We start from the raw sequence: 61,672 nt of genomic DNA, 5'->3' as shown, positions 1-61,672 counted from the left end.
AACTTTAATGGTGGAAGGTTTTCTGGAGGCTGACAACAGGTCAATAAGGTCTTCTGAGAACCCTTGCGAACTAAGGGTCATCCTCTCAGGAGCTGTGAGTATCAGTTTGCTGAGAGCAGGATGATACAGCCCCTCTTGAAGCACCAGATCTGGTTGGATTGGCAGTTCTTAATGACAGCCTCTCGAAAGCCTTAATACGAGTTGGAACCATGCCATCCTCGACCAAAACTAAAGAATTACCAGAACCTTTCCTTTGCCCTGCTTCTGTTTGAGCAGCATCCGTGGGATCAACTGGAACGGGGGGGGGGGGGGGGGTTGGGGATAAAGCATAGAGAAACTTGTTGTTCCCGGAGTATGGCATGCCGTAGAGATGGTCTGGGCGGTCCTTCCGATAGATGGAGCAAAATCAAGGGTGCTACCGATTGGCTCTGGTTGACATGACATCCATTTTGCCTACTCCGAATTTCTGAATCACTTGAAGAAAGACTGATTCGTTGAGGCTCCACTCCGCCAGTTTGACTTCTTTCCTGCTGAGGAAGTCGGCACGATGATTTAAAGAACCCCGAATATGGACAGCATGCAGGTCAACCAGGTGATCCTCTGCCCATGTCATGAGAAGTCTGCACTCTTCCATCAATTGTGATGATCTCGTTCCTCCCTATTTGTTCAGGTTGAACACCGTTGGGAGGTTGTCCGATCGAATAAGGACTTTGTGATCCTGCAACAGAGAAACTAAATGAGACAAGGCTAGATGTACCGCTCTTAACTCCCTTTGATTGGAGGACATAGATGCCTCAAAACTAAACCATCTTTTCTGTACCCAACTGTTGCCCAAAAGTGCTCCCTAACCGCTGGCAGAGGCATCCGTCATCAGGAGCACCTGAGGAATAAATGACAAAGATCTTCCTGTACCCACCTTGTCCGGATGCAACCACCAGGAAAGATCTTGTCTTGTGGAATCGGACAGGGACATTGTTCTGTCTAATCCCCAGGGTCATCTCCTGTTCCATTGGGATAAGATGTGCAGCTGTAGAGGCCTCATATGCGCTCTCCCCCATGGAACCGCATCCAGCGACAACGTCATCAGGCCTAGAACGCTCATTGCTGAACGGACCGCCAACTCTGTGCAACTGGTCAGTCTGACAACCTCTGATGTCAGCTTCTGGATCCTGTCCTCCAAAAGAAACAGCCTCATGGTAGATGAATGGATCCTGAAGCCTAGAAACTAGCACAGGGATGTTGGAGACAGATGAGATTTCACCAGGAAGCCATGATTCTCCAATACTGAAAGTGTCAGCTGAATGTGATAAAGCATAAGATCTCTGCAGTAAGCCAGAATCAGCCAATCATCCAAGTAGGGCACGAGATTCACTCCTTGCAGCCTAAAATGCGCTGCTAAGACCACTGCCACCTTCGTGAAAACTCGTGGTGCTGATGACAGGCTAAATGGAAGACACTTAAACCGGAAATGCATGATTTGGTGATCCATAAGGAGTGCTACTCTGAGGAATCTGTAGTGTGACTTGAGGATGGGGATGTGTAGATATGAATCCCTCAAATCAATTGTAGCCATGAGATCATTTGCTCCAAAACTGCTACAACCGAACAGATAGATTCCATCTTGAATCCTTTCTTGACTATAAATGTATTCAGGGTGGTCAAGTCTATGACTAATCTCCAAGAACCTTCTTTTTTGGGGACTGCAAAGACCCTGGAATATACATACACCTTTTTGACCGACTGGTACAGGTTCTAGAGCACCTTTTTGGAGAAACTCTGAGACGAGTGAACTGACATGGACATTTTGTCTGTTGATGAAAAACCTGTATGGAGGAAGATCTCTGAGATCAAAGGCAGATACTCTCGAGATCACAGATGTCACCCACGCGTCGGATGATGGTGTGACGTTTCTAGACCCGGCAGCAGGTACCGGGGCCGAAAACGTCACACTGCCGCTCAGCCTATGGCCGGCCAAGTTGGGACTTTGCTGCTGCTGGTATGCTGCTGCTGCAGTATGACTCCCCGACCACCAACAACCAGGAAGAGGACCACGGCGGAGACCAGAGACGGTTACCGGAGGCACCAGGGGAGCAAAGGAAGGTATGTACCTGTTTATTTTATTTACTGCTGGCAGTATGGACGATAATTTTCCTATTCCGGAGTTCTCCTTTAACTCTAAAGATCCTAGCCAGCTTAACAGCATCAAGGGGAAAATCGGCCCAAAAATCTGCAGCAAGTTTCATGTCTGGAAGGTCCTGAAGAATTTCCTCTCTTGGCACCCCTTCCTGGAGATCCTTCGTGAGGCAAGAAAGCCAGATCCGGAGCTCTACCTACTGGGATAGATGCAAGCGAGGCTTTGCAAGACATGGCAGCGGAAGAATAAAAAATGTTTCAAGGAACCTTCCGCCCTTCTGATCCGTCAGGAGGGACACTTCATCAGATGGGAACATAGACTTTTTTTTAAAGTCTTGCCACCACCAAATCTACCTTGGGAACAGAATCCCATGCCTCTGAGCGCCCCGGATCCATGTTATATGCGGCTTTAAATCTGGACCCCATGTCAGATTTTTTTCTGGCTTGTGCCACTCAGCCCTAATCAAGGACTCCAAGAGGGGTTGACCTGGAAGAGAAAAAGGACCGGCTGCAGGAAAATAAAAAAAAAGCTTGCTTTGGCAGGTTTTCCTTAGAAGGATCATCTTCTACCATTTTCTTTACTTATTTAAATTAAGGAATGCATTTTGTCTTTTTTTAATAAATAAAAATAATCAGAAGCACCCTTCTTAGGCACCACAGAACTGGAGGAAGATGCAATCTCATCCTCATCTGATGCTGAAGATGCCGAAGAAGAAAAAAATGGCTTTGCAGAGTGAAGAAGAACAAACGTCATAAGGATGGGGCAGCACATATTGCACACAGACAACTCATTGAATATTTCACCTAAGTGAAGCCAACAACCCCCAACATCAGCTAACAAAGCTACAGTTCCCAAACAAACCTGTAAGGCTGCGTTCACATGTGCGTCTAAAACCATCCAGTTCTTCTCCTGTCAAAAACAAAAACAAAAATTGACAATAACGGATGTTATCCTTTTGTATTGGTAATTCTTCAGTTAATAAACAAAAAAAAAAATTTTTTTTGTTCTTACATGCTCAAAAGTAAAAAACGGATCAAAAAACGGGATTAAAAAAACTGATGCAAACGGATGACATTAAAGGCTCATCCGTTTTCCATAGACTTCAATGTTAAATTTACTGTATCCGTTTTTTCTTTGTGATTATTTTACAACCGTTTACAAGCAGCAACAACGGAACGTAAAGGGGGGGGGGGGGAAACGGGGACAGACTGCCGTGTGAACACGACAGAATTTTTCTGCCAGATTCTGCTCGGAAATTTTGTTGCAGCAGAGCTTCATTGTTTTCAGTGGGATTCTGCTCCACCATTCACATTGTAGAACTTGTTGACTCCGCCATACAAGTTTTATTGTTTCGTCGGAATCCGCTCAGAAATGCGTTGCCTTTAATGGAGAAGTGTGAATTCAGCCTAAAATACAGACAACATGATGCCAGTGTAAACAGAGCCCAATGCACAATTCCACAGAAATTACACAGACACTTAAGGGGGACAATTATCCTTTTACCATTTTATTCAGCTTAAATAGATAATATATCCGGAAAATAAACAATTTTCAAACTTTTATTTTGGTAAAAAAACAAAAAATTTTCTTTTTTAGCTGAACCATTTCTATAATACACCATGTAATAAACAACAATACCAATTTGTCATTCATTGGCTTACTGTTCAGTGATCGTCAGCCTAAGAAAAGTCAAATAATCCCCCCCCCCAGGCAATACAAGGGCAAAGAAGTCCACAAAAAAAAAAGGGAGGGAGGGGGCATGTGGAGTCATTCTTCCTATTAGAAGAAGTTAAAGCAGAAGGCTTCCTGGGAAGGTCTGAAGGTGAATTCTTGCTGACTAGGAGACGGCGCTTCTGTTGTCTTATCGGAGGATTGCTGAGCATCGGCAGGAGCAGGACTCGGTGCGGTGTTCCTCGAGGATCTGTGATTACTCTTCCGGTAAACCTTGCTGCTGTTCTGTCTCGCTGTCAGAGTCACTTCAGTCATCTTTGCCGATTTAGCAGCTGTAAGAAATAATAATAAAAATACAGTCAAAGGTCAGGGTTCAAATAAACAAAAGCTGGAGGGTCTATTAACTGTTTGCCTATAGCACAAAAAAAACAAAAACAGAATAGTTCGTGAGGGGAGGGTTCATGATAAGGCAACAGAATTGGAGGTCGGGATATGAGGATGGGAGTGTCATTGTTGCTTTTCCTCTCCCAAAAGGTTTAGGTAAGAAGACCAGACAATGCCGAGTACTCAGCTGGTATATCTATATAGACACACACACACTTAAAGGGTTACTCCGCTGCTAGACATCTTATCCCCTATCCAAAAGGATAGGGGATAAGATGCCTGATCCTGGAGGTCCCACTGCGTTCTAAACAAACGTCGGGTTCCTGTGGCAGTGGTCGTGACATCCCAACCACGCCCCTTGTGCTGTCATGCCACGCCCCCTCAATTCATTTCTATGGGAGGGGGTGTGTTGGCTGACACGTCCCCTTCAATAGACATAAATGGAAGGGGCGTGGTGTGACTGCACAAGGGGGCAGGCCGTGACGTCACAATCACGGCCTCCGGCTCCGAGCGTTCTGAACAAAATGTTCAGAACACTCGAGCACCGGAGTATCCCTTTAAGCAGTATGCCTATGTCATCAACTGAATGCCCCCCTATTCCTAAGTACACTGCTCACAAAAATAAGGGGAACACTAATTTAACACATCCTAGATCTGAATGAATGAACTAAATCGTAAGAAATACTTTCGTCTTTACATAGTTGAATTCGCTGACAACAAAATCCCACAAAAATTATCAATGGAAATCAAATTTATCAACCCATGGAGGTCTGGATATGGAGTCACTCAAAATCACAGTGGAAAACCACACTACAGGCTGATCCAACTTTATGTAATGTCCTTAATACAAGTCACAATGAGGCTCAGTAGTGTGTGTGGTCTGTTTCTGACCGTTTGAATGGACACATGCACATTTGTGGCCTGCTGGAGGTCATTTTGCAGGGCTCTGGCAGGGCTCTGGCAGGGCTCATCCTTGCACAAAGGCGGAGGTAGCGGTCCTGCTGCTGGGTTGTTGCCCTCCTACGGCCTCCTCCACATCTCCTGATGTACTGGCCTGTCTCCTGGTAGCGCCTCCATGCTCTGGACACTGACAGACACAGCAAACCTTCTTGTCACAGCTCTCATTGATGTGCCATCCTGGATGAGCTGCACTACCTGAGCCACTTGTGTGGATTGTAGACTCCGTCTCATGCTACCACTCGAGTGAAAGCACCACCAGCATTCAAAAGTGACCAAAACATCAGCCAGGAAGCATAGGAACTAAGAAGTGGTCTGTGGTCACCACCTGCAGAACCACTCCTTTATTGGGGGGGATGTCTTGCTAATTGCCTATAATTTCCACCTGTTGTCTGTTCCATTTGCACAACAGCATGTGAAATTGATTGTCAATCAGTGTTGCAGTGTATTAACAGAAATAAGTAATGCAACTGTTAGATTTAAGGGCAACAATAGTGTGCGTCACCCAGGTAGATATAAGATCCCTTTGAATTTCCTCACATCCTATAAAACCTAACTGGTATCACACAGTTAACCTAAAATCTAAAACCAGAAAATGGGATATATTTTCATGTGTGCCTCTACTATATATCTACATAGCTATTGTTATTTGTTTTTCATTGCCTGTATATTTTTCATATGTTTTTATTCACACTTATATGGCACTTGTGCACCTAACGTGGTTGTCTAACTATATGTATGCACTGTTCACTTTGTGATTTTTTCAAATCTTTTGGCATTGTGTCCTTTGTTAGTTTTAACATTTTTGTATGAAGCAGTTACCTTTTTATCAGACATATTTATTACAACAGAACTTTCACCCCAGTATCCACTTATTGCGTTTCAATTTACTTTCAATTACTCTGAGATATACATTAATTCTTCTATTCTGTCTTTGTATGTATTCTAATACTATTTTTAAATATATTTTTGTGAGTTTTTTTTAGTTAACTTATGTATCATTATTTTTGTGGGGGGCTTATATGTTGGGGCGCTTTTAGGTGTATATATTGTGTTTCGTTATTCACAACTTGCAATACATTGAAATTGAGCCTGCGTTTAGAAAGGATTTTATTGGTTCATATATATATATTTATTATGTAGTAAATTTGAGTAGCCATATTAGTCCAGTGATGCAGATGCAAATCAAAAAATGTTGCAGTATCTTGTAATACCTTTTTTATTGGACTAACAGGATTTTGTAGAGAAGCTTTCGGGATTCCTCCCTTTATCAAGTCCAAAGCAAATCTAAGCAGAAGACACAGGTTACATCTCACAAATATGCAGGGGTTAAAGGGGTTCTCCGGTGCGCACACATCTTATCCCCTATCCAAAGGATAGGGGATAAAATGCCTGATCGCAGGAGTCCCGCAGCTGGGGACCCCCGTGATCATGCACGCGGCACCCCGTTTGTAATCAGTTTGTATCACGCCCCCTCCAGTAGGCTTGCATTGAGGGGCGGAGCATGACATAAACACGGGGGCGGAGGCGTGACGTCACACACCGCCGGCCCTGTAGTCGCCCGTAATCAGACCCAGAGCGAACACGCTCCGGGGACTGATTACAAATGGGGTACCGCGTGCATGATCGCAGGCGTCCCGAGCGGCGGGACTCCCGCGATCAGGCATCTTATCCCCTATCCTTTGGATAGGGGATAAGATGTGTAAGCACTGGAGAACCCCTTTAAGATAATAGATGTGGAGAATTCACACTAAGATGGGCCATAGGCTATAGGAACATAGACTAAATAGATTTATTTAGTTTATGTTCCCATAACAGGACAATTTATGGCCCATCTAAGTGTGAAATCTCCACATCTATTGTCTTAACCCCTGCAGATTTGTGAGATGTAACCTGTGTCTTCTGCTTGTGAGCTTAGATTTGCTTTGGACTTGATAAAGGGAGGAATCCCGAAAGATTCTCTACAAAATTCTGTTAGTCCAATAAAAAAGGAATTACAAGATACTGCAACATTTTATGATTTGCATCTATATTTATTATATAATAAACATACATACACACATTTATATCTATCTATATATACACACACGCACACACACTATATAACCTGGCTATATGGCACTAACTTACCAGCTGAGAAGCTATAAAGTGAAAGCAGAAGTCTGCCCTGGGACTCTTGCTACAAGGTTCCAACTGAGGAAGAACTACAATACATACGAAAAATCCTGACCAGCAAAGAGAGCGATGCTCCTAGGTGCAGCCGGTGTCTGATATCGGGTGGCCCTGCTCCGCTGAGAATTTCAGCAAGGAAAGTTCTTGCAGAATTTTTGCAGTGTGCATGGGCCCTTATGGTGTTTAGGCTGCTTTCACACTATGAACATTCATCCGTTATTAAATGTCCGTTTTTTTGTGTGAAAATGGATGTATAATAAGGGATGAAATAACGTGTGCTGACAACTGCATAAATATTCATCCGTTAAGACCTGTTATAACAGACTTCAACAGCCAGGACTACTACAGACGTCTGCTGACACTATGCGCTGCTAATAGAAATACTTTTCATTCATAGCGCTGCAGGGGTATATGTATATAGAAGCGCTGGGGGGGAGCAGACATATATGGGGAGATTTATGAAAACCTGTCCAGGGGAAAAGTTGCTGAGCTGCCCATAGCAACCAATCACATCACTTTTTTCATTTTTAACAAGGCTTCTGCAAAGTGAAAGAAGCGATCTGATTGGTTGCTATGGGCAACTCAGCAACTTTTCCTTTGCACAGGTTTTGATAAATCTCCCCCATGGTGTTATCTGCCCCCCACAGCGCATCTATATACATATGCCAGCACTGCGCTATGAATGAAAATTATTCCTATCAGCAGCATCGTGCCGGCCAATGCTGCTGCTAGAATGCTTTTCATCCATAGCGCAGCAGTGACATATGTATATAGATGGCTGTGCTGCGAGGGAACATTATACATACGCTGCGGGGGGTATATATTTATTAATGCGCCGGTGGGGGATACATTATACTTGCGCTGGTGGGTGGTATACATTTATTAATGCGCTGAAGAGGGCATATTATTAAAGCGCTAGGCTAGATATATAGGCTGTATGTCTGCCCCCCACCCCCTGCAGCGCTATATATCTTGCCCCCCAAAGAGCTTTTAATATACACACGGCCCCCTGCTACTCACAATGTTCATTTTTAAATCCCCCGGCAGGAGCCCTGAATGGCTCCTCAGTACCGGCCATTCAGGGCTGCCAGCGGGGGATTTAAAAATGAAAGTTAAAACACACAATACATCGCAGGGTTGTGGAGCTTGCCGCCCGCTCCCCTGCTTAATAACTTCTGATCGCATCGAGTCTCAGAAGTGAAACCCGGTGCGATCAATCCCTCAGCCCCTGTACTACAACCCCCATCATGGAACAGACTCTGTTCTATGATGGGGGTAGTAGTACAAACACTAATGTAGTAATAACGTATATTGTAAACCAGGTGCAAACGGATGACATAAAGGCTCATCCGTTTGCCATAGACTTCAATGTTAAAAATAACGTCCGTTAATTTACCCGTTTCTTGTGACGGGCGAAAAATTATGTTCCGTTATTTCTCCCATCACAACTAACGGCCGTTATTCATGACGGACTATAACGAGTCATAACGGGTAATAAAAAAATACCACAGACTTGAATGGGATTGTTTAACGGCCGTTTAACATGGGTTTTCTGACGGAAGTTTGTAACAGATTCATTTTTATAGTGTGAAAGCAGCCTTAAAAGGTGGAGCACTTTACTTTCACATACACCTCCTATTTAATCCTTCACCTTTCCTCATTCTCAAATGTAGAGTAAACAGACAACTAAGGCCTCAGAGACAGTGGGCTGCACATCATGTAAAGTCCTCACCGTGTTCTAGTACTCACCGGCCTGCATCAGTCGCAGCTGTTTGATCCTCTCCTCTTCCATCTTGTGACGGTAATCCCCGAACATTACCCGCATGACTTGCCGTTTCTTTACTAATGGTACTTTTTCACTACGCAGAGTCTTTATTGCACGTAGCGCTTCTTCCGCTACCAACAGGAAAGATATAAACATAATCATAGAAAATTATTACCGTATGCATAACCATTATACTGAGACCACAATACTGATCAGCCAAAATGTTTACTCCTTTAAAAACGATGGTCTCCAAACTGTGGCCCTCCAGGTGTTGCAAAACTACAACTCCCAGTATGCCCGGACCGCCGTTGGCTGTCCAGGCATGATGGGAGTTGTAGTTTTGCAACACCTGGGGGGCCACAGTTTGGAGACCGCAGCTAAGGGATGGTGCAGGAGGGCAGTCAGTATTACTCTGTGAACCAAAACAGAGAGCCCCCTCCCAATTTGCTCATATGAAATGAGTAACTTACACTCCCAAAAATGTGCCCATTTTCTGCTCTACCGTTGTAATGAAGAAAAAGGTGTCCCTGTAGCAGAATGTGACACAGGGACACTCGATTCTGCTTTAAAACCCATCTCCCTCTCACTCCCTAACCCTATTCCTAACCCCTAACCTCTAATCTTAACCCCTAATTCTATCTCACTATTCCTAACCCCTATTCCTAACCCCTAACCCAAATCCTAACCCCTAATCCTATCCCCCTAACCTCTAATCCTAACCCCTTATTCCTAACCCCTAATCCTATCCCCTAATCCTATCCCCCTAACCTCTAATCCTAACCCCTAACCTCTAATCCTATCCCCTTATTCCTAACCCCTAACCTCTAATCCTAACCCCTAACCTCTAATCCTATCCCCTAACCCTTATCCCTAATCCTAACCCCTAGGAGCTCAGGTCACATTCGGCTACAGGTCACAGTTTTTCTTTTCACTTCACCGGCAAGTCACTTGACCTGTGACATTGGACTCTTCCTTCCAGTAACACCCTAACTGGGTATACCGGACGTCATTGGAAGGAAAAGTCTGATTACCCAAAAAGAAGATGTTCGTTGGGCAAACAATTCTCACCTTGTTTGGGAGTAGACTTCTGACGCTGTAGTCCTATTTCAAGCTGCTCCACACACCAATCCAGCTCCCTCCGCAGTTCATCGGCTCCTGACTAGGGAAAAAGCAGAACATTACTCAAAGAGTGTCGTTTGCGGCCACAGGTACTGCATCCCTGGTACTGCAGCTGAACACCATTCACATGCTGCAATTCCGGCTAAAAACAGGTACGGCGCTGTTTCTGGAAGAAAGAATCCATGTTTTTCTATTCCTGCACAACGCTTTGAAAATAATGCAGTTTAAGAAACAACATCTTTCTGTTCAGTAAAATGTTAAAATTACTCTACAACCTGCAAACTAGGGATATCCTGACACTGGTATCGGAGCAGATACTAGTATACGGACTTGTAGGCCAGCAAATGTCCCCAATAACTGTTGATGGCGCGGACATCATCAGTGTCCGCCAATAGGTCCCCTCCATTAACCCCTTAAAGGAGATCTCCGGTGAAAAATAACTTATCCCCTATGCAAAGGATAGGGGATAAGTAGCTCATCGCAGGGGGTCTGACCGCTAGAGCCCCCCACAAACACCAGGACAGGACCTGGTCCTCAGTAAGTAGCGCATGCAGCCGGCACGCATTCCATTCATTCCTATGGGAGTGCCAAAAAGACCCGAGTACAGCTCTCGGCACCATCGGCGCTCCCATAGGAATGAATGGAGCGCGTGCTATCTACCGGTAGCTACTTATCCCGTATTATGTGGATAGGGCACAAGTTGATGTTCACCAGAGTACTCCTTTAAAGACGCCACCAGTTTTTACCAATTTTTCAAATCTGGCCAATGTCTCTTAAAGTTGTAATAACTTTGACATGCTTTTACACATTTACAAATCTGTTTAACTTTCTGGAGCAGGTGATATATATAAAAAACAATTTTTTCCCTGGATAACCCCTTTAATTAGGAGTGTCCGTGGGGCCTCCTGTTCGACTTTCGCATAAGGGTTCACAAAATTTAGAGCCACCTCTGCTGTCACATGACATAAAAAGTATTGGTAATTGTCCAATTTAGAAAAACTCAGTATTAGTAGGTACGGGTGCCATGGTTCCTGCAGCAAGGCATGGTTCTAGCCCAAGCTTAGCAATCCTATTCAGTGGTGGTCCTACAGGGACCAGCCCATGCATTCTCTTCTCCTAAAACCCATGATCCTACCTTAGGTTCTTCCTTCTGTGGTGGGACTGGCCCGGTGTTTTTTCTACCTTCCTCCACTTTGTTTTGCACCTGAGCAAGCGTGTTCTTAGACTTGGACTTTTTTTTCTTCTTCTTCTTTGGGGAGTCTGCAGTATTTTTTTCTAAATCTTCGGTCTTTTCAGTCGGATCATCTGTCATCCCTGAGGTACTGGCTGCATTGCCTAAGTTACAGCTGTTCTGGGACAAACTTTCATGTACAACTCCCGGAGCCACATGTTCAGCACTCGCCACCGCAGAGCTCTCTGAAGTGCTACATGCCTCTTCTGTGATCTGGAAGCTGAAGGTGAACTGGGATCCACTATCTAGACATACGTCACCATCCTGCTGGCTAGTCTGTGTACAATTCGTCTCCTTGGCATGATCTTCCGTTCCATCCTTAGGGATACCCTCTGTATCCTGCTGTTCTTGATCAGGGAAGAAGTTAAAGGTAAAATCTCCACTAGAAGGGGTGAACCAGTGCCCAGCACCACTCTGTACATCCTTAGAACTCTTTCTATAGACGACACTTTGGGTTTCCTGGGCAGCCACTTGTTGAATCTTTGGTTCTGAGGAATTATTGGCTTAAAAAGGAAAGAAAGTTCATTAGTGAGCAATTGTTAATAGGATTCTATTAATTGCAGGAGACTAGAGGAATCAATCAGATCACCAAAAGGTGTTCTCCTGCTGGGATCCCCAGTGATCAGCTAGATCAGTGTTTCCCAACATGGGTGCCTCCAGCTGTTGCAAAACTACAACTCCCACCATGCCCGGACAGCCGTTGGCTGTCCGGGCATGCTGGGAGTTGTAGTTTTGCAACAGCTGAAGGCACCCTGGTTGGGAAACACTGAGCTAGATAATAAAGAGAAACCCGGGGTGGGATTTACATACTATATCTCCTGAAACTGTGCCACCCCCAGAAAGTCCTTATAATATACACATTAGACCTAAAATTCAATATACACTGTGCCCCCATATATGAATTATACACTGTGCCCTTATATATATGTAAATTATACTGTGCCCCAATATATGAATTATACACTGTGCCCTTATATATATGTAAATTATACTGTGCCCCCATATATATGAATTATACACTGTGCCCCCATATATGAATGATACACTGTGCCCTTATATATATATGTAAAATATACTGTGTCCCAATATATGAATTATACACTGTGCCCATATATATATATATATATATGTATGTGTGTGTGTGTGTGTGTGTGTGTGTGTGTAAATTAAAGTGTCCCCATATATGAATTATACACTGTGCCCATATATATATATATATATATATATATGTAAATTATACTGTGCCCCCATACATGAATTATACACTCTGTCCCATATATATTTATATGTAAATTATAGTGTCCCATATATGAATTATACACTGTGCCCTTATATATATGTAAATTATAGTGATCCCATATATGAATTATACACTGTGCCCTTATATATATGTAAATTATACTGTGCCCCATATATGAATTACGGTATACATTGTACCCTTATATATATGTAAATTATACTGTGTCCCAATATATGAATTATACACTGTGCCCATATATATATATATATATATGTGTGTAAATTAAAGTGTCCCCATATATGAATTATACACTGTGTCCTTATATATATGTAAATTATACAGTGTTCCCATATATGAATTATACACTGTGCCCTTATATATATGTAAATTATACTGTGCCCCCATATATGAATTATACACTGTGCCCTTATATATATGTAAATTATACAGTGTTCCCATATATGAATTATACACTGTGCCCTTATATATATGTAAATTATACAGTGTTCCCATATATGAATTATACACTGTGCCCTTATATATATGTAAATTATACAGTGTTCCCATATATGAATTATACACTGTGCCCATATATATGTAAATTATACTGTGACCCCATATATGAATTATACACTGTGCCTATATATATATATATATATATATATATATATATATAAAAATTATACAGTGTCCCCATATATTAATTACACACTGTGACCCCGTATATGAATTATACACTGTGTCCTTATATATGAATATATCATGCCCCATATATGAATTTCTTAATATACTGTGCCTTTATAATTATACACTATGCCCCCATATATGAATTATACATTGTGCCCCCAATATAAATTAATATACCATACCTATTTATGAATTAATTAATACATTGTGTACATAGATATTTACCTTCCTCTCTGGGTGCTGATCTTGCCCCAGCTAGCCAGGCATGGCAAACAGATATGGACGCAGTCAGTATGATTATGTAATCCCACTACCTATGTCCTACAGGGTGTGCAAAGTGGTGGTGCCAGAAGCTTAGGGCTCCTGTACATCGACGACCACTGATAATTCATTTGCTGTTCTTTCAACCACCCACCCCTAATAAAGCATTACACCTCAATGAGCATGTGTAATGCAGGACAGGCCCTTCAGAGTAGGAGATGCTCTTTATAGCTGTGCTACTGTGGATCCTGAACAAGGGAACCCTCTTTGATGAAGGGGTACTCCGGTGGAAAAAAAATGTAAATCAACTGTTGCCAGGAAGTTAAACAAATTTGTTAATTAATTATATTAAAAAATCTTTACCCTTCCAGTACTTCTTAGCAGCTGTATGCTACAGAGGAAATTCTTGTCTTTTTGAATTTCTTTTTTGTCTTGTCCACAGTGCTCTCTGCTGACACCTCTGTCCGTGTCAGGTACTGTCCAGAGCAGCATAGGTTTCCTATGGGGATTTTCTCCTGCTCTGGACAGTTCCTGATACGGGCATCAGGTGTCAGCAGAGAGCACTGTGGACAAGACAAGAAAGAAATTCAAAAAGAAAAGAATTTCCTCTGTAGCATACAGCTGCTAAAAAGTACTGGAAGGGTAAAGATATTTTAATAGAAGTAATTTACTAAATCTGTAACTTTCTGGCACCAGTTGATAAAAAAAAAAAATATATATATATATATATATATAATAATAATAATAATAATAATAATAAATATATATATATATATATATATATATGTGTGTGTGTTTTCCACCGGAGTACTCTTTTAACTTAGAATTCGCTATAGGCCACACATGGGCAGGCTTGCTACTGAAGGAGTGAAAACTCTAAGCTATCTACATGACTCCTATACAAACGAAGGGCTATAACCATGAGCGTACACTAGTTACTACACTCACCTGCTTGTTCTTGCGTCCGTCTCTCCTCCGCCATCTTAAGACGGTAATTTCCAAATACTTGGTTCATCACCTGCCTCTTCTTAACAAAGGGAGCTTTCCGAGAGAGGAGGACTCGCAGGACCCGTTGAGTGTCTGCAACTATAATATAGATATAGTCTTAAAGGGGTACTCCACTGCTCAGTGTTTGGAACAAACTGTTTGTTCCAAACGCTGAGCAGCGGACTACCCCTCTAAAGTCAAAGAAACCGTAGACTACCTTTACATAATGTGAACTCTGCTTCAGATTATGTTCCCTTATGGGTCAGGGAGTTTTTAGGTGGTGCTTAAACCTTCTAATGTGCTTGCAATAAAACATCCAACGTAGAAAATAGAAGAAATACGAAGGTAGTCACTCACCATTAAATTCTTCAGTCTTTAGTTGCAATACAAAAGTGCACAAATACTTCCCGGAGAGGCGCTTTTGTGAAGACACCAGGGTCTGGCAGGCTCAGCGCTTGCTGTAATCAGATGACAGCCGTTTCAAGTGATTCACACACTTCAAAAGATCTGCTGAATCACGTGAAACGGCCGTCATCTGATTACAGCAAGCGCTGAGCCTGCCAGCCCCTGGCATCTGCACAAAAGCGCCTCTCCGGGAAGTGTTTGTGCACTTTTGTATTGCAACTAAAGAATTTAATGGTGAGTGACTACCTTCGTATTTCTTCTATTTTCTATGCTGGATGTATATTATTGATATAATAGAATATAAATGATCATATGAATAGACCATTTGTTTTTGTTTTTCGCCTGTCACAGCCTTCAGTAGTATTCAAAGTTGAAAGGCACTTTTTTGGGTTTATTCTCCCACACAAGGCCATAGGCTGTGCGTGGTGAAGTGAATGCTGCAATACCAACAGCCCACCCATGCACAAGAGGGGCGCTGTATTTGGAATAAAGCAGCCATGTTCTTCTAATCTCATAAACGCCCTTTAAACTTTTTAGGATTCAGCCATGGCGAATCAAATCGCCAAAAAGATTGGCACCAATAGTTTGAAGATAACCTATATTAACTGCATATACTTTACAACGTGATTCTATCCTGCCAATTGTGAACCTATGCATGTATATAGGAGTACTGTATATACAACAATACCATAATACAGAGATTGCCAACCTGTTCCTCTCCCCAGGGATTGTTAAAAAAAAAAAAAAAAACTAACAGGTGCTGCCAAAATATAAAAAATAACCTATACTTACCCCAATCCCATGCCACTTTGATGGCACCCAGTCCTCCCCACTTATTTCTACTTCCAATGAAATGAGGAACCTGCAGGAACTGCTCACAGCGGTGACCTACCTCTGCCAATGACTGGCTGAGCAGACAGTTCCTGCAGGGTAGGCACGTCATCAGAAGAAGCGTAGAGGACCAGGTGGCGTTGGGACTGCAGTGGCGAGGGATCTGGGTAGGTCACCGCTGTGACTCTTGGGCATGCTGGGAGTTGTAGTTTTGCAACAGCTGGAGGTACACCAGTTGGGAAACACTAGTCTAGGATCACATCACACACTGACCTTGTCTAGGAGTTGGATTGCGGCGCAAAAGTCCAGTTTCCAGCTGATTGATACACCAATTTAACTCATCTTCAAACGTCCCTTTCGGAGCCTGAGAATGGAACATCAATTGTTTCAATCGATTCGGTTAAAGGGGTACTCTGGTGGAAAACTTTTTTTTTTTTTTTTTTAAATCAACTGGTACCAGAAAGACTTGTAAATTATTTCTATTAAAAAATCTTAATCCTTCCAGTACTTATTAGGTGCTGAATACTACAGAGGAAATGCTTTTCTTTTTGGAACACAGAGCTCTCTGCTGACATCATGACCACAGTGTTCTCTGCTGACTTCATGATCACATTGCTCTCTGCTGACACCTTTGTCCATTTCAGGAACTGTCCAGAGCAGCATATGTTTTCTATTGGGATTTTCGCCTATTCTGGACAGTTCCTAAAATGGACAAAGATGTCAGCAGAGAGCACTGTGCTCGTGATGTCAGCAGAGAGCTCTGTGTTCCAAAAAGAAAATAATTTCCTCTGTAGTAATCAACAGCTAATAAGTACTGGAAGGATTAAGCTTTTTTAAAAGAAGTAATTTACAAATCTGTTTAGCTTTCTGGCACAGGTTGATTTAAAAAAAAAAAAAATAATGTTTTCCACCGGAGTACTCCTTTAAAGATTAACAACTCATTAATGTGGGGCTGTGGCGTCTGGGTGGAAGGAGGACTACAAGTTACAGGAAACAGGAGACTCTAGTATCTGTTTTGGTATCTGTATGTATTTAGGGTGCTCTGCATTTATTTAGGGGGTCTTCTCTAGGGTAAGTGTCTAGGGGGTCTGCTCTGGGGTCTCTTTTTTTGGGAGGTCTTGTCTGCGATCTGTATTTATTTAGGGAGGTCTGGTTTAGGGTATTTATATGTATCATGAGTCTTGCCTGGGGTCTGTATTTATATAGGAGAGGTCTTCTCTGGGGTCTGTTTTAAGGGTACCTACATTTATTAACGGGTCTGTTTTTATTTGGGGGCCTGCTCTAGGGTCTAAATTTAAGGGGTCTGCTCCTGGGTCTGTAATTATTTTAGGAGGTCTGCTTTGAGGTTTGGAGGTTCTGTATTTAATTTATTTAGGGAGGAATGCTCTCTTGGTCAGATTTATTTAGGGAGTCTGTTTTAGGGTCTAAATTTAAGGGGGTTTGTAATTATTTTGGGAGAACTGCTCTGGGGGTCAAAATTTATTTAAGAGGTCTTCATTTATTTAGAGGCTGTATATATATTTTTTTTTTTTTTACAGAGGTCTGCATTTATTTAGGGGGTCTACTCTACTGTCTGTAATTATTTAGGGGGTATTGTCTGGTGTCTGCTTATTACAGAGGTTTATTTACATAGGGAGGTCTCCTCTGGGGTCGGGTATATATTTAGGGGGTGTACATTTTATTTATGGTGTGCAGTCTGAAGGGGTCTGCTCTACTGTCAGAAAGTGTTCTTTCTGGGGGGCTATATTTATGTAGAGTGTATGGTCGGGCGGGAGTGGGGTAGTCTGTATTAGTTTAAGGGGTCACTTCTAAAAGGCTGTGCATTGTAAAAGTCAGTAAAATCTCCTTTTTAGAAACAGGCCCATAACTCACCTCCTCCATGCCGGCGTTATACTATTCCACCCCAGGATGCTCTCATAGCAGCGCTGAGTGAATGGTTCAGAAAAATAAAACAGAATCACAATTTCCATATAAAACCATCATAGAGTAGACAATACAGCGTGTATTCCCCACCTCGAGTACACCCTGCATGCTGGGACTTCTGGTTCTCACATGTCCCTAACAATGCAGTAGTATAAACAAATAGAAACATGTGATAAACCTATACACACCATACATACACACACAATACATAAACATATACATACACACAATACATAAACATATACACAATACAATACATTCACACACATACAATATATATACACACACAATACTTTGATAAACATATACCCACACCATACATACATACACACAATACATACATACACACACACACAATACATTGATAAACATATACACACTATACATACACATTTACACAATATATACATACACACACAGATAAACATTTACACACACACCATACAGAAACATATACACACATTACATACATACACACACACAATACATTGATGAACCTATACACACCATACATTGATAAACACACAATATATACACATACAATTTCATAAACATATACACACCATACATAAACATAACTACATACATATACAGACAATACATTGATAAACATATAAACACACCCCATACATACAAACAATACATAAACCTATACACACAATACATACACATATACACACACCATACACCATATATAAACATAACTACATACATATACAGACAATACATCCATACTGTACCATATATACACAATACATACATATACAGACAATACATACATACTGTACCATATATACACAATACATACATATACAGACAATACATACATACTGTACCATATATACACAATACATACATATACAGACAATACATCCATACTGTACCATATATACACAATACATACATATACAGACAATACATCCATACTGTACCATATATACACAATACAATACATACATACTGTACCATATATACACAATACATACATATACAGACAATACACACATACTGTACCATATATACACAATACATACATATACAGACAATACACACATACTGTACCATATATACACAATACATACATATACAGACAATACATCCATACTGTACCATATATACACAATACAATACATACATACTGTACCATATATACACAATACATACATATACAGACAATACACACATACTGTACCATATATACACAATACATACATATACAGACAATACACACATACTGTACCATATATACACAATACATACATATACAGACAATACATCCATACTGTACCATATATACACAATACATACATATACAGACAATACATACATACGGTACCATATATACACAATACATACATATACAGACAATACACACATACTGTACCATATATACACAATACATACATATACAGACAATACACACATACTGTACCATATATACACAATACATACATATACAGACAATACATACATACTGTACCATATATACACAATACATATACAGACAATACATCCATACTGTACCATATATACACAATACATACATATACAGACAATACATCCATACTGTACCATATATACACAATACATATACAGACAATACATCCATACTGTACCATATATACACAATACATACATATACAGACAATACACACATACTGTACCATATATACACAATACATACATATACAGACAATACATCCATACTGTACCATATATACACAATACATACATATACAGACAATACACACATACTGTACCATATATACACAATACATCCATATACAGACAATACACACATACTGTACCATATATACACAATACATCCATATACAGACAATACACACATACTGTACCATATATACACAATACATACAATACATCCATACTGTACCATATATACACAATACATACATATACAGACAATACACACATACTGTACCATATATACACAATACATCCATATACAGACAATACACACATACTGTACCATATATACACAATACATACATATACAGACAATACATCCATACTGTACCATATATACACAATACATACATATACAGACAATACATACATACTGTACCATATATACACAATACATACATATACAGACAATACATACATACTGTACCATATATACACAATACATACATATACAGACAATACATCCATACTGTACCATATATACACAATACAATACATACATACTGTACCATATATACACAATACATACATATACAGACAATACATCCATACTGTACCATATATACACAATACAATACATACATACTGTACCATATATACACAATACATACATATACAGACAATACACACATACTGTACCATATATACACAATACATACATATACAGACAATACACACATACTGTACCATATATACACAATACATACATATACAGACAATACATCCATACTGTACCATATATACACAATACATACATATACAGACAATACATACATACTGTACCATATATACACAATACATACATATACAGACAATACATACATACTGTACCATATATACACAATACATACATATACAGACAATACATACATACTGTACCATATATACACAATACATACATATACAGACAATACATACATACTGTACCATATATACACAATACATACATATACAGACAATACATACATACTGTACCATATATACACAATACATACATATACAGACAATACATACATACTGTACCATATATACACAATACATACATATACAGACAATACACACATACTGTACCATATATACACAATACATACATATACAGACAATACATACATACTGTACCATATATACACAATACATACATATACAGACAATACACACATACTGTACCATATATACACAATACATACATATACAGACAATACACACATACTGTACCATATATACACAATACATACATATACAGACAATACATACATACTGTACCATATATACACAATACATACATATACAGACAATACATACATACTGTACCATATATACACAATACATACATATACAGACAATACATACATACTGTACCATATATACACAATACATACATATACAGACAATACACACATACTGTACCATATATACACAATACATACATATACAGACAATACACACATACTGTACCATATATACACAATACATACATATACAGACAATACATCCATACTGTACCATATATACACAATACATACATATACAGACAATACATACATACGGTACCATATATACACAATACATACATATACAGACAATACACACATACTGTACCATATATACACAATACATACATATACAGACAATACATACATACTGTACCATATATACACAATACATATACAGACAATACATCCATACTGTACCATATATACACAATACATACATATACAGACAATACATCCATACTGTACCATATATACACAATACATATACAGACAATACATCCATACTGTACCATATATACACAATACATACATATACAGACAATACACACATACTGTACCATATATACACAATACATACATATACAGACAATACATCCATACTGTACCATATATACACAATACATACATATACAGACAATACACACATACTGTACCATATATACACAATACATCCATATACAGACAATACACACATACTGTACCATATATACACAATACATCCATATACAGACAATACACACATACTGTACCATATATACACAATACATACATATACAGACAATACACACATACTGTACCATATATACACAATACATACATATACAGACAATACACACATACTGTACCATATATACACAATACATACATATACAGACAATACACACATACTGTACCATATATACACAATACAATACATACATACTGTACCATATATACACAATACATACATATACAGACAATACATACATACTGTACCATATATACACAATACAATACATACATACTGTACCATATATACACAATACATACATATACAGACAATACATACATACTGTACCATATATACACAATACAATACATACATACTGTACCATATATACACAATACATACATATACAGACAATACATACATACTGTACCATATATACACAATACATACATATACAGACAATACACACATACTGTACCATATATACACAATACATACATATACAGACAATACATCCATACTGTACCATATATACACAATACATACATATACAGACAATACATACATATGGTACCATATATACACAATACATACATATACAGACAATACACACATACTGTACCATATATACACAATACATACATATACAGACAATACATACATACTGTACCATATATACACAATACATATACAGACAATACATCCATACTGTACCATATATACACAATACATACATATACAGACAATACATCCATACTGTACCATATATACACAATACATACATATACAGACAATACATCCATACTGTACCATATATACACAATACATACATATACAGACAATACACACATACTGTACCATATATACACAATACATACATATACAGACAATACACACATACTGTACCATATATACACAATACATACATATACAGACAATACACACATACTGTACCATATATACACAATACATACATATACAGACAATACATCCATACTGTACCATATATACACAATACATACATATACAGACAATACACACATACTGTACCATATATACACAATACATCCATATACAGACAATACACACATACTGTACCATATATACACAATACATCCATATACAGACAATACACACATACTGTACCATATATACACAATACATACATATACAGACAATACACACATACTGTACCATATATACACAATACATACATATACAGACAATACACACATACTGTACCATATATACACAATACATACATATACAGACAATACACACATACTGTACCATATATACACAATACAATACATACATACTGTACCATATATACACAATACATACATATACAGACAATACATACATACTGTACCATATATACACAATACAATACATACATACTGTACCATATATACACAATACATACATATACAGACAATACATACATACTGTACCATATATACACAATACAATACATACATACTGTACCATATATACACAATACATACATATACAGACAATACATACATACTGTACCATATATACACAATACATACATATACAGACAATACACACATACTGTACCATATATACACAATACATACATATACAGACAATACACACATACTGTACCATATATACACAATACATACATATACAGACAATACACACATACTGTACCATATATACACAATACATACATATACAGACAATACACACATACTGTACCATATATACACAATACATACATATACAGACAATACACACATACTGTACCATATATACACAATACATACATATACAGACAATACACACATACTGTACCATATATACACAATACAATACATACATACTGTACCATATATACACAATACATACATATACAGACAATACATACATACTGTACCATATATACACAATACATACATATACAGACAATACATACATACTGTACCATATATACACAATACAATACATACATACTGTACCATATATACACAATACATACATATACAGACAATACATACATACTGTACCATATATACACAATACATACATATACAGACAATATATACATACTGTACCATATATACACAATACAATACATACATACTGTACCATATATACACAATACATACATATACAGACAATACATACATACTGTACCATATATACACAATACATACATATACAGACAATACATACATACTGTACCATATATACACAATACATACTGTACCATATATACACAATACAATACATACATACTGTACCATATATACACAATACATACATATACAGACAATACACACATACTGTACCATATATACACAATACATACATATACAGACAATACACACATACTGTACCATATATACACAATACATACATATACAGACAATACACACATACTGTACCATATATACACAATACATACATATACAGACAATACACACATACTGTACCATATATACACAATACATACATATACAGACAATACACACATACTGTACCATATATACACAATACATACATATACAGACAATACATCCATACTGTACCATATATACACAATACATACATATACAGACAATACATCCATACTGTACCATATATACACAATACATACATATACAGACAATACATCCATACTGTACCATATATACACAATACATACATATACAGACAATACATCCATACTGTACCATATATACACAATACATACATATACAGACAATACACACATACTGTACCATATATACACAATACATCCATATACAGACAATACACACATACTGTACCATATATACACAATACATACATATACAGACAATACATACATACTGTACCATATATACACAATACATACATATACAGACAATACATCCATACTGTACCATATATACACAATACATACATATACAGACAATACATACATACTGTACCATATATACACAATACAATACATACATACTGTACCATATATACACAATACATACATATACAGACAATACATACATACTGTACCATATATACACAATACATACATATACAGACAATACATCCATACTGTACCATATATACACAATACATACATATACAGACAATACATCCATACTGTACCATATATACACAATACATACATATACAGACAATACATCCATACTGTACCATATATACACAATACATACATATACAGACAATACACACATACTGTACCATATATACACAATACATCCATATACAGACAATACACACATACTGTACCATATATACACAATACATACATATACAGACAATACATACATACTGTACCATATATACACAATACATACATATACAGACAATACATCCATACTGTACCATATATACACAATACATACATATACAGACAATACATACATACTGTACCATATATACACAATACAATACATACATACTGTACCATATATACACAATACATACATATACAGACAATACATCCATACTGTACCATATATACACAATACAATACATACATACTGTACCATATATACACAATACATACATATACAGACAATACATACATACTGTACCATATATACACAATACATACAATACATACTGTACCATATATACACAATACATACATATACAGACAATACATACATACTGTACCATATATACACAATACATACATATACAGACAATACATCCATACTGTACCATATATACACAATACATACATATACAGACAATACACACATACTGTACCATATATACACAATACATACATATACAGACAATACATCCATACTGTACCATATATACACAATACATACATATACAGACAATACATCCATACTGTACCATATATACACAATACATACATATACAGACAATACATCCATACTGTACCATATATACACAATACATACATATACAGACAATACATACATACTGTACCATATATACACAATACATACAATACATACTGTACCATATATACACAATACATACATATACAGACAGGTAAACTTCTACCTTCCTGACAACGGGTGGTTAGAAGTGTCCGCCTGTGATTTCACTCCCCTACTGTGTTCGCTCCGTTCATCCCACCGTGTGGGAACAGAGACAAGAGCAAAAGTTCCGGCAGAAAAGCTGTGCTGCTCAGTGCAGGATTCATCCTGAAACCACAGGGACGGCACATTGTATCATCACCCTGGGATCTCCCTGGATCATATACTTTCATGTTATTCTAGGAGAGAGACTGCACTGGGGAAATGCTTAGATATATGGAAGGTGACATGTAATACACAGGGAAAACCAACCTGCAAAGACTGATGACACTCCCTACATCTACAATACAATGGGGGAGATTTATGAAAACCTGTCCAGAGGAAAAGCTGCTGAGTTGCCCATAGCAACCAATCAGATCGCTTCTTTCATTTTTCTGAAAAATGAAAGAAGCGATCTGATTGGTTGCTATGGGCAATTCAGCAACTTTTCCTCTGGACAGGTTTTAATAAATCTCCCCCACTGAGCGGCACTGCACATAAATAGTAGATATTAAGGAGGAGATTGATCAAAACTTGTACAGTAAGAGGAAGAATGGGGGGCAGTTGCCCAAAGCAATGCTTCTTCCATCTTTAAAAATGCCTCTGAAAAACTAAAGAAGCACTCTGATTGGTTGCTATGGGCAACAGCAGTGGTCTCCAAGCTGTGGAGGTCCAGATGTTAGAAAACTACAACTCCTAGCATGCCCGGACAGCTTTGCAACATAGTCGTAGCTTTGCAACACAGGGTTTCCCAACCAGGGTGCCTCCGCAAAACTACAACTCCCAGCATGCTCGGACAGCCTTCGGCTGTCCGAGCATGCTGAGAGTTTGTAGTTTTGCCTTCGGCTGTCCGAGCATGCTGAGAGTTTGTAGTTTTGCCTTCGGCTGTCCGAGCATGCTGAGAGTTTGTAGTTTTGCCTTCGGCTGTCCGAGCATGCTGAGAGTTTGTAGTTTTGCCTTCGGCTGTCCGAGCATGCTGAGAGTTTGTAGTTTTGCCTTCGGCTGTCCGAGCATGCTGAGAGTTGTAGTTTTGCAACAGCTGGAGGCACCCTGGTTGGGAGACGCCAGCACATCTACCCTTCAGCTTTTTGTATTAAGATGTCTGCTCTGCTGCTATGTATTCATCATGAAACTACATTGACCATGGGCTCACATAACCCTTGTTTGATTCCCACCCCTAAAACATAATCACGCTTTTAAAAATCCCTTTTAAACACTTTTAAAATCCCAGCCCCGGTGTGAGATACTTTGTTGTATATACAATAAATCTCTTTAGTGATATCCAAATTCTTAAAGGGTACCTCTCATCAAAAAACCTTTTGATATATTATAGATTAATGTATGCAGAATAACTTTGCAATTGCATGTTATTAAAAAATATTCTTCTTTCTATGTAATTTTCCACTTTGAAGAAATGACCACTAGGGGTCTCCCTACCAGTCCTGGCAGCAAGCATTTCAGACTCATGCTGGAGTCCTAAACACTACGAGCTGCCAGTCTGCTTTGTTCACAAAGGAGAACACTCAGAGCTGCCAGCCTGCTTTGTTCACAGCCTGTTTGGCTGTGAACAAAGCAGGCTGGCAGCTCTGAGTGTTTAGGACTCCAGCATGAGTCAGAAATGCTTGCTGACAGGACTGATCGGGAAAAATACAATAGAAAGAAGCATATTTTTCATTAACATGCTATTGGAAAGTTATTCAACATTCATTAATCTAAAATATATCAAAAGTTTATTTGTTGAGAGGTACCCTTTTATATATTAATGGTCCAGTGACCAATACACTTCTATAGGATTCAACACTCCCGTTGACACTTCGTAAATCCCGCTATTCTGCAATCCAGATTTCCGAAGTGTCAACGGGAGTGCGGAATCTCATAGAAGTGTTTTTGGCTTTCATTTCAGGCGGAATTCCGCTGGTGGAAAGTCTGCCGTGTGAATAGACCCATACACTGCTGAAATTCTGCAGGTAAAAGGGGTATACTCACACTGGCCGGGCATGATGCAGATTTTCGGCAGCAGACTTCCATGCAAAAAATCCTAACATGAGGGTCCGTTCACATGTGTGTGTATTTTTGCTGCAGATTTTGGTTTAATTTGGTTGCCAAATAATTAATATATAAACGGTCCAGTGGTCTTCGGTTCAATGGGGCTGCAGACAAGTGGACCATTAATATATAAAAAAATTGGATATCACTGATCCTTATTTATTTTAAATACAACAAAGTATCACACACATGGACTATGATTTTAAAAGCATGATTCACAAAATCGATTCTCTTAATTTAATAGAAGTTATGTTTTAGGGGTGGGAATCAAACAAGGGTTTTGTGACCCAGGGCTCAGCCCATGGTCAATGGAGTTTCATAGTATTTGACCCTAAACCACCCTTGGGGTAATTAAGTTGTATGTATCAATCACCTATAAGTCGGGGCAGACACCACTGCCAATGTCAGGGCCCGGTGCACATGGGGTCCCAAAGCAATTTGGGTTTATCTGCAACCTGGGCTTATCATTTTGGCATAGAAAGGAGGCCACTTTCATTCTTTTAAGCCCACATCTGTTTGCCACCGCCGCCCCTGCTTATAGCGCTCTTCCTTGTATTCTTCACCTTCTTCGAGAGACCAAATATAGACCAATATTCTAATCAGCCATAACTAGGGCTGGTGCAAGGATTTTTGTCACCCTAGGCAAAAAGCTAATTTTGTGCCCATTGGCCCACTCTACCTTACTTCTGGGATGACACACTGTAACAAGCCACTCTTCATGCAATTAGCTCACTACAGGAGTGACACACTGTAACAAATCTCCTCCTCATGCTGCTGGCTAAGCAAGTTGTTTGGATGCTGGTTGTCTAACTTTTTTTGCAGCGGGCAGAGTGGCGTCCCCCATCAAGAGGGCGCTCTAAGCGGCTGCCTATTTTGGCTATACGCAGAGCTGTCCCTGGCCATAATGTAAACCAGTGGGCCTCCAGCTGTGGCAAAACTACAGCTCCAAGCATGCCCGGACAGCCTTTCATGCTGGACATTGTTTTTGAAACAGCTGGAGGCACCCTGGTTGGGAGACACTGCTATAGAGCAATGCAGTAATCAGCTCACCAGGCCCCTGTGCAAGGAAAGCAGTCCTCTTCAACTTTACACACAAAAATTTAGATCCAGCAGTTTAGGTAAAAGAGGTATTTTATTTCATCCAATAAAAGCGCCATACAAGAATATGAAGTCCAAAAGCCAAGGAATGGAAAAACCAAGATGGCCGTCTTTCTGCCCACAGTGGTGACTTTCTTCAGTCAGTGATTGGCTGAGCGGGCAGTTCCTGCAGAATCGGCACATCATCGGAAGCAGGAAGAAGCATAGAGGACCAGGTGCCGTAGCGACTGCAGTGCTGGGGAATTTGGGCAAATGAGTAGATGTTGTAATAGTGTTTTCCAACCTGTGTGCCTCCAGCTGTTGCAAAAATACAACTCCCAGCGTGCCCGGACAGCCTGTGGTCTACCTTCAGCTGTTGCAAACTACAACTCCCAGCATGTCCAGACAGCCAAAGGCTGTCCGGGCATGCTGGGAGTTGTAGTTTTGCAACAGCTGGAGGCACCATTAAAACTGTAATGTCTACTACCCTCATACCTGTGCAGCGTATACGTATATAATAAGCAACAGAGAAGTCAAAGGATGATTATATTACAGTATATATATATCCTCTGGAAATCAAATGCTATGAATCTGTAATACACATGTTCTATAATCATAGCGTAAGCAGTGTTTCCCAACCAGGGTGCCTCCAGCTGTTGCAAAACTACAACTATAACTTTCAGCATGCAACAGCTGGAGGCACACTGGTAGTAAAACACTGGCATATATTGGAGCTGAAATCTGCAATATAAAGTGGAAGCACAGCTAAATTGGTAAGCAACAGAGACAGGTAGGCTATAGTCACATGGCGGAATTTCAGAGCGGAATCCGACGGAAAAATTCCCCTCAGAAATTTCGATGCAGCAGAGTCCCACTGTTTTCAATGGGATTCTGCTGCACCGTGCACATGGCGGAATTTCCGCGGTGTAAACATTTGCACATAAGTCTGCTACTGAAAATCTGCAGCATGCCTGGCTAGTGTGAGCATACCCCCTAAGGGTACGTTCACACGGGGGATTATCTGCAGAGTTTCAGCAGTGTATTTGTTGCGGAAAATTTTGCTACCATTGACTTCAATGGGTCTGCAGGAAAATCTGCCTCTATTGCAGATTTTCTGCTGACCCACTAAAGTCAATGGGGGAGATTTATCAAAACCTGTCCAGAGGAAAAGTTGCCCAGTTGCCCATAGCAACCAATGAGATTGCTACTTTCATTTTTAACAAGGCCTCTGCAAATGGAAGAAGCAATCTGATTGGTTGCTATGGGCAACTGGGCTCTTTTCTTCTGCACAGGTGTCAGGCCCAAGGCCTAATTATGGAAACATACATGTGTTTAATAATTATATCTGTGTATAAACTAAGACATGGGTGAGGGGTCATTCAGACGGTGTATCCTTTGATTTTTGTGTATTGCATTTTATTGGGGGTCTGGCTGTCTTGGTATCTCCTTTGAAGTCGTGCACTCTGGTCTCATTATATAATCAAACAGATAAGGGGTCAGGAAGAGAGATGCCCCACCGGGTGGGATCAGAGGGGAGGGGGGAATGGAGTTTCCCTCCAAAGAAGCGGAGATAAGACTTAAAATGCGTGACTCAACTGGTGTTCAAGGCTGTGCCCAAAGCTGACAAGAGCTGGACTCTCACTCACAAAGGAGGGCTATACCATCATGCTGTAAGAACTTCATTTTTGTTTTCTGAACTTGTCTTGCTAAACTCTTTTATATATTGTTATACCTGTATGTCATTTGTTCCTGTATTTTTATATATATATATAGCACTGTGATACCTTTTATCAGATTAAATGTTTAATTAATCAGCTCTGGTCTTTGATCTCTAAATATATGAGCTCACCTTTCTGAAGGCAGCTCTGGTGGAAACACGTTTATCTAAGGGTTAATTTGGTGACTTGCTAGGACTAGTAGTGGATACCCAGAGGTCTGGCGGCTTTAACCCTTGCACCATCACACTCTCTCTAATGTCTTGGCTGGACCGATAGGGTGTGATCGTGACAACAGGTTTAGATAAATCTCCCCTCTGGTTGCAAATTCTGCTGCAGATTTTCCACAGCAAATTTCACATGGCGGAATTTCTGCCAGCGGAATACCGCTTGAAATGAAAGTACAATATATTTCTATGGGATTCAACAATCCCGTTGACACTTCGGCAATCCGGATTGCAGAATAGTGGGATTTCTGAAGTGTCAACGGGAGTGCGGAATCCCATAGAAGTGTTTTTGGCTTTCATTTCACGCGGAATTCCACTGTTGGAGATTCTGCCATGTGAATAGGCCCATACACTGCTGAAATTCTGCAGGTAATCCGCCCTTGTGAACGTACCCTTAGTGGGCGGGCTCTTCTCAGCTGACCGCAGCCGATTTTCCACGGCGGAATGTACACTGCTGAAAATCCGTCCCAAGCCCCATTGAAGTCAGTAGGGACTGTGGTGGATTTTCCGCAGCGTAAATTCCGGTGCGGAAAACCTGCAGCGGACAGCTGAGAAGAGCGCGTGTGAAAGGTACGGGCATGCTGCAGATTTTCGGCAGCAGACTTCCATGCGAAAAAATCCTAAACGTAAAGGAACGTTCACATGTGTGTATTTTTGCTGCAGATCTGCTGCTGCAGATTTTGGTTTCATTTGGCTGCCCATTGATTTTAATGGGTATCAAAATCTGCAGCAGAAAATACGCATATGTGAACGTACCCCTACAGGTTAGGTGACAACTCAAATGGAAGGAGAAGGCAAAAGCAAGAAAGAGGATGCTTTTTGAAAAGAAGCACCAATGGAGTACATGGGCTAACAATAAATGTCCATCTTTCAATACCATTTTTTTTTAATTCTATGCCGATTAATGTCTTAATATATAGCTGTAAAGAACGAAGAACAAGCAAATGTCCAGCGCAGTTGAGTATGGAACGATGCTCTTTATTCAAATAAAAACTTCAGGTACATAGAGGACACTGACAACGGTGACACGTTTTGGCCTTGGTGACACCAAGGCCGAAACGCGTCACCGTTGTCCGTGTCCTCTATGTACCTGAAGTTTTTATTTAAATAAAGAGCATCATTCCATACTCACCTGCGCTGGACATTGTCTTGTTCTTCAGTCTGCATATTCAGGCGCTGCCCAGTCCGAAGAGCTGCAGGGCTTGGGGGAGGGAGCTGGACATCACTTCACATTAATAGCTGTAAAGAGGTTGAAAATTTCCTGTATAGACATAAATCTAAATAATAACATTTGACTGCAGCCAACACTAGGGGGAGCTCACTGCAAACGCTTTAGGCCATGTTCAGACAGTATTTTGTTGGGTCATAAAATGTCTCAAAAAAGTACTTTTGAGTCCCACTAACTTCAGGGGTAATACTGCTCTGTGTGTACATATTAGGTAACAGCTGTAAAATCAAAGGGGACGTCCAGTGAAAGAAACAACCTGTGTATTGTTTTAAAAAGTATAATAAAGCCACTTACTAAAATAATGTTATTAGCCATAGTGAAGAAATTTTCCATCTCAGTTCTGCTGTCTGGCTTGTAATTGATGACGTTGCATCACAGGATCTGAAAGTAGAGCTCCTGTCCCTGCTTCCCTCCTCTCCTCCTGTCAGCACGGCCAGACAAGGGATGTGAAGCAGGAAGCCGTTCTGACAGAAACTACTGTGACTGAGAACGGTGTCCTGCTACCTTATCTAAGCAGTCATAAATCTAATGAGCAGTAACACCAGCTTCACATCACTGGTCTCATCCTGTGCTGACAGGACGGGATCGGAGAAGCAAGGGTGGAGCAGACTGCTTTGACAGCCTGTAACCTGCCGTCACAGCTTACAAGGGAGAGAGCAATGCTGAAATAAGAGATCTCTCTGCTGTGGCTAATAACATTTTATTAGTAAATTGCTTTATTATACTTTTTGAAACCATAGACAGGTTGTTTCTTTTGCCGAACACCTCCTTTAAAAGGGGTACTCCGGTGGAAAAATCAACTGGTGCCAGAAAATTAAACCGATTTGTAAATTACTTCTATTAAAAAAAAATCTTAATCCTTCTAGTACTTATCAGCTGCTGTATGATCCACAAGAAGTTCTTTTCTTTTTAAATTTCTTTTCTGTCTGACCACAGTCAGGAACTGTCCAGAGCAGGAGAGGTTTGCTATGGGGATTTGCACCTGCTCTGAACAGTTCCTGACACAGACAGAGGTGTCAGCAAAGAGCACTGTGGTCAGACAGAAAGGAAATTCAAATAGAAAAGAACTTCCTCTGTAGCATACAGCAGCTGATAAGTACTGGAAGGGTAAAGATTTTTTAATAGAAGTAATTTACAAATCTGTTTAACTTTCTGGCACCAGTTGACTAAAAAAAATAATTAATTTCCACCGGAGTACCCCTTTTTTTTTTTTGGAGGATTACATAATATGGCTATATGTTGTCAGTAAAATTTTGAGACATATGAATTTCCAGCTCAAAATATATGTGTGAACATTTTTATTCTAGGTCAGTTCATGCCAAAGATCCCAAGATGAAAATTCAGGTTTTCATTTTGTAAACTGCACTCAAAAAATGACATTGTGAATCTGCATTGGGCTCTTTACATTATTCTTCATCTGTTTTTCCTTCAGCTGGGATAAAAGAAACACCCCCCCTGCTTTCACATCAGTGCCCTGATGCAGATAAACAACATTTTCTTGAAAGTAAAAACACAAAAAAAGTTAAAAAAAAATCTGAAAATAATACAAAAATGCATCTTGTCTTATAAACGTCTCACAGCAAAAATGTGGTCTCTGGAGAAAGGGGCCCAAAGTGCCGAAGTTTATAAATGTATCCTGATGCTGGGTAATTGTATTGTACTCAGTGGAGGGAGTCATTTTGTAGGTTTAACTGTTGAAAAAGTATATGTAGGGGGGAAAAAGAAGACAGATAGTGCCGGTTATCCGTGGCTAACGGATGTATGGTAGCAAAAATCAAGAGCCTGCATTATTTTCATAAACAGTATTGGTGCTCAGTTGGACAACGCATTTCAGAGAGGCTCCCTCCTTCCTCAGGTCCGCATTAGTGTCCACTGAGGAAGGAGGGAGCCCCTCCGAAACGCGTTGTCCAACTGAGCACCAATACTTTTTATGAAAATAATAAAAAGTTATCACTATACCCTCTCCAACTGCTGTCTAACCCCGCCGGTGTAGCGCTATAGCGCCGAAGTCGCCATCCACGGGAAGGTCTAGAAAAACCTGTAACTGTTGAAAAAGAACAAGAGGGGCTCACACATTTATGATCCCACTGTCAGAATGGAGAGCTGCACCAATAAAGAGGTCTTCATAAATTTACTTATGGATAGCCTATTCAATCACTGGGGGTCTGACTCTTGGCATCCCTGCTGATCGGCTACTTGAAGGTGCCGCACTTCACCATTTACTACCCAATGTCATACATTGGGGTGCGATCAGGTGCCGCCGCGACTGCAGTGCTGAGGTATTTGGGCAAGTGAGTATTTGTTATAATAGTGTTTCCCAACCTGTGTGCCTTCAGCTGTTGCAAAACTACAACTCCCAGCATGCCCGGACAGCCAAACCATGCTGGGAGTTGTAGTTTTGCAACAGCAGGAGGCACCCTGATACTACACACTGCCATACATTGGGGTGCGATCAGGTGCCGTCGCGACTGCAGTGCTGAGGGATTTGGGCAAGTGAGTATATGTTATAACAGTGTGAATTCGGGTAGAATACAGACATGGTCGCACATCTACAATCTTGTATAATGATCTGATTGCTTCTCAGCCTAATATCAAAAACTAACAGGTTGTTATTATACATTTTTGATCAAAAAGGTACAAGCCCACTCGCCACGTCAAGGCCACCTATTTAGAGTGGGTCCCTAACGTCCCTAGCATAAAATGGCGTAGCACTGGGCGGCGACCACCACCGCCGCAACACCAGTGCCCACAGGGGGAACGACCCACTGGCAGAGCGGCCCCAATGCCACTCAAACCAGTCTATGGGTCGCACCCCCCCACAGACACGGCAGCAACGGACGCTGCACAGCACCACACCAGTGTGAACAAGGTATAATAGCATTTTTTTTTTTTTTTCTTGAACATGTTGTCTGCACTCTTCCCCACCCCCTCAGCCCAACCCTATATAAGTAGTAGTTAGCTACACATGGGCCTTTTCTTTCCTGGCAGCCTCCCAGTTTGACTGGGAGCACATGGTAAGTGTGCTATAACATCCTGTTCACACTGGTGTGGTCCTGTGCGGCATCCGTTGCTGCCGTGGCGCCGTGTCTGTGGGGGGGGTGCGACCCATGGACTGGTTTGAGTGGCGCTTGGGCCGCTCTGCCAGTGGGTCGTTCCCCCTGTGGGCACTGGTGTCGCGACGGTGGTGGACGCCGCCCAGTGCTACGCCATTTTATGCTAGGGACGTTAGGGACCCACTCTGAATAGGTGGCCTTGATGTGGCGAGTGGGCTTTGTACTTTTTGATCAAAACGTATATACTAACAACCTGTTAGTTTTTGATATTATGCTGAGAAGCAATCAGATCATTATACAAGATTGTAGATGTGCACCATGTCTGTTTTCTACTTGAGTACACAATATGTTATAATAGTATTTCCTAACCTGTGTGCCTTCAGCTGTTGCAAAAATACAACTCCCAGCGTGCCCACACAGCCTTTGGTCTTTCTTCAGCTTTTGCAAAACTACAACTCCCAGCATGCCCAGACAGCCGGAGGCTGTCCGGGCATGCTGGGAGTTGTAGTTTTGCAACAGCAGAAGGCACCCTGGTACTACACACTGTCATACATTGAGGTGTGGCAGTACCTAGTATAGAATACAATTAACACGTTCTTCGAAATTCTGAATGTGTGAATATGGCCTTAGAAAGCTGTGACACCTGCTTATATATATATATATATATATATATATATATATATAAATATCTCTTATTTTTAATTTAAAAATGTTTTTTTAGATCGCTACTAGCGGAAGCAGGATAGCAAAATGCCTTGAAGGGTGAGGCAGGGGAAGACGAGTGATTGTCCCAGGCACTGCTGCAAGTCCTTAAAGGGGTACTCCAGTGGCAAACACATTTTTTTAAATCAACTGGTGCCAGAAAGTTAAACAGATTTGTAAATGACTTCTATTTAAAAATCTTAATCCTTCCAGTACTTATCAGCTCCCGTATGCTTCACAGGAAGTTGTATTTCTTTCCGGAGTTCTCTTCAGTCTGACCACAGTGCTCTCTGCTGACACCTCTGTCCATATAAGGAACTGTCCAGAGCAGGAGAGGTTTGCCATAGGGATTTGCTTGTACTCTGGACAGTTCCTGATACAGACAGAGGTGTCTGCAGAGAGCTCAGTGGTCAGACAGAAATGAACTTCAGAAAGAAATACAACTTCCTGTGGAGCATACAGCAGCTGATAAGTACTGGAAGATTTTTTAATTGAAATAATTTACAAATCTGTTTAAAGGGGTACCCAGGTGGAAAACTTTTTCTTTTTTAAATGAATTGGTGTCAGAAAGATAAAAAAAAATTTGTAAATGACTTCAATTAAAAAAAAATCTTAATCCTTCCAGTACTTTTTAGCAGCAGTATGCTACAGAGGAAATTCTCTTCTTTTTGAATTTCTTTTTTGTCTTGTCCACAGTGCTCTCTGCTGATACCTCTGTCCGTGTCAGACACTGTCCAGAGCAGCATAGGTTTGCTATGGGGATTTTCTCCTGTTCTGCACAGTTCCTGATACGGGCATCAGGTGTCAGCAGAGAGCACTGTGGACAAGACAAAAAAGAAATCCAAAAAGAAAAGAATTTCCTCTGTAGTATTCAGCAGCTAATAAGTACTTGAAGGATTAAGATTTTTTAATAGAAGTAATTTACAAATCTGTTTAACTTTCTGGCACCAGTTGATTACCAGAGTACCCCTTTAACGGTTTAGCTTCTACCAGGTTAGAAAAACACTGCTCCCTTCTTTCAGAAACAGCGCCACCCCTGTCGCAGGTTGTGTCTGGTATCGCAGCTCTGCAACAGTGAAGTGAACAGGGCCGAGATGCAATATCACACACAACCTGTGGACAGGCGTGACTTTGTTTTTAGAAGAAAAATGCTGTTTTTGTAATCCTGTTTCAAATCCTGGCCATTTTAGGACTGTGTAAACATTTTTTTTCAAGATACAAAATGGCTGCCTCCACCGGTAATAGTTATGGCAATATCTGGGAGTGGAGGACATATTGCAATGTACAGATGGCTTTAGTATCATCTGATTGTTAAAGCTTAGCAGCTTATTGCCCACATTTCCTTTAGCAGTCCCTTTCCTGTCACTGACCCCGTAAGGGATTGTTCAGGGACAGAAATAGATGACGGACGCTATGCACCATGACAGAATCAGGACTCTGGCGACATCTTGTGGCTGTCATCAGGTCATGCACAAAAAAAAGAATGTGAAAGGAGCCCTCAGCCAGTAAATAAGGCACGGTAGCAGAAAATATTCTAAGATGACCCCCCTGAGGATTCTCAGATTGCCAAGGAACTCCAAACTACTTCTCCAGCTATGTAGGTCGCTTTGATGTTCAGGTTGTCGTCCAGTTGTATAAAGTCTGAAAAATAGGAAAGGAGAAATAAAAAAAATTAAAAAAGAGAAACCTTATGAGAAGATGACGGGCTGAAAAATATGATAATAATAAGAGATAAGGGATGCCAACAAGTTAGTGAAAATGGACAATTTCAACCATAATGAACCTTTGTTGGGTGAAATTAAAAAATTAACAATTTTTAACAGAGCGTAGTCGTCAATGAAGTCGAGCATGGGGAAATTTTGTACTTTTGTTCAGAAAATATATTGTATATAGCAGTGGTCTTCAACCTGCGGACCTCCAGATGTTTCAAAACTACAACTCCCAGCATGCCCGGACAGCCGATGGCTGTCCGGGCATGCTGGGAGTTGTAGTTTTGAAACATCTGGAGGTCCGCAGGTTGAAGGCCCCTGATATATAGGATCGATCTCTCCTGAGAGAAAGTCCCCAGAAAGATTTTGTCCTTTGCCCGGTGTCATTGATCATGTATGGCTGAAGTGCCCAATATAGACTAAGTCAAAGGAGGGACCCCCTGCCATCATATGCTTATCCCCTATCCTGTGGGCAGGAAATAAGTTTAGTTCCCTGGACTACCCCTTTAAAAATCAACTGGTGCCAGAAAGTTTAACAGATTTGTAAATTACTTCTAATAAGAAAATCTTAATCCTTCCAGTACTTATTAGCTGCTGAAAACTACAGAGGAAATTCTTTTCTTTTTGGAACACAGAGCTGTCTGCTGACATCTCTGTCCATTTTAGGAACTGTCCAGAGTAGCATGTTTTCTATGGTGATTTTCTCCTACTGTGGACAGTTCTTAAAATGGACAGATGTCAGCAGAGAGCACTGTGCTCCAAAAAGAAAATAATTTCCTCTGTAGTATTCAGCAGCTAATAAGTACTGGAAGGATTAAAAAAAAATTTAGAAGTAAAGAATAGAAGTAATTTATAAATCTGTTTAACTTTCTGGCACCAGTTGATTATTTTTTTTTTTTTACGTTTTCCACCAGAGTACCCCTTTAACCTACTTCAGTGAAATGAGTAAGGCCTTAAATTAACTTATCCTCTATCCACAGGATAGGAGATAAGTAGCTGATTGTGGGGGGTCCGACCGCAGGGACACGGGACCCCGGCGCTCTCAGTGAGGAGCGCGTGTCGTATACTGGTAGAAAGCATACACTCCATTTATTTCTATGGCAGCACCGATGATGCACAAGAGCTGTACTTGGGTCTTTTCGTCGCTCCCATAGAAATGAATGGAGTGCGTGCTGGATGCAGCATGCGCTCCTCACTGAGCGCTGGTTCCTGTCCCGGTGATCACGAAGACGCCCCCCAAAACCCCCCCCCCCCCGTGACCAGCGACTTATACCCTATCCTGTGGATAGGGGTTAAGTTAATTTTTAACAGATCTCCTTTAAAGGGATCCTCTGGTAAAAAACCTTTTGTTTTTACCAATACACCCATGCTAAATGCATGAAAAAAGACAAACCTTTACTTACCTCATGGGCTTCCCTGAGTGGCTAAGCAGCAATGTGACATATTGGGCCCGGCACCAGGAAGAAGACTGGGGCGGGCTTAATATGTCACACTGCTGCTCAACCAATCATTGGCCAAGGCAGTACACTGCTGCTCAGCCAATCACTGGCCAAGGCAGTACACTGCTGCTCAGCCAATCACTGGCCAAGGCAGTACACTGCTGCTCAGCCAATCACTGGCCAAGGCAGTACACTGCTGCTCAGCCAATCACTGGCCAAGGCAGTACACTGCTGCTCAGCCAATCATTGGCCAAGGCAGTACACTGCTGCTCAGCCAATCACTGGCCATGGCAGTACACTGCTGCTCAGCCAATCACTGGCCAAGGCAGTACACTGCTGCTCAGCCAATCACTGGCCAAGGCAGGACACCGTTGCAGCCAACAAGTTGGTGAGTTACACTGTGGTGTGTTGGGCACAAGAACCAGGAATTGGTTCACACCGGAGGTACCAAGGGAGCAGGGGAGGTATGTTAAATAAAAAATAAAAAAATAAAACATTTTTGCCAGAATACCCTTTTAAAGCCGGGCAACTCTCGCTTTGCTCCCCTATACATGCATACAATTTGAATGGGTAAAAGTTAGAAAATGTTAAGCTAATGTGAAAGGGCAGCGTAGGTTTAAGCGGTTAAAAAAGATTATGTATACCAGTGTTTTCCAAACAGTGTGCCTCCAGCTGTTGCAAAACTACAACACTCAGCATGCCCGGACAGCCAAAGGCTGTCCGGGCCTGCTGGGTGTTGTAGTTTTGCAACAGCTGGAGGCACACTGTTTGGAAAACACTGACATATACACATGGGATGAATGTCATTTTCAGACCTGCATCTGCTCCGAAATCTAGTGTCCCCTTGTGATGTTGCAGGCCCAGAAGTTGTGCCGGATGAAGAGATGCCGCTTCTAAAGCCTCCTCCACTGTGCAACCTACAAGGAGATACAGTAAGCAGTTTAGTACAATGGACGTAACAGAGAACTAAAGTCATACGGTCATCATCTTCTAGGACTGGAATGGCTGATAACAGGGCACAATAGTGATCCTTTTTCCATATGCGCATGCCACCATGATAAAGTATCATACAAGTCTTTGTTGGTGACCTGTGCTGGGTTACTGCACCTCAGCTTCCATTGAAGTGAATAGGAGCTGCAGTACCCCAGAACGGCCACTACACAATGGACAGTGCTGTCTGCTTCCTACCCAATTTCTGTAAATACCAGCACCACGGCTCTGGCTAACAGCTGATTGGTGGAGCGTCTGAGTGTCAACACCTCACTGATCTAATATTGATTACCTAGCCCGAGGATCAATACCTTTTCCCTAGAAAACCCCTTCAAAATGGGTTATTTAGGAAAAACATAGTTAAAGAGGTTATCCAGGAAAAAAAATAAAAATAAAATTATATATATATAATATATATAAAGATTTTTTTTTATAGAAGTAACTTACAAATCTGTTTAACTTTCTGGAGCCAGTTGAAATATATATTTCAACTGGCTCCAGAAAGTTACACAGATTTGTAAATTACTAGTTTTGCAACATCTGGAGGTCCGCAGCTTGAAGACCACTGCTATAGGCCATTTATTGCTTGGAGGTTATACAAGAATACCATACAGCATAGGAAAAGGGGTCATCTAGTCTGCACACCAGTGGTCTCCAACCTGCGGCTCCCCAGCTATTGCAAAACTACAACTCCCAACATGCCTGCGGCTGCCAGGGCATGTTGGGAGTTGTGGTTTTGCAACAGCCGGAGAGGTATAGACAAAGGCTGGCCAAACACATTGTATTTTTGTCAGTGGATCCTGCCCTTTTCTTTAGGATCTGATGACAATAAAATGTCTGGAAAACAGCTATTGGGCTACCATGGGGAAGACCAAGGTGGATTTTCCATTTTGATCCTTTTGTTTGCCATGGAGATAGGTGGCGCCAGAGCTGTCTGACAGCTGCTCATCCCTGTGAAGGCGGCAGGGCTGATATGACAATAAGGGGGTCATTTAACATGTGTGATTTCTGGTCTTTTTTCGCCTGTGTGCCGCACTAGTAAGTGCAAGGCGTATTTATCAAGATGCGGTGGCGCCTTCTGATTATTGCTAGCTAATGTCTTTCATGTGACTTTTGGGTAGCCAGGGTGGCGCATATTTGTGCCGCGTGCTGATCTACTGGATTGGCCGGGCATTGACAAATGTAAAGCGCACTTGTCAGTCGGCCTGTGCCGTTGCGCAAAAATCAAACATCATAAATCAGTGCGTAAACCAGTGGGAGGCCGGAAGAAGCACGGAGTACCATGCGAAACGTCGTGCATTGCCTCCGAGCGCTTCAGTGTCATCTATGGACATCTCCCGGACCATGAGCTTCCTGGAATGAATACGCATACCATGCGGTGAGTGCACGTTATCGCTTCTCTGCTATATATATATATATATATATATATATATATATATATATATATATTGTAAACCAGTGTTTTCCAACCAGGGTGCCTCCAGCTGTTGCAAAACTACAACTCCCAGCATGCCCGGACAGCCTTTGGTTGGGAAACACTGGCGTAAACTGTACGCCTAGGAAACCATGTCCACATAACTCCCTCTGGATTCGCCAGCGTACAAAGCCATATACGTGGCCAAGTACACAGCAAAATCACAAATATATATTTGTGATTTTGCTGTATACTTGGCCACGTATGTATGTATGTATGTGTATATATATATATATATATATATATATATATACACATATATATACACACAGCGGTCCCTCAAGTTACAATATTAATCGGTTCCAGGACGACCATTGTATGTTGAGACCATTGTATGTTGAGCCCATAACTCTGTGGAAACCTGGTAATTGGCTCTGAAGCCCCAAAATGTCATCCAAAAACAGGAAAAAGTGAGGATTAAAGAAAAATTAAGTAGATAACTAATATAGATAAAGCAAATCATTACATATAAAAGTAATAAAGATCTGCTGGGGGCTGTAGTCACTGTCTATGTAGAGGACAGGAGCTTCTTCAGGGTCCTGTACAGTACACAATGTCCTAAAAAAGTAACATGGAGCCGCCCTCACCTGGTGTCCAGAGGAGCAGCTAACCCTGGTACAGGTAAAGAGTACAGAACATGTAATACCTCCCTGTACTGTAGGGGGCACTACTAGACACCAGTCAGTGCATACACTTCAGTAATACAGGTAAAGAGTACAGAACATGTAATACCTCCCTGTACTGTAGGGGGCGCTACTAGACACCAGTCAGTGCATACACTTCAGTAATACAGGTAAAGAGTACAGAACATGTAATACCTCCCTGTACTGTAGGGGGCGCTACTAGACACCAGTCAGTGCATACACTTCAGTAATACAGGTAAAGAGTAGTACAGAACATGTAATACCTCCCTGTACTGTAGGGGGCGCTACCAGACACCAGTCAGTGCATGGACTTCAGTAATACAGGTAAAGAGTAGTACAGAACATGTAATACCTCCCTGTACTGTAGGGGGCGCTACCAGACACCAGTCAGTGCATACACTTCAGGTATACAGGGGTTTTACCAGTGAATGCCCATTGTGATTGGTCAGTTCTTCCGGCCATTGACAGGTATCACAGATCTGGACTGTCTGTACATTGTATGTTGAGTCTGGTTTCAAGTTACAATGGTCCAGAAAAGACCACTGTATGTTGAAACTATTGTATGTTGAGGCCATTGTAAGTTGAGGGATCATTGTATATGCCGACTTGGTCCTTGATAAATGACCCCTTAATATAAATATATTATAGTCATGACTAAAACTGGTGACAAAAATATAAAGTGTTTGGGAGGGGCGGGGAGACCAACAATTCCTCCTGGAAAAACAATACCCAATCCTTGTTCCCCTTATGATAAGTGGTGCCGGATATGCCTGGCAGCCGCTTATCCCAATCTAACTATATATTAGTACACATTTACACATGGCTGATCCTAGTATGTAATTTATGGGGAATCGGGGAGCTATCCATCACAGAGCAGAGGCTACCCCTGACCACGATATGCTGTTATCTCTTCACATACAATTTTTGGGGATCATTCACTGTATTTGATCATTTTGGAGCAGAAACAAATATATATGTAAGATGCCGACAGCCGTCTCTCTCATAAGTCACATAAGGAAAGAGGAGCTGGCCTCGTGAATGAACAGATAACCAATGCCTGCCCGAGGCCTTACAACAAGCCAAGGATCGATATGTGATTTCATTTAACCCCCCGGCAGCATAATCAATACTCACAACGCACAGCGGGGAGTCGCTACTGTGTATGAGGGTCAGAGGAGAAGATTATGATTAAATAGGAGGGGTTTACAGCCCCCCACTGTCCTCACTACAATGCCATAGAGATCTATTGACCCATACCCTGCTTACAGTATGTGACCCGACACCTATATACCACACGCTATACGCAGTGGTCTTCAACCTGCAGACCTCCAGATGTTGCAAAACTACAATTCCCAGCATGCCCGGACAGCCGAAGGCTGTCCGGGCATGCTGGGAGTTGTAGTTTTGCAACATCAGGAGGTCCGCAGGTTGAAGACCACTGCGCTATAGTATGGAGACTATAGAAGCACCTTGCAAAAAAAAAAAAGTCCTCACATTTTTTATGAATTTTTATTTTTATTTTATTTAATTTACAAAATTACAAAAATCTCAAAAACAGAAACATAGGGGGGACATTTATCAAAACCTGTCCATAGAAAAAGTTGCTGAGTTGCCCGTAGCAACCAATCAAATCGCTTCTTTCATTTTTTAAAAGGCCTCAGAAAAAAGAAAGAAGCGATCTGATTGGTTGCTATGGGCAACTCAGCAACTTTTTCTATGGACAGGTTTTGATAAATCTCCCTCATAGTCCGTATACAACTACGTCATTACAATGGTCACCCTTACCCCCCCTTACCATTTCTCCCCCCCTTCCTACAAACAATAATCTACATAGGCGGCAGGGTGTTAGGAGGCCAGAATCAGCGATATTTTATTATAAATTTTACCTAATACCCCCCTAAATTTAAACTTTTAAACATTAGGGGTAACTAACGGTGGCACAGGTCCGAAACGCGTCAATCTGTGTCTGCTTTCCTTCATGTAGACCATACATCCATACCAATAAATGTCTTTTATTTTTATTTTTTTCTCTTTTTGGATTGATGTGAAGGGACAGGGATTTAGGGGGCTGGAAATAAAGGAAAATTAAAGGGTTAAGATTAAAGGGGTACTCCCGTGGAAATCTTTTTTTTTTTTTTTTTTTTTTTTAATCACCTGGTGCGAGAAAGTTAAACAGATTTGTAAATCACTTCTATTAAAAAAAAATCTTAATCCTTCCAGTACTTTTTAGGGGCTGTAAAGAAATGCATTTCCTCTGATGTCATGACCACAGTGCTCTCTGCTGACCTCTGCTGTACATTTTAGGAACTGTCCAGAGGAGCATATGTTTGCTATGGGGATTTTCTCCTGCTCTTGACAGTTCAAAAAATGGACAGCAGAGGTCAGCAGAGAGCACTGTGGTCAGGACATCAGAGGAAATGCATTTCTTTTTTGGATTTCTCTTTAGTATACAGCCCCTAAAAAGTACTGGAAGGATTAAGATTTTGTAATAGAAGTGATTTACAAATCTGTTTAACTTTCTGGCACCAGTTGATTTTAAAAAAAAGTTTTCCTTGGGAGTACCCCTTTAATCTTAACCCTTTAATTTTCCTTTATTTCCAGCCCCCTAAATCCCTGTCCCTTCACATCAATCCAAAAAGAGAAAAAAATAAATTAAAAAAAACATTTATTGGTATGGATGTATGGTCTACATGAAGGAAAGCAGACACAGATTGACGCGTTTCGGACCTGTGCCACCGTTAGTCATAATCTGACAATAAATAAAAAAATCTTGCATAATGTACCGCTACTTTTAATGGATACCATTAAAATAGGAGGACTTTTGCCAAGAGTGTTGGATTTTGTTTTTTTGTAAAATGATGTTACCTACCTGTAGCTTCATGAAAGTGTCTTACACATGTATCCATGGTAGCAATGCTGCCAGCCAGGGTGCGAGTTCCTTGAAGTGTGAAAAATAAGAAGAGAAAAAAAAAGAAAAAGTTTGCCAGAAGCTCATGTTTGTAATATATTATTTTTGGCCTTTTCTTACGCACTGAGCGGTTTAGGAAAACTGCAACTGTCTGGAAACCATCAAGAAGCAGGCGGCTTTATTCTTTATGCATTTTCACACAACCATCAAACTAGCCTAATGAAAGGCATTAAAGGGGTACTCCGGTGAAAAACTTTTTTTTTTTTTAAATCAACTGGTGCCAGAAAGTGAAACAGATTTGTAAATTACTTCTATTAAAAAATCTTAATCCTTCTTGTACTTATTAGCTGCTGAATACTACAGTGGAAATTCTTTTCTTTTTGAAATACAGTGCTCTCTGCTGACATCTCTGTCCATTTTAGAACAGCATATGTTTGCTATGGGGATTTCCTTTTACTCTGGACAGTTCCTAAAATGGAGATGTCAGCAGAGAGCACTGTGCTCGTGATGTCAGCAGAGAGCTCTGTGTTTCAAACGGAAAAGAATTTCCACAGTAGTATTCAGCAGCTAATAAGTACAGAAAGGATTAAGATTTTTTAATAGAAGTAATTTACAAATCTGTTTAACTTTCTGGCACCAGTTGATTTAAAAAAAGAAAAAAGTATATATTGGTTATAGTTTTGCAACATCTGGAGGTCCGTAGGTTGGAGACCACTGATATAGGGGATAAGTTATAGATTGCGATCTCCGTGCATGTCCGCCAGTGCTCTGTGAGGGGGTCGGCATGCCCCCTTCCAGCAGACTGCCGGGCCCCCTTTCAGCAGATCGCGGGGGGTCCCGGCACTCTATAACTGATCCCCTGTCCTTCGGATAGGGGATAACTTATTTTTCACTACACTGCTCCTTTAACAAAGAAAATCCCACCCCTTCATCCATTGCTTAATTTAAAGGGGTTATCCAGGAAAAAACTGTTTTTAAATATCAACTGGCTCCAGAAAGTTAAACAGATTTGTAAATTATTTCTATTAAAAAAAATCTTAATCCTTTCAGTACTTATGAGCTTCTGAAGTGGAGTTGTTCTTTTCCGTCTAAGTGCTCTCTGATGACACGTGTCACGGGAACCGCACAGTTTAGAAGCAAATCCCCATAGCAAGCCTCTTCTAAACTGGGCAGTTCCCGAGACACGTGTCATCAGAGAGAACTTAGACAGAAAAGAACAACTCAACTTCAGAAGCCCATAAGTACTGAAAGGATTAAGATTTTTTAATAGAAGTCATTTACAAATCTGTTTAACTTTCTGGAGCCAGTTGATATATATAAAAAAAAAAAGTTTTTTTCCTGGATAACCCCTTTAATTCCTAAAGGTGAAATGAATAAACAATAAGATACTACAGGAATCAGAAACATACATAGTACAATCATAGTATGTAAATAATCCTATTATAGAAACATACATAGAGAGGTTGAGTCTGTGTGGTTGGAGGGTATCTAAAGCAAAAATTCAAAAGGATTCCAGTTCTGCAACATCCTGTGCCATATAGAACTTTCTTTAGATCATGAGTAAGGGCTAGCATAGCCAGAAACTCGTCAATATGTTTTTTTTTTTCCCCTTCATTTCTTGGCTTTTGTACTTTACATTCTTGTATAAAGACAAAAAAGGTGCGCACCTAATGCAGATCATCTAAGTTGGTGGACCAGGACCAGGTATAAAGGTGAAATGGATGGCACCTTACCTGGATGTGTTATGGTGAGAGCATAACATCCGAGTTCGCATAATATAGTAGGAGAACGCAGCCTTGTCCCTCCAGCGATCCCACGCTAGGTAGCCGGTGTAAGCAGAAGGAGGAGCAGTGAAAATTTCTGGACCAGAAATAGAAACCGGGACTTTTCTTAAGGTGCTGGACTCACGGTGTTCAGGCTGATAAAACAGAATCTTTATTGAAGAAAAGATGCAACTCAGACAATAAAGTGTTTCCAGCCCGGACAGGGCTCTTCTCCAGGCTGCTTGATGAAAAGCCCTGTCCGGGCTGGTACACTTTATTGTTTGTGTTGCATCTTTTCTTCAATAAAGATTCTGTTTTATCAACCTGAACACCGTGAGTCCAGCGCCTTAAGAAAAGTCCCGGTTTCTATTTCTGGTCCAGAAATTTTCACTGCTCCTCCTCCTATTACATTCTTGTATGGAACTTCTATTGGAATTAATAAAATATCAGATAGATAAGATAGATAGATAGGAGATAGATAGATAGATATGAGATAGATAGATATAAGATAGATAGATAGATATGAGATAGATAGATATAAGATAGATAGATAGATATGAGATAGATAGATGAGATAGATAGATATAAGATAGATAGATATGAGATAGATAGATATAAGATAGATAGATAGATATGAGAAAGATAGATATAAGATAGATAGATAGATAGATATGAGATACATAGATATGAGAGATAGATATGAGATAGATATGATAGATATAAGATAGATAAATAGATATGAGATAGACATAAGATACATAGATATGAGAGAGACATGAGATAGATATGATAGATATATAGATATGAGATACATAGATATGAGAGATAGATAGATATGAGATAGATATGAGATAGATAGATATGAGAGATAGATAGATATGAGAGATAGATATGAGATACATAGATATGAGATATAGATAGATATGAGATAGATATGAGATAGATATGAGATAGATAGATAGATATGAGATAGATATGAGATAGATATGAGATAGATAGATAGATATGAGATAGATAGATATGAGATACATAGGATATGAGATACATAGATATGAGAGATAGATAGATATGAGAGATAGATATGAGATAGATAGATATGAGAGATAGATATGAGATAGATAGATATGAGAGATAGATAGATATGAGATAGATAGATATGAGATCGATAGATAGATATGAGATAGATATGAGATAGATAGACAGACAGATAGATAGATATGAGATAGATAAATATGAGAGATAGATATGAGATAGATGGATATGAGATAGATAGATATGAGAGATAGATAGATAGATATGAGACAGATAGATAGATATGGTATATGCTGCCTATAGAATAGTGTTCCCTAACCTGTGGCTCTCCAGCAGTGGCTAAACTACAATATCCATGATGCACTGACAGCCCTGATCTCTATTCAGTGTTCCCCAACCTGTGGCTCTCGCTAACCTACAACTCCCATCATGCATGACGAGTATTGTAGTTCTGCAAGAGCACAAAAGGTCAAAGCACAGAGCATCTTCATTCATTCATGTAGTCATTCAGGTCTGACAACTCACCAGCCACATAAGCATTAAAACCATCTATCAATATTTCTTGCTGTCCCAGGGTGTGTTTGCCTGGTCTAAGTCCCATGGCTGTGATGGCATCTGTCACCAGGACCAGACCTACAATAAAAAAAAAATAAAAAAAAACACAATATACAAGTATGATAAAATAAATAAATAAAAAGAAAAAAAATGGGCCCAGGCCTTTCTAACCGCTAACAACCAGGGAGCCTCCAGCTGTTGCGAAACTACAGCTCTCAGCATGCAGAGAGTTGTAGCTTTGCAACAGTCATATAAACTACCCTGTACAATAAGTAATTCTGTTTTTCACGTGACATGACTCCTTGCTTACACATACTGACCCCTGGGGTGGGCACGATGGGCTATCCTTAAAGCGGCTGGATTAGTGTGTATTCCATCCGCGATCATCCCATAATAAACCGTCCTCCCGGCAGGAATCTGATCGCTTGTCAGTAAGCCCACGATCCCAGGGTCCCGGTGATGGAACTGTTAAAATAATGGCGAAAGGTGATTATTTGCTAATGTATTGGATGTATATTGACAGACGTAGAACAGGTCTGAAATGTCTGATAACAGAGGGAAATAGATGGCATTTACATACAATGCTACAGGAGACAAGATATGGTTTAAAGGGGTACTTCGGTTGCAAAGCTTTTTTTTTATTTTTTATTTATTTTTTTAAATCAACTGGTGCCAGAAAGTTAAACAGATTTGTAAATTACTTCTATTAAAAAATCGTAATCCTTCCAGTACTTATTAGCTGCTGAGTAATACAGAGGAAATTCTTTTCTTTTTGGAACACAGAGCTCTCTGCTGACATAACGACCACAGTGCTCTCTGCTGACATCTCTGTTCATTTTAGGAACTGTCCAGAGCAGCATATGTTTGCTATGGGGATTTACTCCTACTCTGGACAGTTCTTAAAATGGACAGAGATGTCAGCAGAGAGCACTGTGGTCATGATGTCAGCAGAGAGCACTGTGCTCGTGATGTCAACAGAGAGCACTGTGCTCCAAAAATAAAATAATTTCCTCTGTAGTATTCAATAGCTAATAAGTACTGGAAGGATTAAGATTTTTTAATAGAAGTAATTTACAAATCTGTTTAAAGGGGTACTCCGGTGGAAAACTTTTTTTTTTTTTTAAATCAACTGGTGCCAGAAAGTTAAACAGATTTGTAAATTACTTCCATTAAAAAAATCTTAATCCTTCCAGTACTTAGTAGCTGCTGAATACTACAGAGGAAATTATTTTCTTTTTGGAACACAGAGCTCTCTGCTGAATCACGAGCACAGTGCTCTCTGCTGACATCTCAGTCCATTTTAGGAACTGACCAGAGCAGCATATGTTTACTATGGGGATTTTCTCCTACTTTGGACAGTTCCTAAAATGGACAGAGATGTCAGCAGAGAGCACTGTGCTCGTGATGTCAGTAGAGAAAACTGTGCTCGTGATGTCAGCAGAGAGCTCTGTGTTCCAAAAATAAAATAATTTCCTCTGTAGTAATCAACAGCTAATAAGTACAGGAAGGATTAAGATTTTTTAATAGAAGTAATTTACAAATCTGTTTAACTTTCTGGGACAAATTGATTTTAAAAAATGTGTCGGACAAAGCCAATGATTTCGGGTTGACACACCCCCTCCATGCATCTCTATGGGAGAGCCGGAGATACACGAGTACAGTGTGATATTACAGGTTGTGTTTTAATACTATGCCAAGTGATTTCTTTTCCCTTTACATCAGACGACATTACATAAGAACAGTGTTTCACAGCCAGGGTGTCTCCAGCTTTTGCAAAACTACAACTTCCAGCATGCCTGGACAGCCTTCGGCTGTCCAGACATGCTGGAAGTTGTAGTTTTGCAACAGCTGGAGGCACCCCGGTTGGGAAACCCTGCATTAGAATACCATTACCTTCCATACAAACCTATAACCCAATTCTGAAAAATCAAAACATTTAATTTAAAATTGTACTAGAATTCTGCATTCATGTAGTAAAAGTGAAGATAACCCCACATACCGGAAGCATGGCGTTGAAGAGATGGGTAATAAAGGAGGCCCCGGAATTTACAGCATCTTCAGCCTGAGATAAATTGGCCACAGAATGACCTGGAGACAGCAGACATTATATATCTTATAGTAGGGGATTTCCCTATAGGGTTCTGCAATGTAATGGAACATGTACGCACGAACCTAAGGAGACGCATATCCCGCGCTTCACCAGCTCTTTGATCACTTCTCCACTCCTTTCCATCTCGGGGGCAATGGTGACGATGCAGACTCCATCTAAAGTCCCATAGGTGTTCAGGAGCTCTGAGAAGCCCCCTTCACTGAAAGACCGTAAACAGTGCTGTGGGTGGGCACCCTTCTTCTCAGCGCTGATGTATGGACCCTCCAGATGGATACCTGTCGGCCAGTGAAGTTACAGACACTGTTCAGCAACAATTGCATAATAACAATAACTAATAATAATAATAAATTATCATCATCATCATCATCAACCATATCAATGTTTATAATAATATATAATAATAAATATTATATAATAATCATAATAACAACAACAACAACAACCATATCATTGTTTTTATAAGTTCCATTATTAATAATAATATATAAAATAGAATAATAATAATATTATATAATAATCATAATAACAACAACAACCATATCATTGTTTTTATAAGTTCCATTATTAATAATATATAATACTAATAATATACTGTAATAATCATAACAACAACAACAACCATATCATTGTTTTTATAAGTTCCATTATTAATAATAATAATAATAATAATAATAACAACAACCACCATATCATTGCACAACAACAACAACCATATAATTGTTTTTATAAGTTCCATTATTAATAATAATATTATATAATAATCATAACAACAACAACCATATCATTGTTTTATAAGTTTCATTATTAATTATATAATAATATATCATATTATTATTATATACTGTATTATTATTATTAATAATAATAATTAAACTTATAAAAACAATGATGGTTGTTGTTATTAACAACAACAACCACAATCATTTAAATGTTTTTATAAATTTCATTATTAATAATAATATAATAATAATAACAGCAGCAACAAAAATAATAAAAAATTATAAATAATAATAAATTATAAATAATAATAATAATAATAGGAGTTCTGAGAAATAACGCGACAAAGGCGGTCTTTGGTATTGCAGCTAAACTCCACTAAAATAAATAAATGGGACTGAACTGCCATTTCAGACACAGCTTGCGGTGTTATTTGTGGTATAAAGCACCTATGTTTGTATATAAGGAATACCGGCCTTTTATTTAACCCACTGTATTTATTTTGTATGAAGTATCATTACCCAACACTCCGGCCCCCCCTGGTCCTCCATCTCCTACAGTAATCTGGGGAAGCACCTATGGGGAAACAAAAGAAATATTTGTATTGACATTATAATAATACCTGACATTATGTACAATACTAAAAATAAAGACCCCTGTAACCCCCAATACCATTTTCACCAATCAGGGGCTGCTTTCCTACATAGACAGCCAAAGGCTGCCCAGACATGCTGGGAGTTGTAGTTTTGCAACAGCTGGAGGCACCCTGGTTGGAAAACACTGATGTACGGTGTGGCTGAAATGTATCACTACCACAATAAAGACACAAGGCCAACACCCACAGTCTGATTTCTGGCAGATACCCCGGGATCAATGTTCAGGAAATAAAGTGTGCTATAAAAATCATACGGCCGCAGGATCATTCCTGCACCAAGGCCGAAGGTCATCCTCTGTATACCAAGAGGTGTTATTATGAATATATATACAATTATATTCTTGTTTAATGATGCCATTTTTTCTTCTTGTTTTTTTAAAGGGGTACTCCGGTGGAAAACTTTTTTTTTTTTTTTATCAACTGGTGCCTGAAAGTTAAACAGATTTGTAAATGACTTCTATTAAAAAAAAAAAAATCTTAATCCTTCTAGTACTTATTAGCTGCTGAATACTACAGAGGAAATTATTTTCTTTTTGGAACACAGTGCTCTCTGCTGACATCACGAGCACAGTGCTCTCTGCTGACATCTCTGTCCATTTTAGGAACTGTCCAGAGCAGCATATGTTTGCTATGGGGATTTTCTCCTACTCTGGACAGTTCTTAAAATGAACAGAGGTGTCAGCAGAGAGCACTGTGCTAGTGATGTCAGCAGAGAGCTCTGTGTTCCAAAAAAGAAAATAATTTCCTCTGTAGTATTCAGCAGCTAATAAGTACTGGAAGGATTAAGATTTTTTAATAGAAGTAATTTACAAATCTCTTTAACTTTCTGGCACCAGTTGATTTAAAAAACTAAGTTTTCCACGGGAGTACCCCTTTAAGTACACCAAGGGCCCGAGCTGGAATTGGATTAATAAAACTAGACCACCTCTTAAGAGGCAAACAGAAATGATCAACAAAGTTATGGTAATGAATACACCTTGCAGCACTGGTGTCCTGGGCCTTTGGTACAGTGCTATGGAATATGTTGGTGCTATACGGACAAGGTAAAATAATGTATTGTGCTTAATGAGGGAACCATACAAGGGTCCTGGTATTATTAGGGACTGTCATCATACCTTGTGGTAGACAGATGAGGGTGAAGTTACAATGGTCGGACAGAAAGAGGTCACACCATGCGGGAGGATATTGCGAGCCACCAGAGAAACCCCTTGGCCTGCTTCATCCGTTTCCTGCGAAAAATCCACACCGAACCCGCCTAAAAGGAAGAATGAAAGGAAAAAGGAAGGAAAAGGGTTTCCATAAATCACAACCTCCTGACTGCAACAGATAGAAAACCGCCATCCGAAAAGTCAAAAGCAGAAGCAGATCCCTCCCACTGTAACCTGGACAGAAGGAAGAACTTGGATCAGTGTTTCCCAACCAGGGTGCCCCCAGCTGTTGCAAAACTACAACTCCCAGCATGCCCGGACAGCCTTTGGCTGTCCGGGCATGCTGGGAGTTGTAGTTTTGCAACAGCTGGAGGCACGCTGGTTGGGAAACACTGACTTGGATAGACGAGAGGGTTTTCAGCCTGGTTGTAAACACGAATATTCCCATTCATTGACAGCAAGCTAAGATGATAAAGGGGTACTCAACTGGAAATCATTTTTCAAACATTATTTATTTAAATCAACTGGTGCCAGAAAGTTAAACAGATTTGTAAATTACTTCTATTAAAAAATTCTTAAATCCTTCCAGTACTTATAAGCTGCTGTATGCTCCACAGGAAGTTATTTTCTTTTTTTTTGTTTTTTTTTTTAAGTTCCTTTCTGCCTGACCACAGAGTGCTCTCTGCTGACACCTCTGTCCAGGTCAGGAACTGTCCAGGGTAGGAGCAAATCCCCATAGAAAACTTCTCCTGCTCTGGACAGTTCCTGACAAGGACAGAAGTGTCAGCAGAGAGCACTGCGGTCAAGCAGAAAGGAAATTAAAAAAAAGAAAAATAACTTCCTGAGGAGCATACAGCAGCTGATAAGTAGTGGAAGGATTAAGGGTGCTTTCACACCACGTTTTCAGCCTACGGGTGTCGGATAAGGCTGGGGGAGGGGAAAACCGTGCGCTCCCGTACCCCAGCCGGACCAGCGTTGAAATCCATTTACTTTAATGAGCCGACCGGAGTCACTGTTTGACTCCATTCGGCTCATTTTCGACCAGTATCCGGTTTTCTGACCGGACCTAAAACCGTAGTATACTACGGTTTTAGGTCCGGTCACAATAACTGGATACGGAGCAGAAATGAGCCGACCGGAATCAAACAGTGACTCCGGTCGGCTCATTAAAGCAAATGGATTTCAACGCTGGTCCGGCTGGGGTACGGGAGCGCACGGTTTTCCCCTCCCCCAGCCTTATCCGGCAGCCGTAGGCTAAAAACGTGGTGTGAAAGCACCCTTAAAGGGTACCTCTCATCAAAAAAACTTTTGATATATTATAGATTAATGTATGCAGAATAACTTTACAATTGCATGTTATTAAAAAATATGCTTCTTTCTATTTAATTTTCCACTTTGAAGAAATGACCACTAGGGGTCTCCCTACCAGTCCTGGCAGCAAGCATTTCAGACTCATGCTGGAGTCCTAAACACTACGAGCTGCCAGTCTGCTTTGTTCACAAAGGAGAACACTCAGAGCTGCCAGCCTGCTTTGTTCACAGCCTGTTTGGCTGTGAACAAAGCAGGCTGGCAGCTCTGAGTGTTTAGGACTCCAGCATGAGTCAGAAATGCTTGCTGACAGGACTGATCGAGAAAAATACAATAGAAAGAAGCATATTTTTCATTAACATGCTACTGGAAAGTTATTCAACATTCATTAATCTAAAATATATCAAAAGTTTATACCCTTTAATCCTTCCAGTACTAATCAGCTGCTGTATGTAAGTACTGGAAGGTTTAAGATTTTTTTAATAGAAGTAACTTACAAATCTGTTTAACTTTCTGTCACCAGTTGATTTAAAAAACAAAAAATGTTTTCCAGTGGAGTACCCCTTTAAGTATGGGGTAACATTTGCTACATAAAGTATACAATAGAAAAGTGATCTTGAACCTGCGGTCCTCCAGATGTTGTAAAACTACAACTCCCAGCATGCCCGGACAGCCGTTGGCTGTCCGGGCATGCTGGGAGTTGTAGTTTGGCAACATCTGAAGGTCCGCAAGTTGGAGACCACTGCAATAGAACATAAAATTGAACAACCTGAAGCTCTGAAATGCCGACCCTCTCCCAGGCAGGATCACATTATGGGATGTGTAGAATTCATCCTGTAGCTGCCCCCTCCTCCCATGTACAGTCACTAAACCTATGAGCCCCAGTCTCTTTACCATTAATCTGGACATCAATGAATCCCGGAGCGATGATTCTTCCCTGGCAGTCCACCTGAACGTCAGCCGCACCTTTTTCATCAAAGAAAAGTTTTTCGGGGTTAAGGACCTTCCCTTGTCGCACCCATAGATCCTCCCTATAAGAGTAAGGGACAGAGATATTACAGATCCATCATCCTATTACACATACCATGGAGCATCCTTTACCTTATGTCCTGTCATATATAGGATTCGCCCCCTTGTCACAAATGATGCACATGAATAGGGATGTATGAAATAGCACCCTAAATTAATATTGTTGGGCGCCACAGAACGTACACATGGCTCCTGTACACCAAACACCCCGCAATACAGGAACTATTGATAGTATTCAGAATATTGGGCAGACTAGATGGGCCAAATGGTTCTTATCTGTCGACACCTTCTATGTATCCCCACTTACACCTCCAGGACATGCCCGGCTCCTGTGCTGGCAAATGTCAATCAGATCTGGCGGCTAAATTAAGTACATCAGCCCCTAGACAAATTGTAGTAGATCATACAAGTCTTCATCACACACCCTAAAATGAACACAGACCAGACACCCTATATAAGATGTAGACCAAGGCCAGAGCCCTCTGTATACAGACCCCAGACCAGAGCCCTCTGTATACAGACCCCAGACCAGAGCCCTCCGTATACAGACCCCAGACCAGAGCCCTCTGTATACAGACCCCAGACCAGAGCCCTCTGTATACAGACCCCAGACCAGAGCCCTCTGTATACAGACCCCAGACCAGAGCCCTCTGCATACAGACCCCAGACCAGAGCCCTCTGCATACAGACCCCAGACCAGAGCCCTCTGCATACAGACCCCAGACCAGAGCCCTCTGTATACAGACCCCAGACCAGAGCCCTCTGTATACAGACCCCAGACCAGAGCCCTCTGTATACAGACCCCAGACCAGAGCCCTCTGTGTATACAGACCCCAGACCAGAGCCCTCTGTATACAGACCCCAGACCAGAGCCCTCTGTATACAGACCCCAGACCAGAGCCCTCTGTATACAGACCCCAGACCAGAGCCCTCCGTATACAGACCCCAGACCAGAGCCCTCCGCATACAGACCCCAGACCAGAGCCCTCTGCATACAGACCCCAGACCAGAGCCCTCTGTATACAGACCCCAGACCAGAGCCCTCTGTATACAGACCCCAGACCAGAGCCCTCTGTATACAGACCCCAGACCAGAGCCCTCTGCATACAGACCCCAGACCAGAGCCCTCTGTATACAGACCCCAGACCAGAGCCCTCTGCATACAGACCCCAGACCAGAGCCCTCTGCATACAGACCCCAGACCAGAGCCCTCTGCATACAGACCCCAGACCAGAGCCCTCCGCATACAGACCCCAGACCAGAGCCCTCTGTATACAGACCCCAGACCAGAGCCCTCTGCATACAGACCCCAGACCAGAGCCCTCTGCATACAGACCCCAGACCAGAGCCCTCTGCATACAGACCCCAGACCAGAGCCCTCTGTATACAGACCCCAGACCAGAGCCCTCTGTATACAGACCCCAGACCAGAGCCCTCTGTGTATACAGACCCCAGACCAGAGCCCTCTGTATACAGACCCCAGACCATAGCCCTCTGCATACAGACCCCAGACCAGAGCCCTCTGTATACAGACCCCAGACCAGAGCCCTCTGCATACAGACCCCAGACCAGAGCCCTCTGTATACAGACCCCAGACCAGAGCCCTCTGTATACAGACCCCAGACCATAGCCCTCTGCATACAGACCCCAGACCAGAGCCCTCTGTATACAGACCCCAGACCAGAGCCCTCTGCATACAGACCCCAGACCAGAGCCCTCTGTGTATACAGACCCCAGACCAGAGCCCTCTGCATACAGACCCCAGACCAGAGCCCTCTGTGTATACAGACCCCAGACCAGAGCCCTCTGTGTATACAGACCCCAGACCAGAGCCCTCTGTATACAGACCCCAGACCAGAGCCCTCTGTGTATACAGACCCCAGACCAGAGCCCTCTGTATACAGACCCCAGACCAGAGCCCTCTGTATACAGACCCCAGACCAGAGCCCTCTGTATACAGACCCCAGACCAGAGCCCTCTGCATACAGACCCCAGACCAGAGCCCTCTGTATACAGACCCCAGACCAGAGCCCTCTGTATACAGACCCCAGACCATAGCCCTCTGCATACAGACCCCAGACCAGAGCCCTCTGTATACAGACCCCAGACCAGAGCCCTCTGCATACAGACCCCAGACCAGAGCCCTCTGTGTATACAGACCCCAGACCAGAGCCCTCTGCATACAGACCCCAGACCAGAGCCCTCTGTGTATACAGACCCCAGACCAGAGCCCTCTGTGTATACAGACCCCAGACCAGAGCCCTCTGTATACAGACCCCAGACCAGAGCCCTCTGTGTATACAGACTGCAGCTTTCTGTATATTTTTCTTATTTATCGTCAGAGACTACTCGACTCAATGAGGTAGAAACTGGTGGGAATGGTGCCGCTGAATATGTTGGCACTATTACAGTTTTCAGCTGAACCTTCCCCACTGAAATAAAAAAAAAAGTGATTGTGATAAAACCACTGGGGTGAATAATTATTAGGGAAATTGTCTCCAAACTGTGGACCTCAAGCTGTTGCAAAACTATAACGCCTAGCTTGGCTGTCTGGGCATGCTGGGAGTTGTAGTGGAGGTCCACAGTTTGGAGACCACTGCTCTATAGCCTCCTGCAGCAATATGACTACAGCAAAATAAAGGGGGAAGGAGTTTTTACGTTTCAACCAATCAGCTTTCAGCTTTGAAATGAAAGCAGCGCCCTGATTGGTTACAAATGACAGCTTCACTTTTGATTGGTCTACTTTTGATAGCCCGCCCCCCTCCGCTTCCTGACAGCCCTCAGGTCACTCACCATTGTAGTTTATGGTCTCTTAAGATCCTGCAGTTCCTGAATTGGACGATGGGGGCGTCGGAGACGGACTTATTAGAAGGCATCGCCGGGCACTAGTCGTCCGGTCAGTCTCTAACTCCCGTCCTCCATCCAAATCCAAAAGTAGAAAAAAAATCCGAGTCAGTCACATGAGCCCGAGTCACGTGACAGGAATCCCCGCAGTAGTCACGTGACGCTGGGGACCCGTTTCGGCCATCTGCAGAAGGTCAGTTCGGCCATCTTAGGAAGGTCGCCCAGAATTTCATCTATGTAAGAAAACATTCTGCCTTATAATACACTTTTTTCCCCATTTTTATTTTTGACGTTTGTGCCAATTAAGCCCCGCCCCTTTATTGGTGTTCTAGAAGTTATTCAGGAATAGAGAAATAAAGCTGGTTGCTTTCTAAAACAGCGCCACCCGTGTCCTCATGTAGTGTGTGGTATTACAGCTTGGCTCCATTCACCTCAATGGTAATCAGCTGCAATACCGCACACAACCTCATGATAAAGGGGGGTGCTGTTTTTTCTAATTTTGTTTAACCCGTAAGCACACAGCCAATTTAAATTTTTGCGTTTTCGTTTTTTCCTCCTCGTCTTCTAAGAGACATAACTTTATCTTTCCATCCACAGACCCATATGACGCAGCGATACCAAATATATGCTTGGAAGTTCTTTGTTTATTATTTTAACAAGGAAAGGCGGGTGATATTATTATTAAATTAGGGCTTTTTCATATTCTAACAAAAACACAGGACTATTCTAAGCAATCTTAATCTACAGGCAGCTCAATGAATGGACAGGCTCCGTGAACGTGACTACCCTGAGACTATTATTCATCAATCTTATTTGAAGGCACGATCTCTAAAATGGGAAACCCTACTGAGAAAAGAGAACAGAGGGCGACATACTAACGATAAAGAGAAACGGTTACATTTTTTCATTTCAGTTTATTCCAGTGGAAAAAATTGTCAGAAACACACTACAGTGATCCCTCAACTTACAATGGCCTCAACATACAATAGTTTCAAAATACAATGGTCTTTTCTGGACCATTGCAAGTTGAAACCAGACTCAACATACAGTGTACAAACAGTCCAGATCTGTGAAACGTGTCAATGGCCGAGAGAACTGACCAATCAAAATGGGCATTCACTGGTAAAACCCCTGTATTACTGAAGTGTATGCACTGACTGGTGTCTGGTAGTTCCCCCTACAGTACAGGGAGGTATTACATGTTCTGTACTACTCTTTACCCGTATTACTGAAGCGTATGCACTGACTGGTGTCTGGTAGCACCCCCTACAGTACAGGGAGGTATTACATGTTCTGTACTACTCTTTACCTGTATTACTGAAGTGTATGCACTGACTGGTGTCTGGTAGCGCCCCCTACAGTACAGGGAGGTATTACATGTTCTGTACTACTCTTTACCTGTATTACTGAAGTGCATGCACTGACTGGTGTCTGGTAGCGCCCCCTACAGTACAGGAAGGTATTACATGTTCTGTACTACTCTTTACCTGTATTACTGAAGCGTATGCACTGACTAATGTCTGGTAGCGCCCCCTACAGTACAGGGAGGTATTACATGTTCTGTACTACTCTTTACCTGTATTACTGAAGTGCATGCACTGACTGGTGTCTGGTAGTGCCCCCTACAGTACAGGGAGGTATTACATGTTCTGTACTCTTTACCTGTATTACTGAAGTGTATGCACTGACTGATGTCTGGTAGCGCCCCCTACAGTACAGGAAGGTGTTACATGTTCTGTACTACTCTTTAGCTGTATTACTGAAGTGTATGCACTGACTGGTGTTTGGTAGTGCCCCCTACAGTACAGGGAGGTATTACATGTTCTGTACTCTTTACCTGTATTACTGAAGTGTATACACTGACTGGTGTCTGGTAGTGCCCCCTACAGTACAGGGAGGTAGCAACAAGCTATATGGGAATTTTCGTTGTGGATACTGTAACTAGTGTGAACAGATGTGTACGGGCAAGATGGTTCAGTTGGGAGCGGAAACATAGCCTGTTCAGCAGTTTATTATGTGCTGCACCAAGTCGGTCGTGTATGTGATCCGATGTAGATACGGCTTGTTTTACGTCGGTAAGACTATTAGATCACTATGGCCCAGATTTATCAAAGAATGTCTACGGTAGAACTTTTTTCCCACGTTTATTTTGGTGGGTTTGACTAGCGTGCATTGTATTTATCAAGAAGGTGCCGCAGGATGATGAATTTTGCGCAGCTCTGCTGTGGCGGGAAAAGCTCTACCACATATACTTTTTCTAGACACTTTCCCGGGTCCTGAATTTGGAAAGTTAGTTGTTTTTATTTAATTGTACAGAGCTGCCGGGACATTTTTACTTGCATTTTAGACGCTGCAATCAAATTTGCTTGTGGTGTCTAAGGGGTTAAAGCCGGGTATCACCGTGATCAGTGATGTCTGGCATTAGAGATGGGTCCTAGTGGCAGATAGCCGCCAGGACCACCCAGCTATGACCTGCGCTCAGCTCCTGAGCACGTGTCATAGAAGGGGAGTGGGACGCTGTCGTCCACAAGAGGTTAAAGGTTGAATTGCGGAAGGTAGAAGTGATTCTCATGCCTACTGGTAGGTGGTGTAGCTTTGCGCCTAAATAAGAACCTTTGTGCACAAAATAGCGACTTTTGACAAAAGTGGCAAATGATAAATACGTGAGCACTGCATGGTCAAAAAGAAAAGGTTCTACGGGTAGGTAAAAAGAGTGAAACTGTCTATATCAAAAGACGCATAAAAGTCTCCAAATATGCTGCTTGCACCTGAACTGCGCCAAAATATAAACAAACAAAAAAATGCTCTAAAAGCAATGATAAATCTCCCCCTATGTGTTCGATTCTCTGAGCATGTACGTTCTATATCTACAGGTAAAGAGTCCCCTCGTCTAATTCAGCACACGCACGAAGAGCACTCAGGCCAAACTACTGATATGCAATTTATGGGACTGGTCCGTATTCACACGCAACCGGATGGTGGTGATTGTAATGCGGCTTTATTAAAGCAGGAAACGTCTTTAAAGGGGTTATCCAGGAAAAAAACTTTGTTTTATATATCAACTGGCTCCAGAAAGTTAAACAGATTTGTAAATTACTTCTATTAAAAAATATTAATCCTTTCAGTACTTATGAGCTGCTGAAATTGAGTTGTTCTTTTCTGTCTAAGTGCTCTCTCATGACACGTGTCTCAGGAACTGTCCAGAATAGAAGCAAATCCCCATAGCAAACCTATTCTACTCTGTGCAGTTCCCGAGACAAGCAGAGATGTCAGCAGAGAGCACTGTTGCCAGACAGATAAGAACAACTCAACTTCAGTAGCTGATAATTTTTGGAAGGATTAAGATTTTTTAATAGAAGTCTTTTACAAATCTGTTTAACTTTCTGGAGCCAGTTGATCTAAAAAAAAAAAAAAAGTTTTTTCCTGGAATACCCCTTTAATTATTAGAACGCAGACGTTAGGTGTCCTCGGGCTTAATGACCGGAGTGATCTTAGTGTATTTATATCATGAACTATTGTAGGAATTCTTTATTCTTGTGTGAACTTAAGAGCTTTTTTGCATTTTATGAATAAGTTGAATAATTGAGGGACTATAGAGTGCTATGTTACTATATGCCAGTGGTCTTCAATCTGCGGACCTCCAGATGTTGCAAAACTACAACTCCCAGCATGCCCGGACAGCCAACGGCTGGGAGTTGTAGTTTTGCAACATCTGGAGGTCCGCAGGTTTTTTGCAATTTTTATTGGTAATGTGTGTGATGTCCCAGTACAGGATATCATTCCACAGTCCTATCAGCTTGAGTCC

At 40.8% G+C, this 61,672-nt stretch overlaps 2 protein-coding genes across 4 annotated transcripts; both read right to left on the bottom strand.

The window, feature by feature from the left end:
- Positions 1–3,622: 3,622 nt before the first annotated feature.
- On the bottom strand, positions 3,623–25,822 carry C8H8orf33 (chromosome 8 C8orf33 homolog). Of its 3 annotated transcripts, none has more exons than XM_056536301.1 (8): positions 25,768–25,822; positions 17,717–17,769; positions 16,118–16,208; positions 14,570–14,707; positions 11,338–11,936; positions 10,152–10,242; positions 9,068–9,214; positions 3,623–4,137 (listed from the first exon to the last, which is right to left on the bottom strand). In XM_056536301.1, the coding sequence occupies exons 2-8, from the start codon at positions 17,723–17,725 to the stop codon at positions 3,914–3,916; spliced, it is 1,299 nt and encodes a 432-aa protein (XP_056392276.1). In that variant the 5' UTR covers positions 17,726–17,769; positions 25,768–25,822; the 3' UTR covers positions 3,623–3,913. The 3 variants fall into 3 exon arrangements, with proteins under 3 accessions (XP_056392276.1, XP_056392275.1, XP_056392274.1); XM_056536300.1 differs by lacking the exon at positions 25,768–25,822 and adding an exon at positions 25,457–25,722; XM_056536299.1 differs by lacking the exon at positions 25,768–25,822 and adding an exon at positions 25,481–25,720.
- Positions 25,823–36,236: 10,414 nt separating this feature from the next.
- Positions 36,237–58,055, bottom strand: AMDHD2 (amidohydrolase domain containing 2). The gene is made up of 11 exons (XM_056536302.1): positions 57,817–58,055; positions 54,889–55,025; positions 52,654–52,793; positions 51,405–51,459; positions 50,229–50,441; positions 50,056–50,144; positions 48,377–48,521; positions 48,027–48,134; positions 44,668–44,736; positions 39,506–39,607; positions 36,237–37,183 (listed from the first exon to the last, which is right to left on the bottom strand). The coding sequence occupies exons 1-11, from the start codon at positions 57,897–57,899 to the stop codon at positions 37,101–37,103; spliced, it is 1,224 nt and encodes a 407-aa protein (XP_056392277.1). The 5' UTR covers positions 57,900–58,055; the 3' UTR covers positions 36,237–37,100.
- Positions 58,056–61,672: the final 3,617 nt, after the last annotated feature.

The sequence above is a fragment of the Hyla sarda genome, chromosome 8, assembly GCF_029499605.1.
Source record: "Hyla sarda isolate aHylSar1 chromosome 8, aHylSar1.hap1, whole genome shotgun sequence".
NCBI classification, from domain to species: Eukaryota; Metazoa; Chordata; class Amphibia; order Anura; family Hylidae; genus Hyla; species Hyla sarda.
Note: the sequence above shows the minus strand (reverse complement) of the source record. Positions and strands in the feature narration are given on the sequence as shown.

Coding starts and splice junctions, on each gene's coding strand:
- C8H8orf33 (XM_056536301.1), bottom strand. Junction 14,708..16,117: donor CAATCCAACTCCTAGACAAG/GTCAGTGTGTGA, acceptor TCTATATTATAG/TTGCAGACACTCAACGGGTC. Junction 10,243..11,337: donor CACAGAAGGAAGAACCTAAG/GTAGGATCATGG, acceptor CTTTTTCCCTAG/TCAGGAGCCGATGAACTGCG.
- AMDHD2 (XM_056536302.1), bottom strand. CDS start 57,899: ATGCCTTCTAATAAGTCCGTCTCCGACGCCCCCATCGTCCAATTCAGG. Junction 48,522..50,055: donor TCTTCAACGCCATGCTTCCG/GTATGTGGGGTT, acceptor TTATTTTAACAG/TTCCATCACCGGGACCCTGG. Junction 37,184..39,505: donor AGATTTCGGAGCAGATGCAG/GTCTGAAAATGA, acceptor CCTATTTTTCAG/ACTTTATACAACTGGACGAC.